The 72,089-nt window shown below is 45.2% G+C and overlaps 1 protein-coding gene and 1 long non-coding RNA gene across 3 annotated transcripts; one reads left to right on the forward strand and one right to left on the reverse strand.

The window, feature by feature from the left end:
- The first annotated feature begins 13,309 nt into the window (after window positions 1-13,309).
- LOC102116355 (cystatin-SA) lies at window positions 13,310-37,126 on the forward strand. Its single transcript, XM_005568168.5, has 4 exons — window positions 13,310-13,551; window positions 33,735-33,994; window positions 35,561-35,674; window positions 36,790-37,126. Exons 2-4 carry the CDS (start codon window positions 33,767-33,769, stop codon window positions 36,871-36,873), a joined length of 426 nt encoding a protein of 141 aa, XP_005568225.3. The 5' UTR covers window positions 13,310-13,551; window positions 33,735-33,766; the 3' UTR covers window positions 36,874-37,126.
- Window positions 37,127-37,966: 840 nt separating this feature from the next.
- LOC135965588 (uncharacterized) lies at window positions 37,967-42,307 on the reverse strand. 2 transcript variants are annotated; one of them, XR_010578542.2, is made up of 3 exons: window positions 42,145-42,307; window positions 40,415-40,632; window positions 37,967-39,146 (listed from the first exon to the last, which is right to left on the reverse strand). It is a non-coding gene; the product is annotated as an uncharacterized lncRNA (long non-coding RNA). The 2 variants fall into 2 exon arrangements; XR_012419064.1 differs by having other exon boundaries at window positions 37,967-39,776.
- Window positions 42,308-72,089: the final 29,782 nt, after the last annotated feature.

The following is a 72,089-nucleotide window of genomic DNA, read 5'->3' on the forward strand; positions in this document are numbered from 1 at the left end:
GTATTAAAACAAAAACTTTAGACAAAATAAATTTAACAGTTCTTTGCTGTTTAAACTTAACAGCAAAGAACAATTGACAAATTGGGTAGCAATCAAAAGTAGAAAATGTTTAGAGCCCTCTGCTCTAGTAGCATTAGCAGCACACTTTTGTAAGCTGAACATGGAAGCAAAATATAGAAATTAGCTGATTAGCTAGAGCTAGGCATTCGCTTTGCCTGGGCATGGTGTAGTGGGAGGCCCTAGGCGTTTGCATCATTTGGGGATCATGTACTGGGAGATGTCTAGTTATATAAGCAATTGGCTGGTTTGACTGTTTGTGACTGAATGAGGCTGGGTTTGTTTTTTTAAATGTCAGTTACAAGTAATGCCTCCAAAGTAAGCATCTGTTTGCTTACATAAGAGCTACAGTACAGAGACAACCTCAAGCTAATGGCCTTCTTATTTGCTTTAACAATCATGAGAGGCTGGCCAAAGCTTTGGTCATTAACTCTGCTCTCTGTCATCATTATAACAGACTTAGTTGGTCTCAGTATGGTATTCATAAGATGCCAGGCTAACTGAGTAATTCTTTCTGTTGTTCTTCATGTTTTTGTCACTCTCACTGGGGTGATGTTGTTTGACAAACAGTAGGTGGCTCCACGCAAACATTTAACACTCAAGAGGACACAGTGAACCAAGAGGACTAATCTGACCATCAGGAGGGAAATACTGAGACTAAATATGCTCTATAATCAAGGCCACCATGACCCAAATTAATTAAAGTCAAATAAATCAAAGAATGAGCCAAAAGAAAAATGTACTTGTTTTAAACAAATGCTTTATTAGTTGATTTCTTGCAACTGAGTTTCTCCTATACCAGACGTATTTACCTAAGTGCAGCAGACAGTGACAGCCATCTCACACCCCACTCCCTGTTCAGCAAAGAGGTATTCCAAAGCAATACTGTGAACTACAACAAGTTTAGCAAGATGATTTGGAGGAGGCGGTGGCATTATAGCCTTTGCAGTAGAATCAACTGTATGTTTGCAACATATGTCTCATCACCTCATTTATATTTATGTCAAGACAGGAAAGGAGTATTCTACCACAAGATGCCAATTTAGGGGGATATATGCCTGCTGGCAAATTCTTTGTTATTCTACAATGCAAATTAAAGGGTGTTGACCAAGGCTTAGTTTCCAGACAGTTATGGAGTAAGAGTGGTGCTGGTGAAATCCGCAATGCACATGGACATTTTATTTCTCATTTATCAAAGCCTGGATTTGCTCATTCTTATGGCTGATTATTAAATCTTCTACAGATAAAAATATACCCTGGAGGGGCACAATAGACAGTTCCCTGTGGGGGGCTTTGTGTGTTAGCAGCCACCAGAAGATAAGCATTAGTATTACTCAGCCAAGGCTATTTTATTCAATTATCGCATGGCTGAAGGCTACCCACAGTGAGGGGATTTGGGTTATGAAAGCATCTATAAATTGCTGTATAATCTTTCCCTTTGGTTTTTAAATTTCATTTCTGGCAAGACTTCACTGCAAAATCTTCACTAGAGATTCTGTCTACTGTTAGATTTAAACAAGAAATCTGAACATATGAATCTTAAAGTGTAATCCACATATGCAATTCCAACATGCATTCACACTAGGGGTATCAGTAAAACTTGTTATAGGGTGAACTAGAGGATCTCTAAAATCATATAGGAATTTAAGTTTAGCATGACCTTTCCAACATTCAGCTATGATTCTTGCTGAAGCTATTGATTGGGAGATCCTGATCATTGCATTATTCTGCCACTCATAAACAAAAAGAATGCACAGGGAAAAGAGAGAAAGGAAGAATTATTTTATGATGACATTAAGAGAAGTCTTGATTCATGATCTTGGGAAAGCTATCTATGCCTAGAATGTCATCTGCTTCTGGGCAGTTTCACCTTGGAATCGTCAATGGATGTGCAGTTATAAGAGTCTGAAGGGGACCTTTTGAGATGAGAAATGTGGACCCAAGGCTCAAGGCCCTTAAGTTTTGCTGAAGTGTGGATACTGACAGGAACTTGGTGTGGTCATTTCCAGTGGGGTTTAGGCACAGTCTTTTTCTGGTGTCATTTGGGAGGCGGAGCTTGCAGTGAGCCGAGATCCGGCCACTGCACTCCAGCCTGGGCGACAGAGCGAGACTCCGCCTCAAAAAAAAAAAAAAGACCCAATCTCTGGGTTCTAGATTACGAATGGTCTGGTTGTCATCAGCTGGTGGGTTATGTAAGACTTCTTTTACTTGATGAAAATACACTTTGAAATAATGCAGTAAAATTTATAATGCTGACTCATGTTGGAATTTATAAAATCAGGAGATACATAAGGCTCTATTATTAGGTGCATAGGTCTTCTGGTAATTAGTTCATGAAATATTAATCTGTGTTTTCTTGTAGGAGTCGATCTGATTGCCACCAAAACTGATAGGAATACATTTGGCCAAGAAAGTCTTGTTGATTGATTAGCTTTTCCCATTTTAGTCTTAAAATGCCATTTGCCCTTTCTCCTATACAATTAAGTATGATAGAAATAATGGTAATGCCATCGTGCATGTAATACCTTATTTAACTGTGTTATAACTTGTCCAGTGAAATGAGGATTTCTGTTGCTGGAGATTTATTCAGGAATTCCCCATCAAGGAAACAGGTTTTCTGAAAACCTTCTACCTACTATTATAGTATTAGCCTTCCTGCATGGGAAAGCTTCCATACAACCAGAGAACACACAGATTTTTGTAAGAACATGTTGATGTCCCACTGAGAGTGGCAACTGAATGAAGTTCAACTGTAAGTGCTCAAATGGTCCAGCTAGTGGTGGAAATATTCCACCTGAGGATTTTTATTATTTGACAGTACTTCTTATAGAATTTAACATATCAAATAAGCCTAATTTATCATTATTTGTAAGGAGAGAAAACAAACTCTTTCGAGATGTGACATGGGTCAGCTGGAAACTCCCAAAGTTAGTTTAAGGTCACAAGACTTAATTTAGAATTTGATTTGGGATATAAACTTAAAAAAAATTTAAAAATTTCAAAAAAGAAGCCAGAAATTTTTTTTTTTAAAAAACAGAAAAACAATTTGATTTGGGGAAGGGGTCAAAAGTATTAAGGCTTGAATACCTGATTAAATAGGATATGAAGTCACTGTGACAAAATGTTACTCAAGATGGTGATGAATAGATTTTAAAGGCAAATACAGAAAGGTACATTGTTACAGTGAAAACCTTGGCTCTTCCAATGGAGAGGTTTTGGTTTTCTTTTTTTTTGTGTTTTTTGAGGCGGAGTCTCGCTCTGCCGCCCAGGCTGGAGTGCGGTGGCCGGATCTCAGCTCACTGCAAGCTCCGCCTCCCGGGTTCACGCCATTCTCCTGCCTCAGCCTCCGGAGTAGCTGGGACTACAGGTGCCGCCACCTCGCCCGGCTAGTTTTTGTTTTTTTTTTTAAAGTAGAGACGGGGTTTCACCGTGTTCGCCAGGATGGTCTCGATCTCCTGACTTTGTGATCCGCCCGTCTCGGCCTCCCAAAGTGCTGGAATTACCACCGCGCCGGGCCGAGGTTTTAGTTTTCTAAAGTAACTAAAGACTTGACAAAAGACAACATGAAGCACAGTAAATTGTTTTGATAAGAAACATTCTTTGTTTCCTAGCTAGAATTCTTAAAAGGCTGAAAAACATCTTTCACAATTTCGCATTAGGGCAGTGCAATAATTCAAGATATCCTTGTCATTTTAACATAGGAGGCCAAATTCTAGTGTTACATCAGTATACTTTTGATATGAATAATCAGTTAAATAAATTATAAATAATTTCTTTCTAATCTTATCAAACTTTATCACACATGAAATCTTTCCCAAGATTCCTTTCCACAAACCTTCTACAACTTCTTTTATATCAGTTTGGTTTTGTCCTATCTGCTTTCTCTTTTCCATTGTGGAACAACCTGCCATTCTACTTTAGGTTAAAAAAAATACTTTTTTCTTAAAGAAAAACACATCCTTTATATCTCATAGCTTCACATACCAAAATCTTGTCTTACTATTCTTACATACGGAGTTGTTTCTCTTACTATTTCTAGCATTAATTACTATATGTTATATAGAACTCTTAACTACTGTTAGCTTGAATTTCTAGTGAAAACTAGGGGGTAAGCAACAGTCAATGGCCTGTTTGTTAGTGATGACGGTTGTATTGTTTTTAAGTATTTTGGATTCTTATCTACTGCACCTTGCAAATGAACAATGTTGCCAAGATTAAAACTTCCCCATGTGCATGCTGTCATCCTAAACTGTCCTTAGCAAGGTTAACTTGTTTGTCCAAAAATACAAAGGTTCATGGTCCCTAATTATCATACATAACATTAGCCAGTATTCCAGCAAGTGGAGTCCCAGGCTCCTTTCTTCGGAGAAATCAGCTTTCAGAAAGTACCTACCTGAGGGCTTTAACTGGTCTCAGTTCTGCTATTTATTGGATCCAATCTGATTCTGAATGGAGACTGGCTAAGGAAATGCACAAATAAAGTTGAAGAGGTCAAAATACAAGTTTCTGGAGCTCCTATTTGAAAGGAAACTCACCCCCACTTTCCAGCTACAGCAAGACAGCACCGTGGCTCATTTGGTGCCTTTACTGGGTAGTAGGTTTTCCTAGATGCTGCTGGAGTTTGCCTTAGGATTCCACATCTGACACTAAATTGTTAAAGAAAAACTTTAAACAAAATGAATTCAATAGAGTTTATCTGGGCAAAGAAGAATTCATGAACTTGGCAACACTCAAAACTGAAGGACTGAGAAAGCTTTTCTCTAGTAGCATAAACAGCAAGGTTTCACAGGCTGAACAAGGGAGCAAAGTAAAGAAATTTCCCGATTGGCTTAGCTAGATGTCTACCTTATTTGAGCATGATGTACTGATAGGTGTAACGACTTCAACATTTATCTGCAGGCACTTGTAAACTTCAGAGAGACCAGAATCTCCTGAGTGCATGTTAAAACCCAAGTTGAGCCACCCCACTTCCCAAGACACTGACCAAGTAGGTGTGGGTGGGGCCAGGAAAATCGCATTTCTAACCAGCACCCAGGAAATGGTGATGTTCCTGGTCCTAGGTGTTTGTCTTATTTGGGTATCTTGTGATCAGTGGTCCCTAGTTATATAACTAACTGGCTGGCTGTTTGTGATTGATTGATGCTAGATTTTAATTTGTAAGTCAGCCATGAGAAATGCCTCCAAGTTAAGTTTTCGTTTGCTTATGAAAGAGCTCCAGGTACAAAAGTAACCTCATGATAGTGACCTATTACTTGCTTTAATAGAGGACACTGTAACAATGTTTATTAAAAATTCTTAAGAAATTTTAATAAAAATATTGGGCAATAGTTTAATCTCCGAGCACATTGCCTATAAGAAAGCAATAACCATATATATACAACGATAAATATAAAAGAAGTATTCATTATACCACTTTTCATAAAACAAAAAATTAGAAAAATTTAAACAATTAATTATGAAAACCGACTAAATATAAGCTCCAGCTCTGAGGAGTTGCTGTGCAGAGGGCCAGGTTGTCAGGGCCAGTGCAGCCTCTCACTTCTCCAGAGGCACCATCCTGTTGCCTGGGGTCTACAAACTCTCTTTTTTCTTTACAGTCAGGCATAGTGTTCTGACCCCTTCCCCAATCCAGCGTGCAATGAAGAAATCATTCTCAACCTCACCCCAATGCCGTTTGAGGTGAGATACTTCTCACTTGTGGTTTGGTCTGCATGTACCCGCAATGATGGCTTCTGAACCTGCACCATTCCAAGTGTGGTCTGAGGACTAGGAACAGGTCTGTCCCAGGAGAGCTGGTAAGACGTGCAAATTCCCTGGCCCTGCTCAGACCTAGTGGTTCAGATTGCTGGGGGATAGGGAGAATAAGAACTTGGGTTTAGGGTATTTAGAACTTGCCTTCAGGGTATTCTAGTCCCTCTGAAGTTCACAGGTAACTACAGATACATGCTGAAGGCATCTTCATGGAGAAGAAACTTAAGTCTTGTCCAGAAAGAGTAACTTTATTTAATTTTTAGCTGGAGGATGTGATGGTTTCTTTCTAGACGCCAGACTGTGGACGATAGGAGTATATCCCGCTGGGATGCAAATGCAGAAATTCAACTCTGAATTGGGTGCCCTGAGGTTGGGAAGACTGGGACATAGACCTGCTCACTTCCATGACAGAATGTGCCCCTCAGATTTGACCTTTTCCACACCTGCAGGGTGCACCTGCTCTGCTGATGGAGCTCATTTGCACAGATCAACCCCTGAGCGAAGCTGCGTGGCTTGGGAGCTGGTGGCATGGTGTGTCTCAGGGGCACCAGGGTCCAGAGGAGCTCTTAGCATCTGAGACCAGTAACTATGGCTTGAGACCCAAGCAGCTCACTGCCTGTTTGTGTAAATAAACACTTATTGGAATACAACCACTCTTATATGTTTGCACTTTGGCTATTGCTCCTTTCAAGATATGACAGCAATTCTGAGTAGCTGAGAGACCATCTGCCCACAAAGGCCAGAATAGTTACTCTCCGGATTCTTCAGAACATTTTTTTGCCAAACCCTGGTTTAGGTGATTTGGGCAAGGTATTAGCAGCATCTAGTCTGCCCATGCATCTCACACCGCATCCCCTGGGGGTGTGCATTCCTGCAAATCCTGCATTTTCAGGGGATTTCTGCATCCCTGGGGATTTGTGAGAGTGCAGATGCATTTTCCAAAGGTCAGAGGCCCTGAAGTTGGACATTTCTAAGATTCTTCCAGAAGATGCTGCTGCCCCAGATGCCAGGACAACTTTATAAGGGTGAAGCTAGAAGTCCTTCCTCTATTCACCAACCTTCCATGGACCAGGAAAGCTGTGTGAGCCTCCCCTCGAGAGCAGAGGCCACACATGCTGAGTGGGACCCAGAGGTCCTGTCTTGCTCAATCGTGCACATTGGGTGTCCTGCAAGATCACAGACATTCTACCTCTGGCCACATGGGTCACCATCAGCCATGAGCATGGAGACAGCAGCTCAGACTTGTCTTGGTTGTGCCACTTGGATCTGGCTCACGAGGTCCTAAGGAAGGGAGGACCCCACGGACACAGATGCAAATAGGCTGCCTTTCTGAGAGGAACTCCATCAACTGCTCAGCCCCTCCCTTCAGAACATGGCACAGGAAGCTTCTGGAAATGCTGATGTTTAATGACCTATTCTACATGAGGAACCTGGACAATGAGGAGTTTCTAAAATGCCAAGTCATAAAACCTCAGACACTTGCAAAGTAAGAGAACAAATATGCACGGAGCTGCTCAGCCACTGATGTGCCACTCCTGGGAACAGCTGGTGTCCACGGGGGAGGGGGCAGCATGAGGCCAGGCATGTGAGTGGCTTCCACTCAGGAGAGCCCCTCTGAGCAGGTCTTGTTCAGGAGTTCAAAATACGTCTTCCAGGGCATGGTTTCAACAGTAAAGAAGCAGCTGAAGGTCTGAGGGAACAAACAGGAAGAGACAGTAGGGCGGGGTTTGGGGAAGTTCCAGAATCCTGTGGCATCTGCCCTTGCCACAGGTTCCATCTCCACCTTGCCCATTCCTGGGCCAGCAATCGAGCCACGTGGCTCTGGCCTTCAGGTCTTGCCTGAGCCTGAGGCCAATCCTGAACTACATCATGATTTGAGGCTCCCTCCTTAGCCAGGGTCACTTGTGCCATGCCTCCTCCTCCAGCCCGTGACCCTCAGGGAAACCCCAGGCTATCCTGGTGTGATCCCTGCACCTAAGAGCAGCAGAACACTTTGTCCCGTGGAAGAGTTCCAAGACTTAGGCAATTAGTTACCTGTTTGTTAATCTTACAATAAGGGGGTTGACTAAGAACGGGAAGTTTTCCCAGAGCCAGGATTTGCTTGGAACTCATCCCCTAGAGCAGGATCTGCTACTCAGCAGGGCCTAGGAGCGAGGGCAGTGGGGCTTCTTCTCAGCCTCCACCGCTTTGGGTCTAGGGCAGAGTAGAGAAACCCTGAGAAATGTACCCACAGACATTGTCACCATTGTCTCCAGGCTCTTTGTCAAGAAGGCAGGGAAGAATTGGGAGGAAGACCAGAGAGAAGGTTCTGAAGGCCATGTGGCCCAGGTGCAGGCAGCTGCAATGGTGTCAGAGGGCAGAGTCAGGAAACTCAGATTGGCTGGGGGCCTGAAAGTGAAGCCCTGGGCTCCCTGCCTCACTGGGCTTCCCACTAAGGCACAAGCAGGGCAGCCTGGTAGAGCCTGCTGTGGGCTCACTTGCCTTTGTCGCTCGGAATGGCTTTGCCAGCTGCTCCTGTGCCCACACCACACCCCATGCAGCATCCACAGTTGTGGACCTGAGGAAAGCTGACGCCCTGTCTTACATTGTTCAGCTCTGGGCTTTCTTGAAAAGGGCAGTTGTCAATGTCATCTTCAAATTTCCAACATACAGTTTGGCGTAGTTGCAGATTCATGGAGAACACCATCTTACCTCGCCACTGTTGGACAAAAGGAGATTAAAGTGGATGCACCCCCTTCCCGCCCCTAAGTAGCTGCTACTGAAGATGCCATTTGTGCAGGAGAGACCCCAGCACTCTACTGCATTTGAGAGCTTGCCCATGGGCCTGGCATCAGCTCACTGGAGGTAAAACCCAGGGGATCCTCTCTAGACTGAGGAGTTAAGAGCAAAAAGCAGGTGGGCATGGTGGGTCTGGGGAGCATGCAGGTTGAGCCAGGCTCCACTAACACATTCTCCACCTCTGCCCACCCCATTTCCCACGGTGAGACTCCAGCTTCACTCTCAGCAGGCATGTATCTTGCAGCTGCATTCCCAGAGGACAGAGCCACATGTCCAGGAGGGTGTTGGATCTCCGAGAGTTTTCAGGGTAACCTGAGCCCTGGGACAGAGGGAGCCTCATCTACAGCGTGTTGTCAAAACCTTCCAACCGACCTCCAGCGAGAAAAATGACACACAGTGCTCCCACTACACACAGGCACAAACCCTGGGAAAACAGCTTCAAGACACACCGTCTGCCCTACTGCAAAGTGCATGCTGAAGTTCTCCTTGCCCTCCTTCCCACTCCATTCTATTTCATTCCACTGCCTAGCCTCCCTCCCACCCATCTATTCGTCCCAGCCCCCAAACTGATGCTGGGATTGCCATATCCTGGAAGCCATGTAGAAGGCTTTTAGGACTTACAGTCATTTAGGACTTAGAGACCACACTAAGGAGCTTGGATTTTATTCTAACGGTATTAAGAATGGAGGCTTACACCGAGGTCTTGGAGAATCAAGCAAAGCACTGGGAAAGCAGAAGCATGAGGCCTGGCCAGTCTCAATCTCTGAAACTTCCAAGGTTCCAGCATGACTCTTAGCAGACACCATTACTTGACCAGATGCCCCTTTGAGGGCTGCATCAGGCTTTTAATTCTCCTGAGAGGAGGCAGGAAGTGAGCAAGGAGGAGAATTCCTCTGTACCAGCATTGCAATCCTGAGGATGGCAGAGAAGAATCCACCCCAGGAGGCAGAGAACCAGCCAGGGCCTTGCACAGAGTCTTTCCAGAGCTTAAGCTGTGTGTGGCACTCGAGTCCCTCTGCCCTTCCCTTCAGGCTCTTGCTTCCGAGAAAGGAAGAGAAATGCTCCTCTCTCTAAACCAGAAGTGCTCCATTAGGAGGGCATTTTAACTGTTCAGGCCTGAAGCCCAGCTGAACTGTGCATTGCTGACCACGTTAATGATTTCATCAAAAAGGCAAGCATTTTAGGATGAAGGTCCATTGAGGAAGAGTGTAAATCAGCCTTCAGTTCATTAAGTGCAGACAGAGCAAGGAGCCCAGAGAAGGTGGAGATCAGAGAACTGACCTCTCACAGCGGCCTCTCAGGGCTGATGGTGTTCTTTATTGCCCTGAATTCTCACTGTTCTCTCTCTCTCTCTCTCTTTCTCTCTCTCTCTCTCCCTCTCTCTCTCTCTCTCTGTGTGTGTGTGTGTGTGTGTGTGTCCTTGCTTTTCCATTTTCATTTTATGACCTTGAAATATTTCTGTCTCTTTGGTTATTTTCTCTTCTTGTCAGCTTCATCTCCTTAGAAGTCCTTACTCTGAAGTCACTCTTCAGTTATACAATGTCATAAAAATCATGAAGATTGAAAAATATATCTTGCATGTGAATAGACATTTCCCTAATTAAAAAATATTTTTAAGTTCAATGTTTTCCAAAACTGAAACTACCGTAATTAGTTATGGGCTGCCCAACTATGGCCTGCCGATGGTGAACCAAGTCTCCTAGACCAGACACCTTGGCCCCTCACTTGGGGCAGATGGAGAAGAACAGGACAGAAGAGGATGTGGTCACCAACATTTCTGTCCTCCCTCCATGAACTCAGAACGCGCAACAGCCTGTAGCCATGCTCCTCCTTGCTCTGCACATTGAAAGTGTTCAAGGCAAACTCCACTGTGGTGAGGAACATAGGATCCTGGGTTATTTTATTATTACCACCCATTTCCTCCTCAGAACACTGGGCATAGGTCACCAGGAGCTGGAAGCCCATGAGAAGCAGTGACAGTGCCCAGGGCAGAGCCTTCCTCCTCTGTGGACTCGACATGATGCAAGCTCCAGCAGCCCCTGCCTTTGCCCTTCAGATCCGTGGTGTCCACCGGAGCCTTCCAGGGCTCAGGTCTGGCCCTTAAATTCACGTGCTGGGGCAGAAACTCCTCCCTCCAGGCCTCATCTCTGTAGTTACACACTGTCTCTTCCACACATGGCCTCTCTTCTTCCAAAGCTGTTTAAATCATCTCCTGTTCAGGGAGAGGAACAGCACCCAGGCAGCTGGGTTGGGAAAGACCAGCAATGGGAGAGAGAGTGCCCTGAACATGAGGCCCAGCCTCAGCTGCCCCAGCACCTCGGCGGGCTAAAGGGGCCCTCCACTGGGCGCCCCAGTGGAGGTCAGAGCCCGGCACAGGAACACAAGTGCAAGAGGTATGAGTGGAAGGTGAGCGCTGGACTCAGTAGTGGAGGTGGGATGGGAGTGGGAGGATGGGTAATAGGCAGGAAAGGATGGAAAGGGGTGACAGTGGACGCTAGGATCGTGGGTGAGCAGGCACAGGGCCCAGAGAAAGTGCTGGGCCTCTTGAGAGAGAGGCGGGAAGCCCAGGAGGCCTGGCGCGATGTCCTGCAGGTGTCTGCTCCCCCGAGGGTCTCAGGACGGGGGCCCCAGCCTGGGGGTCCTGGGCAGGGGTTGAGGAAACCAAGAGCAGGAGCCCCCAACCCTGTTCTCTGCACCTCCCTGAATGCAGCTTCCCAAGCCAGGGACGCGCTGCCAAGTGCTGGTACTAGGGGCCTGGCTCCTTATGGCTGTCCCTATTCCTCAAAGGTGTTTCCAGGACGGGTGGCCGCTTGCAATTGGAGCAGTGGAGAACCAGAAAGAGGAAGAGGCCCCCAGGGATGGCTGAGGTGTGCCCGTTAGGTCGTCACGGGTGCCCTCTTGTGGCCACAGCTGGCACAGCTCAGCGGCACAGTTTGTGGGTGGAGATTCTGAGTTCTCCACCAAGACCCTCCTAGCCTCCAACTCCAGCAGCAAATTGGGCTCTGAAAAGACTGAATAATGCACCCTTCCCAGACCAGACTTCAGCTTTGTCCCTGTGAAATACGCCTTCGACGTTTATCCGGAGCTCCTTGTACACTTCAGAAGCAACCAGCATCCCCTGAAGTCATGTTAAAAATCAAGTTCCTAGTTTGCCCACCTGATGATTCTGACCCAGTAGCTGTGAGCAGGGCCAGGGAAGCTACATTTCTCATCAGCTTCCAGAGGATGGAGCGTTCCTGGTCTCGAAACCACACTTTGAGTGCTGCAGGCTCAGAATACTTCCTGGGAGGTGCATACAGACCAAACCACAAATAAGAAGTAACTCGGCTTGAGGGACATGGAGGTCAGGGGATGAGCATGGTTTTTGTGGGGAACACGGGATGGGGAACAGGCTCAGACAGCATGCCTGGTGATAAAGAGTAAGAATTTGTTTCTAGACCCTGTGTGCAAAGAAGCAGCAACTCAATGTGACCATTCCAGGAAAGCAGCCAGATGTGCCAAAAACATCACCCGAGGTGTCTGCATCCTTTCTCTGATGGCGTTGAGTTCGCTGGAACTGCAGCTGAAGCGTAAGTAAGGCGGTTTCTTAGCTGGAGAGTGATGGTGCACGTGGGGGTAGGAACGGGGTGTCAGTGAGGGTGGAAATGCCTACCTGGTTTTTGGGATGAGCAGACCATAAGATTCTGTGAGAACTAGAATCCTGATGCCTGGAATAGGTTGCGAGTGTCCTGAGAGAGGCCTGCAACGCCCACGGAGGTCACTCTCACCTTGTAAGGTCAGGGGCTGGTGAACTTGGGGCATCCTGCCAATCGCCAGTGAGTCCCCCACCATTCTGAGGGCAGATACCCACATGCACTCCAAAGGGAGTGTCCACACTCGCTCTTCCATGAGCAGTGGTTTAGGGTCCTGGGCACCAGCTCTGTCCTCACTGTGCAGCCATGGAGGGGGCGGGGATCCCCACACCCAGATGTTGGACCACGGGTGTGCAGACACCATGGAGCCTTACAAGTGTGTATTTTCTAGTTGAATCCCCAGTGGCCTGGGATGGCCTCCCTTCCCAGGTGGAGAGAGACGGGAATATCAAGACATAGCCAGGTGAAGAGAAGTACATGTGGGCTCCAGGCTGCGGAGCCCTGAAGACGTCAACATGTTGCTGAGGCCAGAGTGAAACCGGAGGGCCCGGAGGGACTGGCTGGCCAGCCCACAGCCGCAGCTCACAGCTCTCTGAGAGGCTCTCCCCAGGTCTCAGGTCTGGGAGGCTTTCTCTCCTGAGACCCCTTTTAAGAGTTCTGTCTCACTCAGCTTCTTCCTGGGCACTCGTTGGCCTGTCTGTCTCTGGGGCCACTGGGACTTGTGCGGTGCCCTGTTTGTGTTGCTGGCACCGGCACCGAACACCCATGTGGTCTCATAGGAAGGTCCCAGTAACTCCTCACTGAAATGCACCTGCTTATCCAGAAACAAGGTCCTGTATTTCTGGACTCGTTCCTTTGAATGATTAGAGAATGCTGGCAATGACCAGGACCAAGCCACTGGCCCTTTTCTGTGAAGCTGAAGGTGAGGTGGCAGACCAGGGGAAGCCCAGTGACTCTTCGGGACACAGGACACTCTCCCCAGCTCCCGCAGACCCTGCAGCTGAGTGCTCTCCCCAGGGTCTGACTCATGCCCCTCACTGCCCGGCCTACTCAGCCACATGCTCTAAAGGTCCTGTGCGACCTTGCTCACTGTCTCTTTCAAGCTGGGCCAGGCTCAGTGGGGCCTGCCAGTTTCAGGATCGCCTGCTGGGCTTTGGGATCACATCTTCAGGACCCTCCCCGTTCTCCCTGCTTGGCATTTCCCAAGGAGACTCCCCAGACAAGCCAGCATTCTGGGGGGTTTCCGTGTGCTGGAAAACAAGGCGGCATCCAGGAGATCAAAGGAAGACAGCAGGGGCAGGGAGGAGCCCCGGACTCAGAGCACAGTGGTCCAGTGATTGCTGTCACAGCAGTCATCAAAGGGGCAACTCTGGGCATGGGGGCAGGGGCGGGGGCGGCTGCCTGGGAATTCCAGGGCCCTCTCCGCTCCTCCCTCCCCTCCTCCAGTTTTTCCACCTGGGGGGTTCTTCTTAGCTGTCTTCAGCTGACTTTGAGTTTTGATAATCTAACAAATTAATCTCATAGAGACTATGGCAAACTTAAACTGAGAAAGAGAAATAACAATTGAATTAAAAATGACAAAAGGGGAAATAAAAATACAAACATTACCACTAAATATATGAGGCCTAAATCAGGGGTCGCTCATACCACATGCAAATCAGAAGGCCCCTGGACTGTTTCTCCTCCTGCCTGTGGGTCCAGCTGGTCCCTCACCCTGGCTGGGTCGGGGGTGCTGCCCTGGGCCTGGGAGCTTTGCTCTGAAGAGGAAGTGCTGCCTCAGTCACCCTCAGCAGTCCTCCTGTTCGCTGGCCTCTGCGGACACACCTGCCTTCCCTCCTCAGTGGGCGTTTGCTAAGCTTCTGCTGTGCTCCCAGCAGAATCCTCTCCCATCCAACGCAGCCCAGTGTTTTCTTTCCTAAGTACTTTAGTTTTTAAAAAACTTTAAGTTAATTTAAATTTAAAACAGTACAAAAATGTCATAATACCACTTCTTTTTTATTTTTAAAATTTTCTGTAGAGATGGAGTCTCACTATGTTGCCCAAGCTGGTCTCGAACTGGCCTCAAGTGATCCTCCTGCCTCAGCCTACAATTCCACTTTCACTAAGTGAAATGTAGGTTTCAACATCATAGAAACTCCAAATACCAGTGGCTTAAGTAAACTGGTGTTGCTTTCTCTTTCATGATGCTGACAATGGCTAGAATTCTTACAAGCCTCACTCTTGCTGGGCACTGCCTCGTTGACTCATTTAAGCCTCACATAGAAACAGTCAACCAAAATGGTATATATTTTTACATTTTATGTTTTTAACATTTTGAATAAATAATGACTGTATTTCTCACCACTTTAGGCCTTTACTCAAATCATATATGTGAGTGTCACCTGTGTTGACACTTGTCGCTCTAGCTCCTTCCTTATCAGTGTTTTGCTAAATTCTCCGGGACCTTGTCCTGATGGACTGTAGTTAATTAAGTCCTTCCTGATTTAATTGAGAATGGTGAAATAGGGTGGAGCTTGTAGGATCAGGTGCTTGTGATGATAACTAACACACTGTGGTTAATTAAAGCATTCTCTACTGACTTGATTTTACACTGGGTTGATTCCATTCGTTTCCTCTTAAATTGGGGTTGCAACGGGCACCTTTGTCCCAGTTTTCATGTGCACCTGTGTGAGAGCTTCTCTAGGGTAGGCCACAAAGAAAATTGCAGGCATATGAGATAGTCTCCTTTCAGCTTTATTAGGGACTGCTGTGCTGATGATTTCCTTTTCTTTTTCCTTTTTTGAGTCGAGGGGGTGGGGGGGTCTCACTATGTTGCTTAGGCTGGTCTTGAACTCCTGGGCTCAAGTGATCCTCTCGCCTCCGCTTCCCAAAGTGCTAGGATTACAGGCATGAGCCACCATATGCGGCCTGATTTCTTTCATCATATAGATTTTTCTTAAAAATTGAAGACAGTTTAATGTATCAATGTTTTGTTTAGGGTATGTGCTGTTGTATTTTTCATTTTAACAATCCTTTCCTACGCTCTTCCATGTTCTCTTTCGCCATGTTCTTTCTTTTACTTTTCACACTTAGGTGTGCGATCCAACCGGAGGCTGAGTTTGTGTGGTGTGAGGTCAGAATCCCAAGGTCGATCCTCTCCCCCACTGCCTGCGTGCACAGCTGGCTTTTCCAGCATTGACAATGGAGCAGCTCATTCTCCACCCTCTGATTCCAACAGCATTTCTATCGTAGTCCCCTTTCCCCAAAAGGCTGGCTGCCTTTGAGTGTCTTTTCTATTGGACTGGCTGTATGAAGGAGGCACAGGCCTGAGCTAAGAAAGTCATTGTTTGATCTCGGCCAGGAAAGGAAGAAAAATTCTTGGGCACATCCCAGGCCTACGCACACTTCCTGGGCCCTGCCTGCTAGAATAGATGGGTCTGTTCCCTGGTTCTAGCCCCGGACTCCCTGCCACAGCCTCCCATCCTCGGGCTGCTGCTCTCTGCTAAGATCCTCTCTTTGGGCATATGGTCTGAGTTTGGATCCCAGCTTTTCGGAAAAGCTTCATGTATTGGCCGTGATTATTGATGCTACTGTTATCACAAGCACCTCACCCTGCAAGCTCACCCTCTTCCTTCATTCTTTGGAAACATGAGATTGGTTCTTGCAGGGAGCTTTTCTTCCTAGGAAGCTGAAATTACCTTTTTGATGCAGACGAGCGCTTGTCCTGAAGAGTAAGGGGAGGAACCAGATGTCTGTCACTGAGAGGTGGGAGTGCAGAACTGCAGACAGGATAAGTGGGGAGATCTTGACTGATTGCAAGGAAATAGTACCATTATTGGCTCCAATTGTAGAGGCTGGAGTCTTTAGATGACTTGTATGGTTTACAGACTCCACGGAAGGAGGCAAAGCAGTAGCTGAGGAGGTCTTTGGAGTTGGACACACGTGAGTTCAGGTCTCATTTGCACCTTTTGCTAGTTGCATTCCCTGGGGCACATTTCTACTTTATGTGAGCTTCTGTTTCCACAACAGTGCAATTGAACTCTTGTGGTATCTCCTTCACTGAGCTGTCATGAAGATGAATGGGGAGATGTATGGAAGGCACTGGCAGGAGGCCCAGCAGGACCAGGCCCTCCGGAGACAGTGTTTGTGCTGCTCATTCTCATCACCAGTTCTGGGGGGAACATCCCTCACAAGCCAGGCTTGTTGATAACAACCTTCTCAGCAGGCAAGTGGCAGAGAAGCTGCGGAGGGACCCAAATGTCCAGGCTCCCACCAGGGGTAGGCAGGCAAAAAAGAGGAGCAGACGATTCCATAGCTCATCAGTGATTACCAGGCTGTCTGGGACAGTGTCGACAAGGCACAGAAAAGGAATTGCATTTTACTGTTTGGCTTTGAGTTTAGACTTTTGGTCCAAGTCAGGTTGGGGTCAGAACTCAAGAGAGTTTCTTCTGGAGAATTAAATATAATGATTGTCTCTTCGAAAGGCTCTGACAACCAGACTCACTTTCCCAAGCTTCATTTGAAAGTGTTGAGATGCTTGGGTTCACGTCCTTGTGTTCTGCCTTACAGCTGGGAAACCTGGTGCACGTCAGCATTCCGAAGCCCTCTCTCCTCACCTATGGTTTTGGATCAAGTTTAGCTGAGAGATCGTATACAGTCACATTGTGTGACCTCTTACAGTACGATTTGACTGTTTGCTGTTAGAAGACCCACTATTCCCCGTCCTCATTCTAAAGTCAAAACAGCCTCTGGGCTCCTCTTTTTCTCTATTGGGAGCAAGTTTTATTTTAAAATAAAGTCAGGGATACGCGCCAGATGTAATCATCAGCTGAGGTCCTCAAAACCTTTCATTCCAACCACTCTAATTTCTGTCACAATGGCCCCTTGTCACTGTGAGCCTTTCTGTAGAGGGTATGTGGGGCTGTCCTCCTCTGGCCACTTCATACACACTGATCACAGTGTTCTCAATACTTTTCATTTTGACACTTGGACAATGTTTACCTCTACTTCTTTGAAAACATTCTCTTTAGACTTGGCCAATTTGACAAACGTGTTCTTTCTGCCTTCTTTAGTGGTTGTCCAGGCATGGACAACAGCGGCTTTCTCCTGGAACTGATTCCATTCAGGGTCCTTTTGGATCTCTTGCAATAGTTTTCCTTTGATTCAGCCAAATTTTCCACTTCTTCAATAAGTGTTATTTAGAGATCAACCTCAAATCTCCAACATTGGCACTTACTTTGAAACCTTAAGCAGTTCACCCCATGCCAGAGATAATACTTCCTTTCGGGGGACAAAAACCGATTCAGTCTATTTTCCACCTTCTTTACTTTTCCAGACACATCAGTGATTCTTGACACATTAATATCTACCTTAAGCCTCACCACAATCCATGTGATTTTAGGCTAAGGAATTAGATTTGGGATATGTTTCTCCAAATCCACATACAGTGGTTCAAGACAAAAGATAACCTATATCAATATTTAAATCTAAATGCCAAATATTGGAGGTGGGGTTATACGTGGATGGGTCAATTGCCATCTTCCACATCACAGGCCGGACACATATTCTGTGAAATAGGCAAGTGCAGTTATTGTTGGGTAGGCCTACGGTCTAGAGAAGTTGTGAGGTAAGACGCCAGGAGAACTAGAACATAGCAACCTGCTCCTGAGCCCTGAAACAGAAGCTTGGAGCAGATAGAGACTTGGATTTTTGTCTTAAGCTCATCTACAATTTCTATCATGTGCTGACAGTACTTTGATAATAATAAAATAATGTTTCTTTTTTATTTTAGCTTTGAATTCAGAGTCTTTCAGACCCAGAAGGGTGATATGGGTTGGGGGCCAGGGGTAGGAGGATTGGTTGGGTTGAGAGGACTTGCTCCTTAGGGGTGCTCCACCATGGACATTCAGATGAGAAGTGGGTGGGAGGAGAGCAAAGCTCCCAGAAAATCCAGTGGGTCACGTGGGAAGTAATTTGTGGCACTTGTTTTAGGTTTACCAGATTAAATGGTCTAAGATAATCATGGGGGATATTTCATCCACTGCTACACATTTCAAGAACTTAAGGCTAGAGTCTTTGAAGTCAAATTCTAGGCTGTAGAATGTGTCTGCTGGGCTCCCCAGCCTGTACCCCATCTCTGTGTTCCCCACTCTGTTTCAGGATATTATTCTACAGGGCTTGCACATTCTCTTGAGGTTGCAAGATTGCTTAGAAAAACTGAATTCACAGCAATGCTTACTCACCCTGCTTTGCGTACACACACACACATACACACACACACACACAGAAACACCCAAAAAGCAAAACATAAGCCACAAAGACTCCTTGGTGGAACTTCAGAGCACTAAACTCAGCCCTGGGTCAGGTGGGCTCTGCCCCAGAGCCTTTTATGTTTTACTGTGTACTTAGAAGGGTATCAGAGTCCTGAAGTGTGGCTGGTCTCCATGTTGGCTTTGGTCCTGGAAGAGACGACCAAAGGCTATTTGCTGATAGAGAGACCATAGGGCCCTACAGGACTCAAACTTAAATCCTCCAACTACAAATTATAAATTATTAATACTTCCAATGGACTTGTTGGTGTTTCCTTGCCAGAACCAACAATACTCAAATCTGGCTGCCCATCTAAGCCACTTGGGGAGCTTAATCTGTAGATGTTCATATGAATTCTGAAGCCTTACCTGATGAATTCAATGCCTGCAATGAGGCCTGGGAACCGGATCTTTAACAGCCATGGCGCCTTCTGCAGGCTGGCCTTCGGTAACCACTGGGGGTTGATCCAAAGGTCTTTCTGAGCTCTCCTGACCCAGGATCCTCTGATTCAATGAATGCATCCCTAGCAGGGCAACAAAGAGCAGGGCTTCAGTCCCTTACTGCATGCCCACCTGCCCATCAGTGCATCCTGCCTGCACCTCGCCTCTCCCAAGCTGTGGTTGCCTCTGAGAACTGAAAGCTCTCCTCTCATTAGAAGAGCCCAGCACCGGTCCTGCCTCTCACTGGGACTCCTTTGGATCCCAGTTCAGCAGGATCCTGCAGGAAGAGAGTAGGGTCTGTTGCCTGGGGGTAAATCTGTGCTCCAAACCCTGATGGTTTCCACTAGAAGGCCCTGCCTGTTCCAATCTTGGTGACGGGTAATGACCTTGCCCTTCAGGGAATTGTTTCTGGCATAAAATGAGACTTCCGTGCCTGTGACTACTGAAAAGGATGTGACAGATGCAAGAAATACTCCGAAGGAAAAACTAATTTAGCCTATTGTAATGGGTTTTTCAGTGGTAAAATATACATAATAAAAAACTTACCATTTTAACAATTTTTAAGTTTATACTTCAGTGTCATTAAGTACATTCACATTGTTGAGCCGCCATCACCAGTATCCATCTAAAGAGCATTTTCATCTTCCCAAACTGAAGCTCTGTCCCATTAAACAATGACTACCATTATCCTTACCCCCAGCCCATGGAAACTACCATTCTACTTTCTGTCACTATGAATTTGACTATTCGAGTTACCTCATATACATGAAATCAGACAGTGTTTTTTTTTTGTGACTGGCATATTTCACTTAGCATAATGTCTTCAAGGTCCATTAATGTTGCAGTAAATGTCAGGATTTCCTTCCTTTATAAGGCTGAATAATATTCTGTTTTATGTGTATAGTACATTCTGTAAATCCACTCATCATCCATCAATAAACTCTTGGGTTGGTTCTACCTTTTGGCTGTGGACATGGATGTGCAAATATTATGTTTGAATCCCTGCTTTCACTTCTTTTGGGTATATATCCAGAAGTAGAATTTGAATCAAATGGTGATTCTATTTTTATTTTTGTTATACTTTAAGTTCTAGGGTACATGTGCACAATATGCAAGTTTGTTACATATGTATACATGTGTATGTTGGTTTGCTGCACCCATCAAGTCGATATTTACATTAGGTATTTCTCCTAATGTTATCCCTCCCCCACTCCCCCACCCTCTGACAGACCCCAGTGTGTGATGTTCCCCCCCGTGTCCATGTGTTCTCATTGTTCAACTCCCACCTATGAGTGAGAACATACGGTGTTTGGTTTTCTGTCCTTGTGACAGTTTGCTAAGAAAAATGGTTTCCAGCTTCATCCATGTCCCTACAAAGGACATAAACTCATCCATTTTTATGGCTGCATAGTATTCTATGGTGTATGTTTGCCACATTTCCTTAATCCAGTCTATCTTTGGTGGACATTTGGGTTAGTTCCAAATCTTTGCTATTGTGAATGTGCCACAATAAACATACGTGTTCATGTGCCTTTGTAGTAGCATGATTGATGTTCCTTTGGGTATATACCCAGTAATGGGATCACTGGGTCAAATGGTATTTCTAGTTCTGGATCCTTGAGGAGTTACCACACTGTCTTCCACAATGGTTGAACTGATTTACACCCCCACCAACAGTATAAAAGCATTCGTATTTATCCACATCCTCTTCAGCATCTCTTGTTTCCTTTTTCATGATTGCTATTCTAACTGGTGTGAGATGGTATCTCATTGTGATTTTGATTTGCATTTCTCTGATGACCAGTGATGATGAGCATTTTCTCATGTGTCTGTTGGATGCATAAATGTCTTCTTTTGAGAAGTGTCTGTTCATATCCTTTGCCCACTTTTTGATGGAGTTCCGTGTTTTTTTCTTGAAAATTTGTTTATGTTCTTTGTAGATTCTGGACATCAGCTCTTTGTCAGATGGGTAGATTGCAAGAATTTTCTCCCATTCTGTACGTTGCCTGTTCACTCTGATGATAGTTTTTTTTGTTTGTTTTTTGTTTTTGTTTTGTTTGGTTTTTTTGTTTTGTTTTGCTGTGCAGAAGCTCTTTAGTTTAATTAGATCCCATTTGTCTATTTTGGCTTTTGTTGCCATTGCTTTTGGTGTTTTAGTCATGAAGTCTTTGCCCATGACTATGTCCTGAATGGTATTGCCTAGGTTTTCTTCTAGGATTTTGATTGTTTTAGGTCTTACATTTAAGTCTTTAATCCATCTTGAGTTAATTTTTGTATAAGGTGTAAGGAAGGGATCCAGTTTCAGCTTTCTACATATGGCTAGCCAGTTTTCCCAGCAACATTTATTAAATAGGGAATCCTTTCCCCATTGCTTAGTTTTGTCAGGTTTGTCAAAGATCAGATGGCTGTAGATGTGTGGTGTTATTTTCTGAGGCCTCTGTTCTGTTCCCTTGGTCTATGTATCTGTTTTGGTATCAGTACCATACTGTTTTGGATACTGTAGCCTTGTAGTATAGTTTGATGTTCAGGTAGCATGATGCCTCCAGCTTTGTTCTGTTGGCCTAGGATTGTCATGGCAATGCGGGCCCTTTTTTGGTTCCATATGAACTTTAAAGTAGTTTTTTCCAATTCTGTGAAGAAAGTCATTGGTAGCTTGATGGGGATGGCATTGAATCTATAAGTTACCTTGGGCACTGTGGCCATTTTCATGATACTGATTCTTCCTACCCATGAGCATGGAATGTTCTTTCATTTATTTGTGTCCTCTTTTGTTTCGTTGAGCAGTGGTTTGTAGTTCTCCCTGAAGAGGTCCTTCAAATCCCTTGTAAGTTGGATTCCTAGGTATTTTATTCTTTTTGTAGCAATTGTGAATGGGCGGTCACTCATGATTTTGCTCTCTGTTTGTCTGTTATTGGTATATAGGAATGTTTGTGATTTTTGCACATTGACTTTGTATCCTGAGACTTTGCTGAAGTTGCTTATCAGCTTAAGGAGATTTTGGGCTGAGACGATGGGGTTTTCTAAATATACCATCATGTCATCTGCAAACAGGGCAATTTGACTTCCTCATTTCCTAATTGAATACCCTTTATTTCTTTCTCTTGCCTGATTGCCCTGGCCAGAATTTCCAACACTATGTTGAATAGGAGTGGTGAGAGAAGGCATCCTTGTCTTGTGCCAGTTTTCAAAGGGAATGCTTCCAATTTTTGCCCATTCAGTATGATATTGGCTGTAAGTTTGTCATAAATAGCTCTTATTATTTTGAGATACGTTCCATCAATACTGAATTTATTGAGAGTTTTTAGCATGAAGTGCTGTTGAATTTTGTTGAAGGCCTTTTCTGCATCTATTGAGATAATCATGTGGTTTTTGTCTTTTGTTCTGTCTATGTGATGGATTATGTTTATTGATTTGCATATGTTGAACCAGCCTTGCATCCCAGGGATGAAGCCAACTTAATCGTGGTGGAAAAGTTTTTTGATGTGCTGCTGGATTTGGCTTGCCGGTATTTTATTGAGGACATTTGCATCGATGTTCTTCAGGGATATTGGTCTAAAATTCTCTTTTTTTTTGTTGTGTTTCTGCCAGGCTTTGGTATCAAGATGATGCTGGACTCATAAAATGAGTGAGAGAGGATTCCCTCTTTTTCTATTGGTTGGAATAGTTTCAGAAGGAATGGTACCAGCTCCTCTCAGTACCTCTGGTAGAATTCAGCTGTGAATCTGTCTGGTCCTGGACTTTTTTTGGTTGGTAGGCTATTAATTACAGCCTCAATTTCAGAGCCTCTTGTTGGTCTATTCAGGGATTCAACTTCTTCCTGGTTTAGTCTTGGGAGGGTGTATGTGTCCAGGAATTTATTCATTTCTTCTAGATTTTAGAGTTGATTTGCGTAGAGGTGTTTGTAGTATTCTCTGGTAGTAGTTTGTATTTCTGTGGGATCGGTGGTGACATCCCTTTACCATTTTTTACTGCATCTATTTGATTTTCTCCTTTTCTTCTTTATTAGTCTTGCCAGCAGTCTATCAGTTTTGTTGATCTTCTCAAAAAAAAACACCTCCTGGATTCATTGATTTTTTGAAGGATTTTTTGTGTCTCTGTATTCTTCAATTCTGCTCTGATCTTAGTTATTTCTTGCGTTCTGCTAGCTTTTTGAATTTGTTTGCTTTTGTGTCTCTAGTTATTTTAATTGTGATGTTAGGGCGTCAATTTTAGATCATTCCTGCTTTCTCTTGTGGGCATTTAGTGCTATAAATTTCCCTCTACACACCACTTTGAATGTGTCCCAGAGATTCTGGTACGTTGTGTCTTTGTTCTCACTAGTTTCAAAGAACATCTTTATTTCTGCCTTCATTTTGTTATTTACCCAGTAGTCGTTCAAGAGCAGGTTATTCAGTTTCCATGTAGTTGTGTGGTTTTGAGTGAGTTTCTTAATCCTGAGTTCTAATTTGATTGCACTGTGGACTGAGAGACAGTTTGTTGTGATCTCTGTTCTTTTACATTTGCTGAGGAGTGCTTTACTTCCAACTATGTGGTCAATTTTGGAATAAGGGCAATGTGGTGCTGAGAAGAATGTATATTCTGTTGATTTGGAGTGGAGAGTTCTGTAGACGTCTATTAGGTTTGCTTGGCACAGAGCTGAGTTCAAGTGCTGAATATCCTTGTTAACCTTCTATCTCATTGATCTGTGTAATATTGACAGTGGGGTGTTAAAATCTCCCATTATTATTGTGTGGGAATCTAAGTCTCTTTGTAGGTCTCTAAGGATTTGCTTTATGAATCTGGGTGCTCTGGTATTGGGTGCATATATATTTAAGATAGTTAGCTCTTTTCATTGAATTAATCCCTTTACCATTATGTAATGGCCTTCTTTGTCTCTTTTGATCTTTGTTGGCTTAAAGTTTGTTTTATCAGAGACTAGGATTGCAACCCCTGCTTTTTTTGCTTTCCATTTGCTTGGGAGCTCTTCCCCTATCCCTTTATTTTGAGCCTATGTGTGTCTCTGCACATGAGATGGGTCTCCTGAATACAGCACACTGATGAATCTTGACTCTTTATCCAATTTGCCAGTCTGTGTCTTTTAATTGAGGCATTTAGCCCATTTACATTTAAGGTTAATAGTGTTATCTGTGAATTTGATCCTGTCATCATGATGTTAGCTGGTTATTTTGCCCGTTAATTGATGCAGTTTCTTCCTAGCATCAATGGTCTTTACAATTAGGCATGTTTTTGCAGTGGCTGGTACCGGTTGTTCCTTTCCATGTTTAGTGCTTCCATCAGGAGCTCTTGTAAGGCAGGCCTGGTGGTGACAAAATCTCTCATCATTTGTCTGTAAAGGATTTTATTTCTCCTTCACTCATGAAGCTTTGTTTGGCTGGATATGAAATTCCAGGTTGAAAATTCTTTTCTTTAAGAATGTTGAATATTGACCCCCACTCTCTTCTGACTTGTAGAGTTTCTGCTGAGAGATCCGCTTTTAGTCTAATGGGCTTCCCTTTGTGAGTAACTTGACCTTTCTCTCTGGCTGCATTTAACATTTTTTCCTTCATTTCAAGATTGGTGAATCTGACAATTATGTGTCTTGGGGTTGCTCTTCTCAAGGAGTATCTTTGTGGCGTTCTCTGTATTTCCTGAATTTGAATGTTGGCCTGCCTTGTTAGGTTGGGGAAGTTCTCCTGGATAATATCCTGAAGAGTGTTTTCCAGCTTGGTTCTATTCTCCCCATCACCTTCAGGCACACCAATCAAAGGTAGATTTGGTCTTTTCACATAGTCCTATATTTCTTGGAGGCTTTTTTCATTTCTTTTTACTCTTTTTTCTCTAAACTTCTCTTCTTGCTTCATTTCATTAATTGGATCTTCAATCACTGATATCCTTTCTTCCACTCAATCAAATTGGCTACTGAAGCTTGTGCATGTGTCACGTAGGTCTCATGCCATGGTTTTCAGCTCCATCGGGTCATTTAAATTCTTTTCTACCCTGTTAATTCTAGTTAGCCATTCATTTATTCTTTTTTCAAGACTTTTAGCTCCCTTGTGATGGGTTCAAACATCCTCCTTTAGCTTGGAGAAGTTTGTTATTACCGATTTTCTGAAGCCCACTTCTGTCAACTCATCAACTCATCAAAGTCATTCTCCATCCAGCTTTGTTCCGTTGCTAGTGAGGAGCTGTGGTCCTTTGAAGAAGTGATGCTCTGGTTTTTAGAATTTTCAGCTTTTCTGCTCTGGTTTCTCCCCATCTTTGTGGTTTTATCTACCTTTTGTCTTTGATGATGGTGACCTATAGATGGGGTTTTGGTGTGGATGTCCTTTTTGTTGATGTTGATGCTATTCCTTTCTGTTTGTTAGTTTTCCTTTTAATAGTCAGGTACCTCAGCTGGAAGTCTGTTGGAGTTTGCTGGAGGTCCACTCCAGACCCTGTTTGACTGGGTATCACCAGCGGAGGCTGCAGAACAGCAAACATTGCTGCCTGATCCTTCCTCTGAAAGCTTCGTCTCAGAGGGTCACCTGGCTGTATGAGGTGTCAGTTGGCCCCTACTGGGAAGTCTCTCCCAGTTAGGCTGCATGGGTGTCAGGGACCCACTTGAGGAGGCATTCTGTCCATTCTCAGAGCTCAAACACTGTGCTGGGAAAACCACTGCTTTCTTCAGAGCTGTCAGACAGGGACGTTTAAGTCTGCAGAAGATTCTGCTGCCTTTTGTTCAGCTATGACCTGCACCTCAAGGTGGAGTCTACAGAGGCAGGCAGGCCTTCTTGAGCTGTGGTAGGCTCCACCCAGTTCGAGCTTCCCAACCACTTTGTTTACCTACTCTAGTCTCAACAATGGCAGATGCCCCTCCCCCAGCCAGGCTGCCGCCTAACAGTTCAGTCTTGGACTGCTGTGCTAGCAGTGAGTGAGGCTCCGTGGGCATGGTACCCACTGAGCCAGGCAGGGAATATTATCTCCGGGTGTACCATTTGCTAAGAACATTGGAAAAGCACAGTATTTGGGTAACAGTGTCCCAATTTTCCAAGTACAATCTGTCACGGCTTCCCTTGGCTAGGAAAGGGAAATCCTCCAACCCCTTGTGTTTCCCAGGTGAGGCTATGCCTTGCCCTGCTTTGGCTCACCCTCTGTACACTGCATCCACTGTCCAACCAGTCGCAATGAGATGAACCAGGTACCTCAGTTGGAAATGCAGAAATCACCTCCCTTCTGTTGTTCACACTGGGAGCTGCAGACTGGAGCTGTTCCTATTTGGCCATATTGGAATGGCGACCCATATTTAGAACTTTCTAAGGCAACCTGGAATGGGTGGTTTCACCAGATCCCATGATGAATGAGTACGGGCAAGTTGAATACAGCTCCTGACTCCTGGCTTCAGTACCTTCCTCTGGGATACCTCAACTCTATCCAGATATTAGGGGAAGACCAATTTTACTCAAACAACAGTCTTTTAAAAATACATTTTCTGAAATCGGACTGCTCCAACCCACATCTCCCTCCTGGATTCCATGCAGGAAGTGGAGGTGGACACAAGAAGCCCCACAATGCACCAGGCCTAGCTCCCTAACTCTGTGAGGCCCCGCCCACTCTCTTAGACTCTGAGCTTGGCCATGTAACCTGCTTTGGCCAATGAAACTTCAGAAGGTGGGAGTCTGCAATGGCTGGCGCCAGGCCACACCTGGGTGCCGGGCTCCTAGAATGATCTTAGAACTACTCTTCAAGTAAAAGTATCCTCACACGTTCTTGAAGATGAAACTCCACTGTTGCAACTAAGCACATTTCCAGCCTACCCCACCTGAATGCAGCCCCTGAGTGAACCCAACAAGACCAGTGGAAGAGCCGCAGATAGCTCCAGAGTCATGAGAACCCACACATCATGTTGCTTTCAGCCAGGAAGATTTGGGGTGGCTTCTGATGCAGCAGCAGGTAACTGATGTGTACAGGATGCTCTGAACACCACTCCCAACAGAGACCCACAGTCCACCCCATGTGGGGTCCAGAGAGGAGGAAATCTCCTCCCTCATAGACTGTGGTTTCTGCTGGTGTCCGCAACTGCCATGGGACATGTGGAGTGCAGCCCTGTCCTTCGAATCCAGCCTACATTTCATGCTCTCCATCTGCCTTCTCACCAGTTTCCATCCTATTTTCATAGCACTAGAACTATCAAACCCGTCAAGCTGCCCCCAGAGGATCAGCCTTTCAAAAGATCTCACCCCAAAGGCCAAGCCAGAGCTCACCTGCCTGTAGGATGCACCAAGGAGGGCAGGGACAGGTAGGGACAAGTTTAGATGCCAAGTACTCATCACAGTTTCAATTTAAGGACACTTGGAAGCCTAGGGCTGTGAGCCAAGGATCACAATCTGATTTGTGGCAGTGAGTAGAACAGCACAGGAGTGGAGGCATAGAGTACAGTGAAGATTCCTCAAAGATTGGACAGTCACAAGAGAGCCATGAGCGTTCTCATAGCTGTGGCAGTGTGGAGGACACACTGGAAATACAGGTAACAGAATGTCACAGGACTTCAGTTTTTATTGGTTAGTGAACAATGAGAAATAAGCAGGAAACACGATGGATGGATACATAGATAGATAGATTAAATATATCTGATAGGTAAATAGATAGATTCCATTTGTAAACCAAGAGTATCTGAGACAGGTCTCCATCAATTTAGAATGTTTATTTTTCCAAGGTTAAGGACACTCCCATGACACAGCCTCAAGAAGCCCTGATTACATGCGTCCAAGGTTACAGCGTGTTTTATACATTTTAGATAGTCATGAGACATCAATCAGCATATATTAGATATACATTGGTTCGGTCTGGAAAGGCAGGACAACTGGAAGTTGGGAGGGGGCATCCAGGTCATAGGTAGATAAAAGACAAATAGTTTCATTCTTTTGAATTTCTGATTAACCTTTAACTGAATAAGCAATTTACAGTATTTAGTGAAACAACAGGGCAAAGGAAGCAATCAGATAATGCATTTATCTCACAATCTCATGTGAGCAGAGGGATGACTTTGAGTTCTGTCCGTCCTTTCTCCACAAGGAATTTCCTTGTGGGCAAATTGTGAGGGAGGACGTAGTTTTTAAATCTTTGTAGCTACCTTATTTGGGAATAGAATGAGAGTCACGTTTGCCCGATGCAGTTCCCAGCTTGACTTTTCCTTTTGGCTGAATGATTTAGGGGTTCTGAGATTTATTTTCCTTTCACACCCAGATAGCCAGATTAGTTAGGCAGATTAGATTAACTGACAGATAGATAGCTAGAAATATAGATATGCCAGGCACTGTAGCAAGCACTTCACAAGCATTTCATAAGATTTCCCTGACACCCCTATGAGTCAGTGTGGTACATTATTGGGGCATATTAGATTATTCTTCTAAATACTCACTCCCTGTCCTCCACCCTCCATGACAGAGTGTACTTCACGACCACTTCCCTTTGGGCTGGCCATGTGACTTGCTTTAGCCAAGGGAGAGTTGCAGGTGTGAAGTAACCAGAAGCTTGAAATACTTTTGTGCAATTCAGCTTACCTTCTTGTGCACTGCTCTTGCCATGTGAGAATATGAAAAATGTCCGCCATTGGTCCCTGGAGAAGGATGACAGATGTGGACCAGAGCCAGTCCAGACAATCCCATCCCAGGTCAGTTACTCCCAGCTGGACTGCAGATGTGAGCAAAATAACTGGTCAATGCCATAGGCCAACGAGATCATGCAGCACTGTATTACACAGCCCATTGTCATAATAACTCATGGATACTGGGAATCATTGTATTCTTGTTTTTAAAATGGCAAGACTGAAGCACTGGGAGATTTAATAACTTGCCGGTGGTCACAACTACATCTCTGGGCAGAACCATGGGGAATAGTGTGGCTATTAACTAAACTGGGGATACACGATGGGAGGCAGGGGTGTGGGCCAAAATGATTGTAACACTGGACATGCTGAAATGTTGGAGCCTGCAGGATGTCCAGTAATGACATTATGGGCAAGAGGATGTGGAGCTTCACTGCTTGAAGCCTGAGCTTGGTAGAGATGATTCGAGACTATTGCAATAGGTGTAAAGATTCTCACAATGAGTTGGAGAATGAGCTCAACTCTCAATACAAGGTGAAGTGGGATTTACAACCAAGGATCAGGGTGGTGGGGTTAATAGATGGGAATTACTAAGCAGAGACAACAAAGGTAGGAGTTTCTGGATAAACTAATCTAACAATATTGTTGCTAAAGGCAGGACAAAGCCTTAGACATCAAAGTTAAGGAATGAAGAACTTGATCAGATGTTGAGAGTGATCAGATACCAAGGATGGAGGGATTCTTTCTAAACTGACTTAGCAGGATTCTTTCCTAAAACTGGGCAATGCAGCCCTCGCAAGAACAGGAGGTAGGGGCTGGGGACTAGGGTTGAGGACTAGGGGAGATGAAGGCTCAGAAGAACCTAACTAAGTTTTGGTCAAGGTGAGTCTTGTCGCTGGATCCAGCTCCTCTGTGACAGGAGGAGAGAGCAGGCAGGGTCACGGGAAGGGCAGGGCTGTCCTGATGGCCTCTGGCCCCAAGCTCCAGCACTCAGTGATTGAGTTTAGCAGGATTCCAAGCAGGAACAGGAACCACTCTCCACCGTCACTGCACTTTGCTAAAGGAATTGATATTTAAGGTTACACAAACAGTGACAGGGAAGTGCCAACAGTGACCCAAACAGGATAAGAAAATCTGACCACTCAGCGATGTCAAGGAGATTACTCACCTCCTCAGAGTCATCTGTTTTCCTCGTGTCCAGGCCTCTGCAGGCTGCAGCCCAGGGAGTCAGACGGATCCCTGCCTGCAGCAGCCAGCCGCCCGAGATCCTGGAGGCCGCCTCTACTCCCCTCCCTTCCTATGTAGTTCTTCAGTCACTGAATCTGCACTGACAAATACTCTTTTTGAAAAATAAATGTTAACTTGCATTCCAAAACCACGAATACTGTTCACCTACTGGTGCCTGAGAAGGATTCTCTTTCTCTCCATGGAGTGCAAAACAATAGGACCTCAGGCACTGGGCTCTGCCCTGTCGCCTTTTCTTGCGGGAGCTACCAGCTGGGTTCCCTATGTGTATCACAGTTTCCTAATGATGTGGAAGAGCCAAATGTGTTACTGACATTGGCTCACAGTTGAGAAGCATCCACGTGTCCGCCATGTTTGAGGAGAAGGAGAAAAGAAGGAGCGATGGAGTGTGAACGAGACGAGCTTGACCCCAGAGAATTCCAGGCACTCCATAAAGGGGGCTCCTGGGCTTCCCATTTGAGAAGCCACCAAATCCTGTGGCTGCTCAGTCTCAGCTACTACTATACACCAAAGTGTTAGTTGCTTAAAACCCAGATGTGCAGAATCTCAACTCTTGGCCAGCTTGTCCTCACCACTTGCACCTTTAGGTGATGCTTTCTGCGCTTGGTCGTTTGTTTATTATAGTGTTGTTTAGCGTTCACTTATTACTGGTCATTTATTACAGAGAACCTCTGCCACTCACCTAATTTCCCATCCTGCTAATTCAGATGATCGGATCAGTAGTCACCCACGCAGCCTACGGGAACACAGCTTTCTCTTTCGTCACGTGGCAGAAGGAATACGTGCCCCCTCCTGGGCAGCTGGACTCCTCCAGGTTACATGGGAGCTGGAGGCCCCAGGCTTGTTCCTCAGTCCATGGTTGCTATCTGTCCCCCTCCTAGTGTGTCCTTAAAACTGTGGACTATAGAAATCAGGGAACAAAGTGTTCTGTCACTTTTTTTTTTGAGACGGGTGTTTTACTGTTTCACAGGCTGGAATGGAACTCCTGGACTCAAGGAATCTTCCTGACTCACCCTCCTAATTAGCTAGGATTACAGGTGCACCACCACACCTGGCTACTCCATCATTTTCAAACATGTTGATACATCACTGCTGAAGTCTGCTCATCTCTGCTGGTCTGAACTCCCAGACACTATGCTTTACAACGTAGCCTCTTTCTCCAGATGCACGACAGACACAACATTTGCCTACGGTCATCAAACATCTGGAGCAGCTGGCCAGCTACCCTAACCTGCCACTTCCTATCACTCCTTACTGGACATCACACTCGTACCTACTCCTGAGAGCAACCTACACTGGTATCTTTCCTACTGGGATTAGAGAGGTTGCTGCATCAGGACAGCTGACCCTCCGGGCAGTGCCGGCCAGTATCCTGACAGATGACCACTGGAGGTGTCATCACATACGGGGCACAGGTCAGCACTCTGGCCTCCCTCCCTCACACTCCACCCACCAGCACATTCTCGCTATTTGGGTTACCTGCATCTCCCTTCCACTGATTAAAAAAAAAAAATACAGGATTGCTTGACCTTCAGCTTACCCTCTGCACAGCATGTCTTCCTGAGTATGGACTCCCAGCTCTCCCGGGAAAGTGGGAGCCACAGAGGAGAATTAACTCCTACCCTTTGGAGATGACCATTGTGCTCACAAGCACCTAGTTTGGGACTTCCCTCTCTTTCCCTCTCTGGGAATCTCTCCCCATGTCCTGTCTAACTAGGAGGCATATGTGCAGCCCTGTTTGAAGACCTTCCCTCCCTCACCCAGCAGTAACCACCATCCCTGGGCCACCTGCTGTATCTGCTGGGCTGCATGGCTTTCTAGGGGTGCTGGATTCGCAGTGGGGTGAAATGGTCACTGGGCCTTGGGTAACAAGGTCCCCTGTCCTAATACTGAACATGAGCACCCAAGAGTAATACTGTTTCCACTGTCGGGCTCCTGCTGATCCAGCCGCAGCCATGGCCGAGCCCCAGGATGACAGCAGGTCTGGGCTGATCCTGGCCAACCCTCACCTTGACCACTCCCAGGAGAGTCCTCTGGGTGCCCTGCAAAGGCCCAGGGTTTCCTGGTGTTTCTGGCCAAGCTGCCACCTCACCATAAGGGCATTTGCCACAGGGTCACCTTAGGCGTGGAGGGTGTGGTTGAGAGAACAAATGGAACAGCTGTCTGTTCAGAGCCTCCTTCCACCCTCCCCACTCCTGGAGTCACTTTCCAGCCCAGGCCCGCAGCATCCCGAGCTGGGGACTTTGTCACCCCACAGGGCACCCAACTGATCAGGTCTTCTCAGTCTGGGGAGAATAACTCACAATCCTGGCAATGAAGTAACTCGGGGGCCACTGGAAAGCCACACTGAGCAAAGGGGATGTCTGGGGCAAGGCAGATGTCACAGGTCTGGACAAAGTGGTAACACAGGTGTATGCATTTATGAAATCCTCCATGTGGAGCACATACTATTAGGCATTTTATTGTATGTAAATTCTACCTCCTTCAAGGCAATTTTTAAAATATCAGGTGAGTCTTCCAAGCAGTGCGCAGAGGAAAGGAGCCCGAAGCATGGCTCCCTAGGAGAGAAGCAAGAGAGGCCCGTGGACTCCCACATTCATCCTGTGGCTGCTGCTCCCTCTCCTGACACCCACACTGCTTGCCAGGGGTCCCAGTGTACCTTCCACCCGGCCCCACCGACAGTTACCATGAGACTCCAGGTCGTTCCCTTCCCTGCTCACACCCCCTCCAGGAGCTTCCTTTCCCTGGAGCAGACATGCCCAACCCCACTTCAGGGCCTTTGCACTGGCTGTTCCACACTGCCTGGGGCTTCTCAACCTCTCCAGTCTCGTAGAGACCTCCCTGACCAGGGTCCACTGGTCTCTCTCTAGCCCCTGTTCTACTTCACTTCCAACAAAGTGAGTATAACTCCCTAATCCTAATTGTTGATCATAACCTACCATCCCCTACACACACTGTGTAAGGAATGGACTGTGCAGTTCCATAGTCACCAGCCGCATGTGCCACAGGACACTTGAAACGGGGCCAGTCCAAAATGACTCCTGGGCTAAGTGTAAAAAATACACAGGGAATTTCAAAGATTTACAAAACTGAAAAAAAAAAAAACCACATAAACTATCTCATTAATAATTGTTCCCATTAGCTAAAGTAATCTTGTGGCTAGATTAGGTTCAGTAAATATTTTAAACATTACTTTCACCCATTTATTCTTATCTTTTAAAATGCATCTACGAGAAATTTTCAGTTGCTCCTGGGTTCATGTCACATCTCTGTTGGGCAGCAGCTCTGCAGCGTCACCTCTATGGCTCATCATCCAGGTTCCGTCTTCAACTCCTAGACCTCCTGGCACAGGGAGTAACTGGTGACAGGTTGGTTTACTGAATAATGAGTTATGAGAAGAGAACCCAGTGACCTTTTCCAAACAGGTTAATTCCCTTACATTTGGCAAAGAAATTCTCCATAGTAGGGTGTGGACAGGGTCTTCTGGAACCTTCTGAAATAACCTCCCTGCTCCAGAGATTCAGTGACAGTGACCAAGGGCTCCTGGATGCCCCCGATATCTGAAGACCCCGAAGGCCAAACCCTGTATTTTTCCCTTTTCTGAATAAACAGGAGGTCACATTGCTTTCATAGAGCAGTGTCAAAGGAGCAGTGTCACCTCTGTGGAGACGCCAGTGACTCAAGCTTGGGAGCACCAGGGGAAGAGAGGCATGGCTCCGGGAGGCTATAGTGAGGACAGGAGTGGGGAGGAGGGAGATACGGAGGAGGAGGCCTGGGAGGGGCCGGGGGAACTTAGGCAGGGTGGGAGCTTGTGGTGGGGGGGGAGTGAAAAGAGAGATGGAGAAACAGGGGATGGGCAGAAAGAGGAGGAGGAATCAGGGGCGTGGCATGGAGGGGTGGGGCTGGCCTGCCAAAGCAGGATAAATGCACAGCTGCCTGCTGGTCTGGGCTCACCACCTCAGGCTCTCACCTCTCCTGCAGCTCCAGCTCTGTGCTCTGCCTCTAAGGAGCCCATGGCCCAGCCCCTGTGCACCCTGCTGCTCCTGCTGGCCGCCCTGGCTGGGTCCCAGGCCTGGAGCCCCGAGGAGGAGGATAGGGTGATCCCAGGTGGCATCTATGACGCAGACCTCAATGATGATGAAGTACAGCACGCCCTTCATTTCGCCATCAGCGAGTACAACAAGGCCACCGAAGATGAGTACTACAGACGCCCACTGCGGGTGCTGCGAGCCAGAGAGCAGGTGGGTGCTGCCACCACCCCAGAGGTCCTGAGTTCCAGCCTGGTTTGTCATGCAACTCCCAAGAGCATTCCCAGCAAATCAACATTGACACATTCATGATCTAATGCTCAGACTCTTTCAGCTTTCCCTGAGTCTCCCCTGATGGCCTTCAGGCCTAAGGGTGCTCCCGGGCTATGCCCTGCAGCCACTGTCTGTCCCCTCAGCCTCCTTTAACCTGCAGGATCCGCTGTGTCTGTGACACGACCGTGCCATTTCCCAGGGTCCAGCAGGTGTGGGTGGAGACTGTGCTGACTCTGGGTGGGTTTGATGCTGCTCAGGATGAGACCCAGGCCATGAGACTTATCCTTTTCCCTGAGTCCTATTGGCAGGGGCCACATGGGAACCTGGCTCCCTGTTCTGCAGAGCCCTGCTTCCCTCCCCAAGTCACGGCCCTGGGCACAACCCCTTAGGGCTAGCAGCCTTCACCCTCGGTTTGGCTGGCCACCCGCTACAGCCCAGGGCAGCTGAGTCCCTGCTGGGGTGGAGCATGCCTGAACCTGCCTCTACGAGCTGATGCAGAGTTAGACCTCAGCCAGATGAGGACACCAGTCACCCAGCAGAGCATTGGATGGGGTCAGGTCAGGAGGGAGCTTCGAAGGGCTACTGGGCCCAGCTTGACGTGCATCCCATGGCAGAGCAGCAAATAGTGACACAGGCTTTGGAGCTCCTCCATCTTCTCTTGGAAATTCAAAGGAATCCAGACCAGCCCCCTTCTCCTGCAGCTGTCAGCTGGGGCCCTCACCCTGCATACAAGGTGCACTGCCTGGTGCGGTGGTCCCTGCTGGCCTGCACCTCCCTTTCAAGCATGACAATAACTTGGAGTGAAGCACAGGGCATCGCAGACCATCCGGCCCGGAAGCCTCTTTTATATATGGATAAACTGATACTCGAGGGATCTCAGCAGTTCCTCCTGGTTCCAAGCGGCAATGTCTAGCACCCTGGTCTCAGAGTCCCTCATCCCAGGTTTCTCCACAGCTCGGCCACGTTGTGTCTGGGACAGACCCCGTGCAGGGAAAGGGTTCAATTCTAGTCTGCAATTGTAAGACACGCAGGTGTGTTGCTGACTTTAGAAAAGTAGCTCGAATCTCACACCTAAAATGGTGGCATCCGGGAGGCCCCATTGAGCCAAAGCATCTCTGTGTGTGAAGCACCTCATTTCCTACTCTTAAATGAAGGAATAAATCTAGGTTAAATGGAGGGAATGAGATTTTCTGAAGTTAGCTGAAATGTTGTCATCAGATGACAGCCTTCCTAGAAAAGATTTAGTGTTCCTTTGCCCCTGAACCCCAGGTAGCAGAATTCAATGAATGCTTTTACCCAGCACAGAGAAAACAATGTTTAAGAGCAGGCATGAGGCCCAGCACACTGCCGGCTGACAGGAAGAGGGGACTTGTGTGCCTTGTGGTGACATATGGGCAGCTCACGAAGCCCCAAGCAAGTCCAGTGACTCAGCCACAGTGAAGTGCTGTGCGTGCATGAAACTGATGGGGAGCGCTGTCCGTGCGTCCTGTTTTCTCATGTGTGTAGGTCGTGGCCGGAATGAATTACTTCCTCGATGTAGAGTTGGGCCGAACCACATGTACCAAGTCCCAGCCCAACTTGGACACCTGCGCCTTCCATGAACAGCCAGAACTGCAGAAGGTACGTTCCTGATGGGGGTCCCGGGCCAGTCATGCACTGCAGAGGAGTGCGTATGTGTCAGCCTCTACCCTACCCATATTTGGAGGGTATGTGTATGTACAGGTGGGCATGTGGGGAGCCATGTATGCATGGAAGTGTACATGTTCACGTACTTGGGGGTGTGTGCATGCAGGTGTGCATGAGGAAAGGTGCACGTGTGTACACACATGTGTCAGTGTGTGCAGGGAGGTTTAAGGGAGATGTGTGACCCTGTGTGGATGCGTGGGAGCAGTATGGGGGTTTGTACATAGATCCATGAGGATGAGGGGTCCAAGTGAGTTTACATAGTTGCCTATGTGTGTGCAGATGGGGTGGTGAGGGAGGGGGGTGATGTATTTGATTTGCTGGGAAGGCTTTAGCTTGGGCATGGTTACTGAGAGGTCAACTCTACCTTCTTTGGGGTGTTGCCTGTCAAACAGGAAGAAGCAGCTGCTGGGCTGGGTGCTGGGCAGGGAGAAGGGGCTCTGTCTAATCCCAGCCTCAGGCACTTGCCCGCAGCCACAGCAACACTAAGCAGATTAGTGGGACCTAGAGGCCTGTTAGCTGCGTAGCCCTGGACCTGCCCCGCTCACCCAACACCAGCCTCTCCAAGGACCTGCTGGTTCTTGTGAAGTCTCCACTCAGGGGAGAGCCGTACTCCCCTTGTCACCCTTGCCCCAGCCTCAGATCTTTGAGGGGGAGTTGCCCTGCCCTGGGCTCTTCCCTCTGGCCCCTCTTAGTGCTGGCCTGGATGCTGGAGGTGGAAGGAGCTGGGGGAATCGAGTCGCCACCCCCTGCCCTGCACCCTTGGGGCTCCGGAGGCCTTGCACGGGCTGCTCCTCAAAGGGCTGTGCTGGGACAGAAACCCTGCAGGCTGGGGTGAGGGCCCAATGCCACCTGGTGACTTGGAGCCTTGGGAGGGGCAATGGAACAGTCACTATTCATTCTAGTTCGGTGCTCTGGGACTCAGCAGGGGTGGGTGTGGACCCAGTGTCTCACCTCCATCCTCCTCACCCAGGCTCTGACATCTCATGCCTGAGCGTCTTCCCCTTTAACTGTAACTCACACTGATTGGCCTCCTCTCTTCCCTTTCACAGAAACAGCTGTGCTCTTTCCAGATCTATGAAGTTCCCTGGGAGGACAGAATGTCCCTGGTGAATTCCAGGTGTCAAGAAGCCTAGGGATCTGTGCCTGGCCAGTCACACCAACCGCCTCCTACTCCCACCCCCTGTAGTGCTCCCACCCCTGGACTGGTGGCCTCCACCCTGGGGGCGGTCTCCCCATGCGCCTGCGCCAGGAGACAGACATAGAAGGGAGCAGGAGGCCTTTGTTGCTCAGCAGGGGGCTCCGCCCTCCCTCCTTCCTTCTTGCTTCTGGTAGCCCTGGTACATGCTACACACAACCCCACCTCCTGCAATAAAACAGTAGCATCGGCTCCCTCTGAGTTCTTGACTGTCTGGGGGATGTGCACACAGGCAGGGGTTCTGCAGTTCCTTTATGAAGCCTCCTTGTTCTGCTGGTGTGGAGATCAGAGGAGTACCTGGGAGCTGACGCAGCCACAGCAAGGCTGTCATGGGAGCTGCTGCCACTTTCGGAGACCTGAGCTTCAGAATAGGGAGAGAGCAGCCAGGGACTGGGAACCCAGGGCTGCAGCTGCAGCAGCCCCTGGTGAGGGCGCCAGGGAGAGGAGGGGGCCCAGGCAGCTGGCCCAGGAAGCTGGGCTGCTGCTGTGGTCTGAGCTCCTGGTCGGAGCAAGAGGAGGGGGCTGGCTGTGTCCTCAGGCAGGGGCCAGGCCTCAGTGGAGCTTGCCAGGCCATCGATTCCATCTGTGCTTGCAGAGTTGAGCAGACTCCAGGGACTGAGCTGCTTTCATCAAATCCCCTAGACGCTAACTAGATAGCAATGGACGTGTGGTTCTTTCCGCAAGAGACTTTAGACCCCTACATGGAAACAAAGCCCAAAAGTGTGTGTGTGTGTGTGTGTGTGTGTGTGTGTGTTTGTGTGTATAATTGATTGGGAAAAATGCCAACCAGATGAAAGACGGGTGTATCACCCAGAGAAAGCAGTATCTGCTGTCATCCATCTTGGGAGGGTGTGCCCCAGGCTGGGAGGTTGTGTCCTAGGCTAGGAAGCTGTGCCCTAGAAGAGTTTTACATGTTCACATCCAGCCGCCCTTTCTTTGGACTTGGATTTAAAACAAGTACTCAGGTCAACCTTCTTCGTAGGGATGGAGAAGTTAAAACACGAATGGAAGTGACATGCAGTGGACACTCGTTTTTTTCAAAAAGGATGTTTTAATTAATAAATAACATCACCTTAGTGTCAAAACCATTCTTCAGAAAAGTGCTTAGTTGAGCTCCAAAGAAGAGGCTACAGTCCTAAGACCTAGCCCACCCTGCACGGCCCTTCCCTTTGCTATTTCTGGGCAGAGGGGTGCAGCCCTCAGGGCAGGTGCCTCTGGGGAAGGGCTCTCAACTGTCTTCCATGCCTAGAGCTGCATTGACCAAGGGTGGCTGCCATGAAGACTGAGGGAGAAATGACAAAGGGGAAACTGCCCAAACAGCTCTGAGGCCCACACCCCATGTGCCGCACATAGAAAGCCAGGAGGAGGATGGTCTGGCAGGGAGAGTGGGGAGCATCTGCTTCATTTCCTCTCCACTCCCACAGGAGTTAACCAAGGTTTGGGGTTGAAGAAGGTGCAGCAGCGCCCAGGAGGTCGTGAGCTGGGGAGATTTGAGTCTGGGCCTCACCCGGTGTCGGGGGTTGGGGGTGCACACACACTGATTCAGGCTTCTGTTGGAAGAGAGGGGCTGACAGCAGAGCAGCGGGTGCCCAGGAATGGTGGTCAGGGGGGAAGTCTTCCCTGCATGGAGATCCTCGTGGTTCTCTACCTGGTGAAGGGTCTGTCTTGACATAAGCAACCACCATCCAAGGACACAAGGAACAGGTGATTTCGTGTAAACCCGTAACTTTTCTGACATCTCTCTTCCTGGGGAAGTGGAGGGGGAAGTCGGGCTCTGTAGAAGGCTCCTTCCACCATCTCCCCGTGTGTCTGTTCCCCAGGAGGGGAGCAGGGGGCAGGGAGGCTTGAAGGTGAGCATGTGGGTCTTTGTCTTCTGGAACAAGCTGAGGGTCTGGGCCCTTTCCGGAAACTCCTGGGTTTTTGGAGTAAAGGAGTCTCCTGAGGGTCATGTTTTGGAAATATTGCACCCCTTCTAAAAGTTCCTTTAGCAAAAATAATGTCACAAATTCTTGCTAAAAGACTAAAACCACTGAGGTTAGAAACTCCGCCTTCAGCATAGACAAATCACTCTGGAAGGAGGGCTAAGTCCATTGGAGGCCTGGGAAACAGCAACCAGTGCAGTCACTCCTTGGGCAGGTGGATTCTCAGCACTGTGACCACAGGCAACCCAGGTTCCGTGAGGTCTAAGGCTTCCATAATACAGAGGGTTATCTGCATGAAAAATGGCATAATATAGCCAATTAGAAACTAAGCACAAAAGTTAGTGTTTATTTAAGAAGAGGAAATAAGTCACAACAAATTATTCATTTTAAAGTCCTGATAAATACTACAATCATCCCAAATTTCAGAAAAATAATATACATCCTAGTGCGATCAGTCACCAAAACAGATTTTGCAGTCAACAGACTCAGGATTATTGGCTTGTAGCAAAAAGGGAATAAATTCACACCAAGAAACCTGTGATGACTCAAAAAACAACAGAAAGAGCTTATTATAAGACTGTGGGGAGGGATTTTTGAGGCTGTAGTGATGGACTCAGAGTATGGCAGGCCTTCGTGTAAAGCAGCCAGTGTCAAGTCTGGTCTGAAAAGTGGACCTAGGTCCTGTGTCCTTAGAACCCATAAAGTCCAGCCAGGTGTGGAACGTTCCATCCAGAAACCCCTTCTCTGTAGTTCTGTGCTTCTGTGTAAAGATGGACCCAGATCCTCCAAGCAGTGGGATGTTCTTCTTAGTCATAAGCAAAGATTATGACAGCCCTGACGCTAGAGAACAAGGTCTTCCATCGAGTCAGAAAGCAGCCGTCAGCCAAGGAAGAGGCTGTTTGACATTTCAAACCTGCAGCTTGAGAGAAACATGGTTTCCTGCTCGTGATGTCACTGGCTTTGACCCCGTCAGTCCATCCATCCACCCTGCAGATGGAGGGGCAGATTTGCCCTTCCTTAATTTGTGTTCTTTTTGCTTGCTAACATAACATTTTTATTAATTAACTACTTGACACAACAGTGTAAAAAGTTAATTCTACGTTTTCATACTCAACTATTGAGTCACTATTTGCTTCATCAAATGACATTGATTTTATAATAGAATTTTCTGTAAATATAGCAGAAGCATAAACCAGTCTTTCCACTAAGTTTGATCACTTTAAAATTCTGATAAATACTATAATCATCCAAAATTATGAGATATTACAATCAATCCTACCTGTGAAAATCATGGTTTATAACATTTTCTTTCTGCTTCAAAACTCAGATTGGTAATATTATGCAAATTTGTCTGATTGTTGTCTAATTTGGAAAAGCTTCCAGTTTTCTTTCATGTGAGTGCTAAGATTTTAGTACTTTCTAAATTTTCTTGACTTAACATTGATGATCTTAAAGACTCTATTAACAATGCTCACTAAACGCAGCATTTTAAAACTCTGGCTGTTGTAGTGGGCTTCAAAATGGTGCAAATGTGTAGCTATATACTATACTGATTACCTCATGGAATGCACAGAAAGAATTTGTCCTGAAAGAAGCATTTCTTCAAGCCATCTTACTGTCGATCAATGTTTTGTGTCTGCGTTGTCTGGAGCTGTGAGATTTTATCAGGACAAGAGGAGGATGAAGGCCAAGTCTGATCCATCGGGTCTCGGGTCTGTGCCACCTAACAGGCATATATCCTTGCTGTGGGTAGTTCCACTACACAGGTCTGCACCCTACAAATGTGGAAAATCAAGAAATTCTATCTCATTAAATTCCCATAAAAAATAAAACAACTTGGGTCTCACTTGGGTAAAATTAAAAACAAAATAACATAAAATAAAAACAAACTGCATGGTGCACTATTGTACATATCATATTAGTGAGTACATTTTCATGAGGATAACCTATTTTCAGCATTCTTAAAGACAATAGATTCCAACCAAGTATGCCCTATCCCATCAAACTAAGCTTCATAAGCAAAGAAGAAAAAAAAATTTTCCAGACAAGCAGTTACGGAGAAAATTTGTTACCACTAGACCAGTCTTAAGAGATGCTTAAGGGAGTTCTAAACATGGAAATAAGAGAACAATACCTACTGTTACAAAAATACAGTTAAACATAGCTCAGAGATGCTATATAGCAACCACACAATACATACTACAAAGAAACTAGCTGCCAACTTCATGATAGGATCAAAAACTCACATACAAATATTAACCTTGAATAAGGCACAGTGGCTCAAGCCTGTAATCCCAGCACTTTGGGAGGCCAAGGCAGATGGATCATGAGGTCAGGAGTTCGAGACAAGTCTGGTCAGCGTGGTGAAACCCCATCTCAATTAAAAATATAAAAATTTAGCTGGGCATGGTGCTGTGCACCTGTAATACCAGCTACTCGGGAGGCTGAGGCAGAAGAAACACTTAAATCCAGGAGGCAGACGTTGCATTGAGCTGAGATCATGCCACTGCACTCCATCCTGGGTGATAAAGCGACACTGTCTCAAACAAACAAACAAACAAAAATTAACCTTGACTATAAACAGTCTAAATACCCCACTTAAAAGACACAGATTACAAGTTGTATTTAAAAACCCAGACCCATGCATCTACTGTCTTCAAAAGATCCATTTCACACGTAAGGACACCCATGTTCTCAACATAAAGGATTGTAGGCAGATCTATCACGCAAATAGAAAACAAAAAAGGGAGAGGGTTGCTATTTTTACATCAGATGAAACAGACTTTAAACCCAAAACAGCAATTTAAAGAGGACAAAGAAGGGCATTACGTGATGACAAAGGGTTCAATTAAATAAGAAGACTTAATTATTCTTAAACATATAGGCACCCAACATTGCAGCTCCCAGATTCATAAACAACTATGCCCAGGCCTACATTAATAATTAGCCACAGAATAATAATGGGGTACGTCAACATCCCACTGGCAGTATTAGATAGATCATCAAGGTAGAAAACTAACAAAGAAATTCTGGATTTAAATTTGACACTCGACCAGTTGGACCTAATAGACATTTACAGAATACTCCACTCATCAACCACAGAACATACATTCTTCTCATGGGCCCACAGAGCATCCTCTAAGACAGACTACATGCTCTGCCATTAAGCAGGTCTCAATAAATTTAAAAAAAATAAAACCATACTAACTGTACTCTCAGACCACAGTAGAATAAAAATAGAAATCAATACCAAGAAGACAAAACAAAATAAAAATAGAAATCCATACCGAAGAGAGTTGCTGAAGCCACAATTTTTCCTGAGTGATAGGAACTATGACCAGGAATAGCTTTGCAGACTTGGACTTGCCTGTGGGTGTCATTTCTGGGTGTCTCAGCCTGCCCCCTTTGTCAGTTGGGAGGTGTGTCCCACCAGTTTTGAGCTGCTGGTCTGAATTGGGAGTGTGGGCCACAGCTCCCTTATCTTGCAAATAACTTGGCAAAGCAACAACCCCCGCCCCCAGGTCCAAGCCTGGGCATATTTCCCAGCATTCAACACTTGTTGAAAGACCTTGTTGCAACAGCCATTTCTCCACTCTGCTGCAAATATTTTGTTCCTCACTGAGGGACATATTTCCAGGCATTTGGCCCATCTGCTCACCTAGATTAAGATCCTGGGTCACCACTCCATTCTTGTGCAGACATCTTGGTGCAGAAGCACCCTCTTCACTCCACAACCAGGCATAATTTCAAGAATTCAGTGCACCCCCTCACCTGTTGCCTTTCCCTTCTAATGCGGAGATCTTGGTGCATCTGTACTTTTCTACTCCACTCCAGGGCATAGTTCCAAGCATTCAGCACACCTGCTCTACTGCACTGGAACCCTGAATCACTTCTCTTGTCCTGTGCAGAAATCTTGGTACAGTAGTGCCCTCTCTGTCATGCTCGGGAATATTTCCAGGCATGTTGAGTACCCACTTACCTGGAATAGGAACCTGAGCTGCCCCTCCCTTCTCATGCAGACATCTTGGTGCAGCAGCACCCTCTCCACTCCATGCTGTGCATATTCTCAGGCATTTGGAGAACCTTCTCACCTGGATTAGGAGCCTCAGCCACCCCTCCCTTCAGGTGCATAGGTCTTGATACAGCAGCACCCACTGTGCTCCATGCCTGGACATATCTTCAGGCATGCGGAGTACTCACCTTTTCTAGATTGGGAGGGTAGCACTTACCCCTCCCTTTCCAGGCAGAGAACACCGGGCAGCAGAGGATTATCCCCTCCATACCCAGGCACATCTCTGGATATTTGCAGCTGCCTCTTTATCTGCCCTCAGAGCTAGTGCTTGAGCCTACCACTGGTGGACATGTAGGCATGTCTGCATTCTCTGGCCCCCGCCAGCTTGGTCCCTCAGTCCAGGACTGTACAGGGAGCTCACACCACTGTGCATTCCGCAACATAGCCCATTGTCTGAGGCAGCAGAAAGCATCTCTCCATAAACAAAGCTCAAGTATATGCCCCATCTGCATCAGCCTTAGCTGGTTCTTATCCATAAGCACCACCCACTGGCTTCGAAAATAAATGACACAATCTAATAGAAAATCTGCTGACAGAAATGTGTAGCACTGGAGAATGAGATAAGCTTCCTGAGACCTCAGTCATACTGGACTTGTAGGAGGCAATGAACCCAGTCACTCATCCCTACACCACTACTACAACCAACATCTAAGAAAGTCACCATACAAAGACTCTGTATAACCAAGGAGCATACACAGAACCTTTGACAGTGAAAGCTCCCGGAACCAAAGTTGAACCCTACACAGCACACATTACACACATTCTCAAGGAAGAAAAGGAAAAAACAAAAACATCCCTTCCAAATGAAAGTAAATTTAAAAATTAGAAACAGAGATAGCTTTTGCAGATGAGAAGGAACCAGAGAACAAATTCCAAAAGTATGAAAAAGCGGAGTGTAAAAATACCTCAAAAGGACCACACTAAATCCTTCAATGGGTCTTCGTGAAAATAATTTTTTTGAAATACCTGATAAAGAATTTAAAATACTGATTTTTAAAAGCACAATATAATCCAAGAGAAAGTTGAAAACCAACATGAATCAGAAATACAATTCAAGATATGAAAAAAGAGATAGATTTTTAAAAACCCATACAACTACTAGAATAAAAAAATGTATTGGTGAAATAAAAAAAAATCCAGCTAAAAGCGTCAATAGTAGGCTTGACCAAAGCAGAAGAAATTATTTCAGAGATGGAAAGTAGGTCTTTCAAATTAACCCAGTCAGACAAAAACAAAGGGAAAAAAATGATTAAAGATTTCAAGAAATTTGGGACCATATAAAAATCATATAAAACTAAGAGTCATAGGTATTCTAGAGAGAGAAGAAAAAGTAAAACATATAGAAACATCTATAAATGAGACAGAGAAGGTAATTATATAATGATAAAGAAATTTATTTGAGAAGATATAACAATTCCAAATACATTTGGAGCACCTAGATTCATAAAACAAATACTACTACACCTAAAAAAGAGACAGATACTAATACAATATTAGTAGGGGACTTCAGTTTCCCACTGACAGAACTAGACAGTTTATTGAGACGGAAAATCAACAACAACAACAAAAAATTCTGGAGTTAAGTTGAACTCTAGAGCAAATGGACCTAACAGATATTTACAGACTATTCTACCCTATAACCTCAGAATATACAATCTTCTCATGTATGTATAAAACATTCTCAAAAATTTATCATATGCTAGGCCACAAGGAAAATCTCAATAAATGTAAAAAATTTGAAATCATATCAAGTGCCTTCTTGAACCACAGTGAAATAAAAATACAGATCAACACTAAGAGGAATACTCAAAACTATACAAATACATGAAAATTAAATGACCTGATTCTGAATGACTGTTGGGTCAATGACGAAATTAAGATCGACATCAAAAAAAAATTGTAAGTGAATAAAAATAAAGATATAGCTTTCAAAAATGTCTAAAAAACAACCAAATCAGTGCTAAGAGGGAAGGGAAGTTTATAACATTAACTGCCTACATGAAAAAGATAGAAAGATCTCAAATAAGTAACTTAAGGTTATACCTCAAGAAACTTGAGAAAAAAGGACAAACCACACCCAAGGCTAGTAAAAGAAAAAACAATAATGATCAGAAAAGGACTAAATGAAATTGAGACCAAAAAAAAAGAAAAGAAAAAAAGAATCAATGAAATTAGGTCGGTTGTTTGAAAAGAGCAGCAAAATCAATAGACCACTAGCTAGATTAACCAACAAAAAAAGAGAAGATTCAAACAAGTGCAAGCAAAAGTGATAAAGGTACAACAGATACAACAGAAATATGAAAGATTATCAAAGACTACTCTGAGCATCTATAGTGATCAAATGAGAAAATCTAGAAGAAATAGATGGATTTCTGGAAATATACAACCCCCTAAGTTTCAACCAGGAGGAAATAGAAATTTTGAACAGACCAATAATGAGTAATAAAATTGAATTACTAAGAAAAAAAAAAAACTTCCAGCAACAAAAAAGCCTAGGACCAGATGAGGTCACGGCCAAACTCTGTCAGATGTACAGGACAGAACTGATGTCAATCTTACTGAAACTGTTCCAAAAACGGAATCTTCTCTAATTTATCCTATGCAGCCAGCATTGCAATGATACCAAAGATAGATAAGGACACGACCAAAAACAACAACAACAAAAAACTACAAACCAATATCTCTAATAAACATAGAAGCAAAAATCCTCAACAAAATGCTACCACACAAAATCCAACAGCATATCAAAGACATAATACACCACGATTGAGTGGGTTTTATTCCAGAGATGCAAGATTGATTCAACATACACAAATCAAAAAATAGGATTCACCACAGAAACAGAATTAAAAACAAAAACCGTGTGATCATATCAAAAGATTCAGAAAAAGGCATTCAACAAAATCCAGCATCTCTTCATAATAAAGACCCTTACCAAACTAGGCATAGAAGGAACACACTTCAAAACAATAAATGCCATATATGACAAACCCAAAGGCAATATCATTCAGAATGAAGAAAAGTTGAAAGCATTTTCCCTAAGAATAGGAACAAGGCAAAGATACCCACTATGACTACTCCTATTCAACATACTACTGGAAGTTCTAGCTAGAGCAATCAGGCAGAAGAAAGAAAGAAAGTAATCCAAATTGTAAAAGAGGAAGTCAAATTTTCTGGTTTTGTTTTTTGTGATATGATTTTATACCTAGAAAACCCTAAAGATTCCCTAAAAAGACTCTTCGATTTGATAAATTTCTTCATGAAAGTTTCAGGATACAAAATTAATGTATAAAAATCAGTAGCATTTCTACATAACAATAATGAACAAACTGAGAACCAAATCAAGAACTCAATCCATTTCATAATAGCTACAAAAAGTAATAAAATAACTAGAAATACATTTAACCAAGGAGGCGAAAGATCTCTACAAAGAGAACTACAAAACACTGAAGAAAGAAATAATAGATGGCACAAATACATTTTAAAAATTCCATGCTTATAGATTGGGAAAATCAATATCATTAAAATGACCATACTGCCCAAGCTATCTACAGATTCAATTAAATTACTATCAAACTACCAATGTCATTCTTCATACACTTAGAAAAAAAAATCCTAAAATTCACATGTAACCAAAAAATGATCCTAAATACCCAAAGTAATGCTAAGCAAAGAGAATAAAATTGGAAAGATCACATTATATTGCAAGGCTGTAGTAACGAAAACAGCATGGTCATGTTATAGAAATAGACACATACCAAAAAATAAAGCCACATAGCTACAATCAACCGATCTCTGACAAAGTTGACAAAATTATATAAAGGGAAATCACATTCTATTCAATAAACAGTGCTGGGATAAATGGTGAGCCATATGTAGATTTATGAAACTGGCTTCTTACCTTCCATCACACACAAAAATTAACTCAAGGAGGAATAAAGACTGAAATGTAAGAACTGAAACTGTAAACATCTTAGAAGACAACCTAGGAAAAACTCTTCTAAATATTGGTCTAGGCAAAGAATTTATGATGAAGTCCTCAAAATAAAGTACAACAAAAACCAAAACAGAGAAATGGGACTTAATAAAACCAAAAAGCTTCTGCACAGCAAAAGAAATAATTCTCAGTAAACAAACAACCTGCAGAATGGGAGAAAAGATTTGCCAACCGTGTATCTGACAAACAGCTAATATTCAGACCCTACAAAGAACTCAAACAACTCAACAAGTAAAACAAGAATAACCCCATTAAAAAGTAGGCATAGGGTATGAACAGACTTTTTTTTCATAAAATACATACAATTGGCAAACATATGAAAATGCTTAACATAATTAAATATCAGATAAGTGAAAATTAAAGCCACAATGCCATACCATCTTATACTAGTCAGAATGGCTGTTATTAAACAGTCAAAAAATGGCCAAGTGCAGTGGTTCATGCTTGTAATGACAGTATTTTGAGAGGCTGAGGTGAGTGGATCACTTGAGCCCAGGCATTCAAGATAAGCCTGGGCAGCATAGTGAGACCTTGTCTCAACAAACAAGCAAAAAAGAAAAATAGCTAGGTGTGGTGGTGTGGGCCTGTAGTCCTTGCTACTCAGGAGGCAGAGCCAGGAGGATGCCTTGAGCCTAACAGGTTGGGGCTGCATTGACCTATGATCATGCCAAAAAGCAAGATGTTGGAAAAGATGTATTTGTTGGTGTGTAATTAGTATGAGCTCTATGGAAAACAGTACGATAATTTCTAGAAAACTAAAAGTGGAACTACCCTTCAATCCAGCAATTCCACTACTGCATATGTACCCCCAAAAAAGAAAGAAATCATTATATTAAAAAGCCTTCTGCATTTGTTTGTTTATTGTAGCACAATTCAGAATAGCAAAGTTGTGAAATTAGCATAAGTGTCCATCAACACATCATTGAATAAAACAATCTGGTAGATATATACCATGGAATACTATTCAGCTACAAAAGTGAATGAAATTACGACGTTTGTAGCAATGTGTATGGAACTGGAGGCCATTACCCTTAGTGAAATGACTCAGAAACAGAAAATCAAGAACTGCATGTTCCCAATTATACATAGGCACTAAACCATGGATATGGACTTACTGAGTGGAGTAATAGACATCGGAGGAGGCCCCAAACGGTGAGAGCACAGAATGAGGGTGAAAGTGAAATGCCGCCTATCGGGTACAATGTATCTTATTTGGGTAATGGCACACTAAAAACCTCTACACAATATGTCCATGCAACACAACTGCACCTGTACCCTTAATTCCATCAAAAATATATATTTAAAAAATAGTTTTAAATAAACGCATTTTTAAATGCCATACATCCTATAATTCAACAATGTATAGTCGATCATTGCCACTGTTATTTCTGTAAACCAATGAGAATTACTGATCAACAACTTTTGTAATCATGCCTTCTCTTCATTTGTACTTTTTTTTCCCTTAAAATCTTGAGTTTCTTTTTTGTTCTACAGAGCAGTCCCCAAGGCAACTTGAAAGTGTGTCTTGTGGCCGGGCACCATGGCTCATGCCTGTAATCCCAGCATTTTAGGAGGCCAAGGTGGGCGGATTACGAGGTCAGGAGATCGAGACCATCCTGGCTAACACAGTGAAACCCCGTCTCTACCAAAGAATACAAAAATTTAGCCAAGCGTGGTGGCGGGCGCCTGTAGTCCCAGCTACTCGGGAGGCTGAGGCAGGAGAATGGCGTGAACCCAGGAGGTGGAGGTTGCAGTGAGCTGAGATCACGCCACTGCACTCCAGCCTGGGTGACAGAGCAAGACTCCGTCTCAAAAAACAAAACAAAACAAAAGCAATGAATGTGTGTCTTGTACTCCACTCTGCTTGATCTCTGCACTTAAATAAACTCTCTTTCAACTGGAAAAAAAATTAAGATAAATGAATGAACGAATGAATATAAAAACAATTTCAAAACAAACTGTATGGTGTATACAGAAGCCTAAAGCAAGACTGTTAATATTTATCTTATAATTAGTTATTAAAGTCTCTTCTTGATTGTTTTCTTTTTCTGAATATAGGAGATCAAACTGAAACCAATAGGTATACAGACACAACACTTGGCTATATATCTATGAACTGAATGTTGACAAATTATACCTTTCTAAATGAGGAGAATTGTGCAGAACAAAAGGTCAATGTATAGCCTGTATTAGATGGGCAATAAATATTTGTATTTAGTGGAAAATGAATAAAACTGTTTTACAAAAAGCATGGGATGTCCTACAAAATTAATGGAAGACCCTCCTTCCTTTTTTAAAATAAAACAAAGTTTTAAAAGGGAAGAAAATTCTAAGAAATTATGAAGATTGCATGTTCTTGGTTCCTAGTTTATTGCTTTTCCTCCTTACATATCTTCCTCTTCTCTGTTTAATTCTCTTTCTCCTTCTCCTGCTCTTAGCAAATAATCAAATGTTTCTGCCCTCATTTTGTCTATATCTTGATTGTCAAAACCAGAACATATACCTATAAGGCAAGCACAATGGGTAGGAACACAATGTCCAATCTTGGGAAAATATCTTAATCTTTCTCAGTCTTATTTCTCTTACCTTGAAATGGTGGCATCAGTCAGGAGCTGTGGGTTATGCTGTGGTAACAAAAAAAGTATCAGGGACTTAAGACAGCAATATACTATTCCATTATTGTGACTGCTATTTGTATAGATGCACTGCATGTGTGTTGGGGGTGCTGAACCATGTTGTGCTCACTCTGGACCCCAAGATGATGGAGAAGACAGCCTCACAACAGTATCAGCGGCCAGGCAATGAGCACCAGCTTTCCCCAAGTGCAACTGGAAGTAACAGATGTCACTTACTCTTCTATTATATTGACCAAAGCAGGTCATGACTACAACAAACTCAAAGGAAGGGGAAGGACAATCTTGTCTTGTATCCATAAGAAACAGAAGCACTCAAGGGACAGCCCTAATGACTACCACAAATGCTCACCCAATCACACCAGGCAGATGTCTGTGCTTCTGCCCTTAGCACCAGGGTACCAGGCAAGCGGTAGCACAGCTCAGATCCCACTTTGTCCCTGCTCACCACCTCCACTTCCCCAGACATTTTGGGCATAGTGAACCTGAAACCAAATAATAGAAGTATAATAAAATACAGTCACCTCACAGCGTGGGGGTGGCTCATGCGTATAATCCCAGCACTTTGGGAGGCCGAGGTGGGTGGATCACCTGAGGTCAGGAGTTCGAGACCAGCCTGGCCAACATAGTGAAACCCTGTCTCTACTAAAAATACAAAAATTAGCTTGTCATGGTAGCATGTACCTGTGGTCCAAGCTACTTGGGAGGCTGAAGCAGGAGAATCGCTTGAATCCAGGAGGTGGAGGTTGTAGTTGGCCAAGATTGCACCATTGCACTGCAGCCTGGGTGACAGAGTGAGACTCCATCTCTCTCTCTCTCTCTCTCTCTCTCTCCATATATATATGTGTGTGTGTAAACATTTCACCCATCTTTGGGCAGTCAAGCATCACCTGGGCAGAGTACCTTGGTACCTTGATGATCATTTGTGCTTTTCACCCACCAAGTTCACCAAGATGCCAAGATTATTTTGCCCTGAACCCACTTGGAACTGCCTGGGTGCTGGCACGTGGCTTCAGGTGGCCTCTCTTATACAATTCCTTGTTTCATGGAAGGGAAGGAGCTTCATAGCACCTGTGATTCATTTTCACCTCTACCTTATTTTACTTTTGGGCCTCCGAGCTAATGATTACAATTTGCCTTGTCTCTCATTTCCTTTATAGACATTTTAACTTTTCTGTGTGATTATTTTTAATGACATAAAGATATTTGCTTTTTGTTTCTGCAACTTTTATAAAATATTTCTCTTTTAATTATTCAAGAATATTTGTCTATAAATTAAAGTTGCTAAATAAAGATTTATGGAAAATTTTCAGGCTTGTCATAAAATGGGCCTAATCGTGTCCTCCTCCTGTATTCTTGAGCATGTGCTCTGTGGCAGACACTGGATTGAGTGCTGGAGAAATCAAGGAGGAAGATCTGAGCTTCCACCCTCAGTGGGTGTCAGGTCTACTAGACAGGGAAGTGGAAATCAGAGGAGAGAATAGGGCACTAGAGAGCACAGAGAAGGGCACCAAACCCACAGAGAGGCTGGGGGAGGAGGACAAGCTGCCCATATTCCTGGGTCCTCTCTGCCTCATCACCTATCAGCCCACCTTCCAATTGCCAGCATCTGTACCCATTTACCTGTACAAATAGCCCAAGTAAGTGCAAGATAACTAATTCCCTAGCACATTCTCCAACAAGGACTGACACAAGCTGACATGTTAAACACAATCTCCCAGAAGTTCCCAGCAGAAATGAGGTGCATAGCAGTAGCCTGACAGCTCACGCTCATAGTGTTGACCACCTTCTCATCCCTGTTTCGTTTCCTCATTGTCCTAGGAGCGCACCCTGGGACTGCCTTCCAAATAAACAACTTGCAATTGAATTCTGGTTCCAAGGTCTCCCTCTGGGTAGCCCAATCTAGACAGTCATCTTTACGGAGAATGTAATTTCTGTAGAATCACAAAAGTTGAAGAGGAATCAATGAGGTGACATAGGGGAGGGGAATTCCAAAACCAAGAGTCTGGGCCAAGACACATGGGTGTGAATAAGTGTCAGGTTCCATATGAGGAGGGATGACCCTGGAGTTTAAGGGGTTTCAAACACTGAGCTCCAGCTCAAAAGCTGTCAAACTGGGCCCACCATAGAGTTTGCCAAGTATCCAAAGGTGTTGAGGACTGGGGACTGCTGGGACATCTAACCTCATGCCAAAAGCATGAAACCAGACTACATGGGTTAAAAGCCTGGTTCTTCCACTGATAAACTGTGCAACTTTGTAATACTTGCGTCTCTGTGGTTCAATTTCTTCATCTGTAAAATGGAGACAGTAATAGTAACTACTAAGTAGTTATGTGATGCTATAATACATTATTGAATGTTATGTTCATTGTAAGGTGACGTTATTATTATTAGCTAGTTTTTGTTTGTGATTATCTCAGTGATCTCTGAAAGGCAAATCACATGGGGAAGGAGACTCGGTCCTTGCTCTCCAGGACCTCATGGACTGATGGGGGACAGAAATATACACACAGGTAAGAAAGACCATGAGAGGAGGATGATAAATGCCTATAGTGAACATAGAAGTGCTGTAGGAGACCAAAATCAAAAGGTTCACACCAGGTTACATGGACCAGAGAATGATTTATAGAAAAGGTTTGTGTAGACCTGAACTTGAGAGGTATGTTGTATTTGAAGAGGCAAAGATCTAGGGTGGATGGGGAGCTACAGGTGCACTTTCCAGAAGGGCAAATTCATATAAGCTTGGACAGGATGTGTCTGAGAACATCAAGGAAGTCTAGCTCTCTGGAGGCCAAGCTATGAGATGGGCAAAAGCTGAAGGGCAGCCACAGAGGGCAAGTTTCGAGGGCCTCATGTGGCAGGGGATGTGGCTTTCAGAACATCTGAGAACCAGTGAAACAGAATCTAAGGGTGGAGACCAGTGGACCAGTGAGGACTTCACTATGAATGTCCAGACCAGACCTATCTTGATAGGATCCAGCGACATAGGAGATGAGAAATAAAACAAATCTTCTCTTTTATTGATTTCAAAATAGTTCTGAGAATAGAAGGCAGTTATAATGTTACAAAGCCAATTACCACCTTCTTTTTCTGTATAAAATATAGAATCAGAGTGACTGTATAATCACACGAGGTTGATAAAGGGCAGAACACAATGTACAATGCAGAGTAACTGCTGACACCTGGCAGTGGCAGTGATAATGCTGATGGTGGTGATGATGGTATTGTAGAGATGGAGATCGGGGTGGTGGTGAAGATGCTAATGAAGATGCCATAGCAGCGGTGGTGATTGTGGTGATGGTGATAGTAATGATGGTGATAATGACGGTGATGGTGGGGATTGTAGCGGTCATGTTGGTGATAATGGTCATAGCGTGGTGATGGTAGTGGTGATGGTGGTGATAATGTTGGAGATGGTGGTAGTGATTATGATGTGGCAAAAGTGGGGATGGTGATGATGGTGGCTGTAATGGTGATGGTGGTGACGATAATGGAGAAGGTGGTGCTGAGGGTAGTGATGATGGTGGTGAGAGTGGCGGTGATTATGGTGATGATGATGTTAATGAAGGTAGTGATGTGGTGATGATGGTGATTGTGGTGGTCATGTTGACACTGATAATGGTAGTCATGATGATGATGGTGTTACTGATGAGGATTACCATGGTGACTGCGGTGGTGATGGTGATGGCAATGGTGGTGGTGATGGTAGTGATGATGGTGGTGATGGTAATGGTGATGGTTGTGGTGATAGTGGTGATGGTGATGTTAGTAGTAATCATGATGGCAGTGGCAATGGTGTTGATAATGATGGTGATGGTGGTGATAGTGACGGTGGTTGATAGTGATGGTAATAGTGGTGATGGGGGTGTTGATGATAATGGGGATGATCGTGCTGATGGTACTGAGGATGGTAATGGTGATGATGGTGATGTTGGTGGAGATAGTGATGGTGATAGAGATCCAGATAGATGATGGTTACAGCAGTGGTGATAATGGTGATGGTGACAGGACAGTGGTGATTGTGGTGATGATAATGGTGATGGCTTGGATGGAGATGGTGGTGATATTGTGTTTTATGGGAGAGGATGAAGCTGTTTGGAGCAGAATGTAAGCCCCAGGCCTGAGCAGGTACCAGTAAGAAAGTTCTACTGTCTAGAGATTTATCAGGTTGGGACTCAGGTGAATCTTCTCCATAGACACCTCATCGCGGATGGAAAACTGCGTGTGCCACAAATGGATCACGTGTTCCTGTTAACCATAGGAACAAATGTAGACTTTCCCTGGCATTCATGCCTCTGACCTCCAGAAAGGACCATGAACAAGAAGGAGATGGGAGATGGGAGATGGGTAGCTTTAGTAAAGGGGGAGGGGAAGAAGAGGGTGAACAGTGAGATCAGCGGAGGAGGGAAGAGTGAAAGAGAGGGAAGATACCAGACTTGTCCACTGAGGTGTCCACATGTTCATCACCCACCCTGAGAGAGTCCTTGTCTTCTGAGAGGGTCCGTTCTGGGCCTGTCCAGCAGGGGCCGTGGGGACAGCTGCAGGAACAGGAGGCTGTGCCGTCTACCTGCCATTGCTCTGATCAATAAAACCCTGAACACCCAGGTAGCCCAGAGCAGCAAGGACAGAGCCAAGCAGAGGGGCCTCTGCAGAACCCGTACAGCACTCAGGGAGTGTTTAGTTTGTAGAGCTTCTTCCTTCAGGGTAGACCCTGTGTCGACCCCCAGGGCCACCTTCAGAGCCCGCTCCACAGGCTGAAGCTGGAGTAAAAGGCGCCTGAGAGGCTGGTCATCCGTTGGTGAATGCTGCCCTCTGGTGGTCACTGAGTGAAGTGGCTGATGCAGGCCCCACCTTACAGAGGTTCTCTGTAAACTCGTGAACCGAGCAGGATTTACCGGGCAGGTGGCTGTGGGCACAGGAAATGCCCTGTAGCTTTGTGGTTTATCTGCCACCTTGGAGGATTCTCTTCATGATGTCTTCATCTTCACATGTCATATTTCAACATATGTCCTTTTCTGTCTCGTGGGGTAGGATGATTGCCGCTCTGCGAGCCTCTTCCCGCCTTAGTTCCCGTCAGAAGCCCTCGGTCTCTCAGAGATCAGCCAACCTCCCCTCCCCGCGGACTCTGACACAGCCCAGGATCCCTCTCAGACACCTTCCATGCCATGGGTTATAGACTCTGGGTTCCTGCAGTCCATGCTTTTTTAGATTAAGAATTGCTAATGCTAATTCTCGAAACATGGTTGGCAAAGATTAAAATTGACTAACACTATTTCGTAATGGAAAACCATGTGGTACTGCCCCAAATGAAGGCCACGACCAAAATTGAGAGGTGCCCTCCCCTGCACTCTCATAAAACCTGAACCTCTAGGCTGGATCCAGGGAGCGGCATTTGAGATTCACAGTCCCAAGACTCTGTGAGTCTTGAGATCCACAGATGTCCCAAGACTCTGTGAGGACAGCTCTGGATTCCTCCCCAAAGCCCCAGTCCTGACAATCTGCTCATCCTCACCTCTGCCTTGGCTGAGTAACCGTCCTGTGACTTACCCAGGCCTGGGCTGGAGTTCTGTTCTTTCCTCCTTACTGCGCCCTCACCCCAGCGCTCAGCAAATCCTGCCCCGCCGCCTCTCACAGGCATCCTGAGTCTCCTGTGCTCCACCTCCTGACCACTGCACAGGCTCAGGTCACTGTCCTCCCTTTCCTGAGCAACTGTCCTCCTGACTGTTCTCCACCCTCCCATTCCCACTGACTAAAAGCCTGTTCCTTCCCTGTGGCCATGTCAGCTTCTAATAACATAAAAGGTGTCTGGTCATGTCCTGGAAAAACCTGTCAAAGGCTTCTAATTTCACTTGGAGTAAAATAGAAATTCTTCAGCACGGTGTGCAAGGTCTGGCAGGAGTTGATGTCTGCTCATCCACCAAACCCAGTCTGCTTATGTCTCCCGCCTGCCGGTCCCTCACTCTATTCAGAAGCTTCCACAGGTTAGGATCATTTCAGCTAGGGGTCGGTTTATGATTTTCTTTGCATTAAACACCGCTTTTGTTGGCTTTCTGCAGTTGGCTCTTTCTCCTCCTTAAAAGTCTAGCTCACATGTTATCCCCTCAAATTGGTATTTCCTGATCATTCTCTGCAGTTAGAATTTTCTTGGCCACCAGTTCGTTGAAGGCAATGTTGTATCCATCTCAATCTCTGTAATGTGTCTGTGCTTCTCACAATCCTTGGAGTGTGGAGGACACTCAGTGTGCATACTGGATGAACATGCTTTTATGGGTGTGTCAGAGACTTTCCCAGTGTGGATAAGATGATTCCATGTGGACGGCTTGCTGGCAGCCCCCATGAGGCGATGACGACTCTGAGACGACTTGTTAGAACTGCCATTTCAATGGCTAGAGTTTTAATTACTTTTGGATCTTTTGAAAAAATAGTAAAATCTTAGAAGGAAATATCAAAATGCAACTGGAGAAGGAGAAGAAATGACCCTGAGGAGGGTGGCAGGAAGCACAGGGAGTCCCAGAAGAAGAGTCCTGGAACCCAGCCAGTAGAGCCCCCACCAGCAACACTGTCGCCCTTTCTCCAGGGCTTCTTTGTGCCGAGCAGTTTGGCAAGAACCTCTTACACGTCATCATTTTGTTCTTCACGTATTCCCAAAATATAGAGAGATTCTTTTTCTGATGAGAAGATAGTTCCTGGCATACAACAGGCACAGCATAACCTTATTTTGACTGAATGCATGGAGGCATCCCACGTCCACTCTTAAGGAGAGGAGATCGCTGGAGAGTTCCAAGATACCAGGCAGAGCTCAGCAGTGATGAGATCACAGTGTGGGGTCTGACACTTTTTGTTGCAGGTTCCTTGTCTGAAACTGTGGAAAACACATTTTATAAAGATTGTTGGAGCATCCATTCATTCACTCAACTAATTCCTTACTGAGTCCTGTGCTAGGGCTGAGACCACAGCATTGCGCAAGTAGACAGTGTGCCATGTGCATGGAACAAAGGAAGCAGAGAGGCACAGGCACAGCAGCTGATCGATACCCCCTTCTTTCTTTCTTGGCCTGTGAGTCTCACGAGAAGAGAGCACCTTGGAGTAGGGTGTATCCACTGGTAGGAAGCACAGGAGGTAAAGTGAGTGCATCTCTAATGTGATGCTACCCTAGGAAAATGCCACGGTGCTGCTGAACTCCAACAGTCATAACAAATGCTGCAGTGGGAACCCGGAGACCTCAGAGAACAGCAATGAGAGGTTCCGGGGGAACACCAGAGCTGCTGAATGGAGTGAGCCATCAGGGAACCCATAGTGGGCAGCTCTCAGGCTCCTGAGGGATCAATTGGTGCCTTGTTCAGGTGCATGCACGCACACAGTCTTAAACACACGCACACAGTCTCATGCAATAGTGTACTAGTACAGAGAAAGCCTGCTGCATAAATATTTCCCAGTAATGAATTTCCTCAAAAACATGAAACTCTTTATGTTCATGGAAAAATCTAGAAAAACTCCTTGCAGGGTGCAAAAGATCTAAAAGTGTTTGCAAACTGTTGCACACAGCACAAATGTGGCTATGAGTTAATATATGCTCCTAGTTACATTTTCAAAGATTCCCTGAAAAATACATTGAAATTATTCTGTATACAAAAGCCTCCATTCAGAGATACCAATGCACATTAGAATATTCATTAAAATATAAAATACTTGCAATAAGAATCTGATTAATTCACTTCCAACTTTCCTAGATGATTCTGTTCCTGAAACCCTTTGTGTTTTGTGGGGAAGGGCTAACACGTACCAGCAACCATGAGAAAGAGTGTCCCGTGAAGATAAATTGGGAAACACTGATCTAGAATAATGTTTCACTTTCTGTGAGTTCTAGTACAGAGAAAGCAAATAAATATATCGATGATAATGGAATTAAGGTTTAAAATTGTCAAAGAAATGAGTCACAACTATAGAAGGGAGAGGACTGGAAAGAATCTCATTGCATTGGGTTTGGTGTCAGTATTAATTCAGGGGTTTTAATATGTAAATAGGTAATAGAACAATAGCTATCTACACGTGGTATGTTTCTGCGTGTATTTCGTAGCACTATCCAACAGACAAGGCCAAGAACAAGGCCCCTCAACTTCTGCACCGTGGCCATTTGAGACCTAGGAATTCTTTCTCTGGAAATGTCCTGTGCATTGCAGAATGTTGATCAGCATCCCTGTCCTCTCTCCCTAAACGCCAGTAGCACCTGCCTTACAAATTGGAACAACCAAAACCATTCCTAGACATTACCAAATGTGCCCTGGGAAGCAAAATTGCCCTACGTTGAGAATCACCGACTGAGGCCTCATGGCATTCCAGGAGCGGTGAGTAGAGGCAGCACGCGGGAACTGATTTCTACAATCACTGCAGATTCCAACCACTGATTTTCATCTTGGATCAGAGAAAGTAAAACATAAATCTGGAACTTCTTGTAATATCAGAAGGTAAGGATAGGCTCAAATAACGAGGGAAATATGTCAAGAGGACACAGGAAGCAGCTTAAAGGGGCTCCCACTAGCCTACTCTGAGGTAATTTTCACATTCTAATAAACGAGAGCAATAGATTATAACTCATTGAGTAAAATAAGAAACCATGAGTCGGATAGATCTATGGAAAACTAGATGACTAACAGATAGATGGATAGATAGGTAAAAGAGAAAAGTTTTTCCTTGCAGTAGAATGAATGCCATTTATAAGTATTTTTTAAAATGAAATTAGGAATACAATTTGAAAGCAACCATAATAACAATTGATTCAAACAGGAATTATTATTGTACGCTAAAGCTAGAAAGCAAAAGTGAAAATTTGATAAGTAAGACATAAATATATTTCAAAGTATTGTTCCATGAAATACTTATTGATTATAAAGAAGAGAAAAGAAAACTGGACTGTGGAGAGACCTGTCAGATACTATCTGAACCCAGAGATCAAAGTCAGTGTCTGTAAGCCGTGGGACAGCGATGCTATGGCCTCCTGGTAGGAGGTACTGAGGGACACAAGATAACATCTACAGTTCTCCTCTGAAAATCTGCATAGCCTGAGTCTCATCCATTGGCAAAGCCCCGCTGAGGACATTCTAAGAAATAGCCAGTTATCTTCAAAAATGACAGGATCACAAAGATAAGAAAGACTGAGAAACTGTTTCAGATGAGGGGAGACAGGTGGCCTGACAACGACACGCAGTTGATGAATTGCATGGACGACAAGTTAGACCACAGCGTGGACCCATGCTAGTGCCATGATTCTGCTCACTGCACTGAGGCTGGGCTGGAGAATGTCCTTGGCCTTACGGGACACACATGAGATTGTCTAAGGACAAAAGGAGTCATGCCTGCAACTTGCTCTGAGATGGCTCAGGAAACGCTGCAACAGTGTATACACATATAGAAAGAGGGAACAGTGTATACACATATAAAAAGAGGGAAAAGCCCACGAGACAGAATGTGAGGAGTGGGAGGGTCTGGGTGTGTGCAGGAGCTCTTTATATCACTCTTGCTGCTTTTTTTAAGTTTGAAGTCACTTCAAAACTACAACTAAAACGTTTATTATTACTTATTTTCTAATAAATATAGAAAAATAAAATTGCTTCTTATTTCTGTATTTATTAATGGTATTCTTTATACTCCAAGGAAGAACTTTTCTCCTTTATCTGTATCAATCTATCCACCTCTCTATTTGTTAATCATCTACTTATCCATAGATCTAGATGACTCATGGTTTCTTATTTTATTCAATGAGCTGTAATCTGTTGCTATCATTTATTTGAATGTTTAAATTATCTCAGAGTTGTTGAGTGAGAGCTCCTTTAAGCTGCTTCCTGTGTCCTCCTGACATATTTCCATCATCTTTTTATTTTTTACAAAAAATTAAAAATTAAAAATACAGCAAAGTGCTGCCTCAGCACAGAGACCCCAGCCCCACCCAGCATGCACAGGCCTGTGAGCTCAGCTTGTTGAAGGTCCTGGCTCATGCTTCCCAGCCTAGCATGGGCTTCCCAGCCAAGCCACAGCACCATGAAGCTACCGGCCCGCTGGTTACTAAGGATGCGCTTCACCAGTGTCCACACCCTGTACTGTTCCTTGGATCAGAGAAACGGGGTGTGAGACAGCAGGGACTGGGGCACCAGAGGGAATGCATGGGCAGAGGCTGAGGAAGAGGTGTCCTCTGCTTCCCCCAGACGTGTTGCCTCACAAGGGACAGCCACATTCCCCACCCCTCACTCTACCTGCACCTCCCTCTGCAGCGCAAGGGTGTCACTACTGTTTCCCAGCCCCCTTCTTCTGTTTCCTCCTGGGTTTTCACCATAAGCCCCCTCTCCCACATGCACACCCCCACCAGGATGGGCCTCTGAGTCTGGTACCACATTGCCAGCAATGGATAGAGGTGGGAAAGGAGGTAGAAGGGGGTCAATTATTCATCTGGAGTAACACAGTAATCAATGGATCATAGACTATAGGCCTAAAAAGGACTCTCTGAAGCCATGGCCTTTGACCTGCTCATTTTATAAAGAAGAAAGAGAGGTCCTGAAAAGGGAGCTGTCCACACTTAGAGGACTCCTTAGAAGCCAAACACTTCCCAGAAATCCCAGGATGGAACAGAGGAGACAGAGAAAAGTCAGCCTCGATAGCAAGAGTTCAGCCAACCACTGCCAGCACGAAATCCACCGGCTTCCTGGCTGCATAGGTGCCATGTCACAGCAGTGTTTTTCCAAGATTCAGGGGGGTGTGGCAGGATGGATGGACAGCTGGCTCCCTCGCTGGAACTAAAGTATACATCCATGCCCTCTGCCAGGCAGCTAGCAGCGCCTCTCTCCAGAAAACGCAGAGTAGACCCCCATTGCCATTTTGCAAGGTCATAGGTCTTGCTTGGCCCATAGGATGTTAACACATGGGACAAGCACAGAGACCTTAACCCTGCATGTATGAGCAGCTGGTCCTCCTGCTCCCCTCTGAGCCTCCGAGAGAAGAACTTGGCCCAGACAGGCACCACCCCTTCAGCATGGGCCCCAGCATGAAGACACAAGCCAAGCCAGCACCAGACCCACTGACCCCCAGCCCATGTGCAGGCAGCAGAGCATGACAGGAATAGCTTGTTGCTGTCAGTCGCCGAGATGCTAAGGTTTTTCCTAGGGAACAGCAGCTGACTAATGCATGAGTTATCCCATTTTCCATGGTGCATCTTCACTCTTGTTCCAAGTGAACCCTTGGCTGCCCCCATAACAATCTGTGTTCCATAACAAGTACTTAAGATGGTTGTTACAAAGACTAGAAACAAGAGCTTTAAATATTTTCTTCTGGTCATTCGCGTGGCTCACGCTTGTAATCCCAGCACTTTGGTGGGGGAGATGTGGAAGGATGGCTTGAGCCCAGGAGTTTGAGATCAGCCTGAGCAACATAGCAAGACATTGTTTCTACTAAAAATTTTGAAAATAGTGCAGCATGGTAGTGAATGCCTCTAGTTCCAGCTACTAGAAAGGCTGAGACGGAAGGATCACTTAAGTCTGGGAGGTCAAGGCTATGGTGAGCCGTGATTATGCCACTGCACTCCAGCCCAGGAGGCAGAGCCAGCCCCTGTCTCCAAATAAACAAATAGTTTCCTTTTGGCAAATCCTAACAGCTGCCCATCTCTCGGGTTCGGAGGACAGCATTTAACTCTCTCCAGGCAGATGAATACCTGTGCTTTTGTCTTCCATCTGCTATCCACAGCCCTCCGCTTCCTCTGCTCTGCTCATCAAACACTGTTTTATGAATGATGTACTGCCCAATTCTAGCCTCTAAACTAAAAGCCAATAAAGACACTTTAAACGGGATGTGTTGTAATCTTTTCTTCTGACACCTTGTAGCTATGGATATGACTTGGGGACTTTGTTCAAGGTCTCCAGGACACACAGGGAGCTGTTGTCCTCACATATCCCAAGAGACTTCTGGTGTCGCTTTAAGTGGAGTATTTTATTCTCTTCAGAGGACCTGAGCATTTAGGAGACAACAAATGGGGAAAAGAAAGTGAGTTCAAAATTAAAACCAAGAAAAAAAGTTGTTTACCATGATTGCAAGAACAACAATTCCCCAGCAGGGCTATTGCAGAGGAGTGTTTAAAGTTCCCATTTAAAATCATGTAATGTGTAAGCCAGATCAGAGATAACAGAAATTAAAATGAAATTGAAAACATGCCCTTCTTTGCTCTACTTCCTTCCTTCTCTGGGCCTCCAGTGTCTAATGTCATTGGAGGGTCCCCCCACAACTGCAACTGCCTGGGATGAACAGAGATGGGCAGGAGACTCGCTTCCCACGGTTCCAATGCCCGGGAGACCAGAGAAAAATAGCCAGAGCAGTGTGGGCTATGTGAGGTGTGCAGAACCTATCACGCCTGGAGAGAAGTGAGTGTGGGACTTCAGTCATGTCCTTCCTACCCATGGCTGGGGGTAATTGTTTAAAGGCATTCTATTCCTGATGGCCTGTCTCACCCATTATCTTCCCAGTCCTGGAAATACGTATAGCCAATCTACAGCATATATTACCTTAATGTAAATTATTGGTAAACAATTTAGAAATGGCCTTTTTGTTCTTTAAAAACTCACTTGCAACTGCTGCTAATGGAGCATATCTTCAGGCCAACTTGAATCTATGCCACCAAGTTGCAGTTTTCACATTTGGCCCATATAACCATTCTACTTATATTAATTTTGCCTGAGTTTTTTCTTTTCTTTTCTTTTACATCCCCACCTTTGGCTTGCCAGGGGTACTGTGATCATAACTCACCATGGGGCTGAGCCACAGCTGGAGTCGAATTCTATCACATGGAATGATCAAGTTCCGGGTTCATATTAGGTCTCAGGGCAGCCAATTCTAAGAAGTCCGGAATTCTGGAGGCCCTGTGAAGCCTCTTTCCATCCAGCTCGCAATGGAGACAAATCTCAAAGCTTCCATAGTCTTCCTAAGCCCTTATCTTGTTCAGTTTCTTCATTCCCACAATCCAAGCTCCTTCGAGGACTTGCTTTGTCCAAGCCTAAGATTCAGACGTTTATTCAAGGACAAGCAGGAAGCCAGAGGCCAGAGAATGGAGGAGGGCAGGCCCGGTGGAAAAGGTCATGTAAAAGTGGCCTCTCTCCCAGCCGGGGGCACAGCCCACTCTGAGAAGGCCCAGCCTAGCTGGCCTTTTATGAGGGCATGTATGTCTCTGCGTGTATATGAATGTGTCTGTGTGTGTGTCTGTGTATTTGTGTTCATGTGTACATGTGCATGTGTGTATGTATGTCTGTATGTGTGTATGCCTGCGTGTATGTGCCTGTATGTGGGTGTCTGTGTGTATACGTATGTGCATGTGTATACATATGTGTATGTGTGTATGAGTGTATGTGTATGTATGTGTGTGTCTGTGTGTATATGAGTGAGAATTTGTGTATGTATGTGTATGTGTATATGTGTGTACATGTGTATACATAATGTATGTGTGTATGAGTGTGTTGTGTGCATGTGTGTAAGTATGTGTATGTGTATATGTGTATGTCTGTGTGTGAGTGTATGTGTCTATATATGTGTGTCTGTGTGTACGTGTGTCCATGAGTGTATGAGTGTGAGTGTGGGTGTATATGTGTGTGTCTGTGTGTGTACATATTTGTGTGTATGTCTGTACGTGTATATCTATGTGTGTGTGATGGTTAATATTGAGTGTCAATATTGATGGGATTGATAGATGCAAAGTACTGATCCTGGGTATGTCTGTGAGGGTGTTGCCAAAGGAGATTCACATTTGAGTGGGTGGACTGGGAAAGGCAGACCCACCTTCAGTCTGGGTGGGCACCATCTAATCAGCTACCAGCATGGCCAGAATAAAAGCAGGCAGAAGAACGTGGAAAGACTAGACTGGCTTAGCCTCCCGGCCTACATCTTTCTCCTGTGCTGGATGCTTCCTGCCTTCGATCATTGGACCCAAAGTTTTTCAGCTTTGGGACCCTTGGACTTTCGGCCACAGACTAAAGTCTGCACTGTCCGCTTCCCTCCTTTTGAGGTTTTGGGACTCAGACTGGCTTCCTGGCTCCTCAACTTGGGGACAGCCTATTGTGGGACCTCACCTTGTGATCGTGTGAGTCCATACTCCTTAATCATCTCCCCTTTATATACACATCTAGCCTGTTAGTTCTGTCCCTCTAGAGAACCCTAATACAGTGCGTATGTATGTGGTTTGTGTGCACATGCATGTATATATGTGCGTATGTGTGTGTGTGTGTCTGTGTGTGTGTCTGTGTGTCTGTGTGTGGCAGGCCAGGTCTCACTAACCGCTGAGCAGGCAGGGCTCTGTCACACCTGTGTCAGCACTGACTGAGCAGTGAAGTTAAACATTAAAAGCTGAGAGAGCCAGTGCCCTTATACAAAGGCTGGAATGTAACAAAAGCCACCAAGAGTTTTGCCCAGGCCTTTCCTGGGCCTTGAAGCATGACAAGATAATGAAGGAATTCTTAACGGGACCCGTTTAGGACTAAACAAGTTTTTACTGGGGTCTGAAGAAACTCCCCAGACATCCACCAACAAGTTTACTGGGGTCTGAAGGAACTCCCCAGACCTCCATGATTCAGCAGGAGACTAGATGAGGGCAGTCACCCCAGCACCTGAACCCATCTAGAGTAAGTAAATTTGCTGAGACTCCAGAGGAAGGTCTTCAGGACTCAGACCTCAGTTACAGATTAGAAGTTAATCACTTATGTCTTTAGATGAATGCACACTTACACATAGACATAAAGCTTAAAAGTTATATAAGCTCTAGAAAATTTTGTAATTTTGAGTTCATCTGGTGATATTTTCCTCGCCTTCTCCCTGTACCCGGTTACAGAAATAAACTCTCTACTTTCTCAGTTCATCTGCATCTCGTTATTGGGCTCAGAAAATAAGTAGCTCCCTTGGATTGATCCAACATGTGTGCGTGTGTCTGTGTGTATGTGTCTGTGTACACGCGTCTGCATGTGTATGTGTCTGTGTGTATGTCCGTGTACGTATGTCTGTGTGTGTGTGTGTGTGTGTGTGGCCTTAACTCCATGCCCAATTACCATTTCCTAAACTACTAATTATAACAGGGCTATGGGAAGTTCCAGAAATTCCTTCAATTACCTCATCAAGCAGTAGAGCCATTTTGTGTTGTATTCTGGCATTAAAGGTGTTAGCCTCTTAATTTTTATTTTTACACAAGTAATTTCCAGGTAAAATTTTTATTTTCACACAAGTTCCAGTAAGTGGTGATTAACTGTTCACCTTCATGACAAGATCATTTGGCCCACGCTGCATGTACTATTAATGGAATTCTTGCACCAAAGTGATGAGTTGGAAATGGAAAACGTGCAGTGAGTGCCAGAGTACTCTCCTCTCCCCTTTTATTTGTCAGCTCTAAAATCCTTGGGCATTTCTGTGGCATCGATTTGTCAATGTCAGTGAGCAGTTAAGCTTCCTTAGAAGATACCTGATCACACATCAGAGAATGTTGTGATGATTTCATTGGTTGGTATGCCTGATACTATCTGCAAAGGAAATCCTGATGAATTATCAGGATGCCCAGCAGCTAACTTGGGGGTATTCATGATCTTTTGTTAATGAAAGCACACTATGGCTAACATTTGAAGACACAGATTCTCCTTGCACAGTTACTCTCTTGGACTTAGTATATCTGGGTCTGAAGCAGACAGAGTCACGCCTTGCTGGACATATGACAACCAGCAAAGTAATACTTCATTGGAAAAGATACTTATTAGATTATGTAATACACACTCAAATAATGCTCTAGGAATCACACACCAAATGACATGAAGTTGTGTTCTAAATATACTTATGATGGGCAGTAATGTTATTTTATTATGCTAAAAATTATTGAGAATCCCAGAAGATCCCGAATCAGCAGTTAGGAATAGAAAAAGAAAGGAAACTAACCAGTGCTGTCTTTTATACCTGTAGTGGGATTTTTTTTAAAGGTGAGAAGCATAGTACATCCCAGGGTGCTTGACTACAAGTAACTAAAACCAAGCCTAATTGACTTAGGAGAAAAAAGATTCATTTGAAAAGAAATGAGGTGGTTCACAAACCTGTGGGAACCTAGATAACAAGGCTTGGCAAGTGAGCGCAGATGGAGTGGGCATGCCACTGTAGCAGGGCCGAGGTCACACCTCACACCTCCCTGGTGAGCAAGCTGCAGCCCTGCCACCTAGCGCCATGGGTGAGGGACAGCCGTCAGGCCCTCCAACACCACGGCCTCACACATGGACATGGCATTTCCCCTCTCCTAGCCCACTGTCCCGTCTCTTTATATAATCAATTCCCAATTTAAAATCTAGAATTGGAATATCTGATTGCTTGACCCAAAGATAGGTGTCATGCCCTACCTTCTGGGACCAGGAAGACAAGGTGTCTGGCGTCTTCAGCTTCCGTACAGGGGAAGCTCTGACTTTTTCCACAACACACAAAAGGGGGGATCTCAAAGAAGAAGCCCGTTTAAACATGACGTGGCTCCCAAAATTAAACATTAGAGCTGCAAATATCCAGTTCAGAAAATTAAAGTAAAATATTATATTTGACTAAGGATCTAAAATATTAAAGATTCCTTCACAAGCATAAGTTTGTAGAACGGTCACTGGGCTACTCTGAAAGGGTTGGTTTTTTCTCAATGTGTTTCCAAAAGATAACTAGGACGGCTACGTTTAAAATAACTGAAGCCTTCAGAGTCATTAGTAATTCTAAGGCATTACTTTCGTGCTATCATAGGAAACATGGGAACATATTCTGTGTTGTGGAGTAGCCGAATAGATTACTCACTTCTGCTTGTTAAGGATTGCAGCTAACATGTAACTGGACATTTCCCCCACTAGAACTCAACTGTAGCCATGTATTCCCATTTACTGTACCTGTTAATGCCAGGGTTATCAAGCAAGAAAACTAGTAAATCTCCCAACGGGAAGCACTCCAGACCTCAGGGGCCCAGGGGAAGAGCTGACTCAGCACCAGCAGTGCAGCTGCTCAGCCCAGTGCCTGCCCTCCACAGCCCTGACCCTCAGAGTGGTCCCCAGACCAGCAATATCGGCATCCCTGGGAGCATGAGAAATGCAGAGCTCAGGCCTGCCCCAGAGCTACCGAATCAGAACCTGCATTTTACACACCCCTCAGCTCAGAGCGTGTTTCTCCCTAGGTTCCATGGCCCTGTGCTGCTGGCAGCCCAGGGTTAGGGCATTTCGGTGTCACCTTGTGACGATGAAGCCTAGTTTCCTCCAGAGAGATTGTGAGGACATGGGACTTCACGTAGGGTTTTTCCTTGAGTTACATAATTTCCCCTCCCCTTCTCTGGGATTTATCTCCAAAGAAGCCCTCCAGAGGCAAGTGACCAAAGGGAGGGGAAGTGCCTGCCCTTGCTGGGCAAGCTCCCAGCCCCCTCCTGGGGAGCCCTTTCTGCCGAACTTGGAGTTGTAGGACCCCTCTCCTGCTGGTGCCCCCTCCGCGAGACTGCCCAGCTGCTGGTGAGCACAGGGCGGGGCCTGCCCACCCTCAGCCGGTCCTTGGCGTGTGCTCTAGGCTTGGCAGCGGGAAGTGAAAGAGGGAAGGAAAATAACTGGACTTCCTCCTGTGGGGTGGGAGAAGTCTGGCCCTTTTCCAGTCACTCAGAGAGGAAGTGAAAAGAAGGCGACACAGGCCCTCCGGATGCAGCCCAGGAAGCGAGGGGGCTGAGGGAACCCCCCGATCCTCAGGGGGAGCCCTGCCTGACGGGCTGGCAACCCTGCACCCCCAGCAGCCAAGTCCGGATAACCTATGTAGGGGTGCGGGGGTGGGTGTCAGGGCTGGGCAGCAAATGGGCGTGCATGGGGTTTGAAGCAGAGGAGAAACAAAAGCCTATGTCCATGCCGTTTTACAAAAGGGTTGTGTATTTAGCCAATTCCAGGCTGAGTCCTGGACCAAGCTCCACGTTCCGGTTTCTGCAGCACAGCAAGGCCTTGTCTAACATATTCCAGATGCTGCTCTCCATCCAAGTGAAGTGGCAATGGTGCCAGCCTGAGATTTCTGCCCTGAGTCTTAAGTACGAGAGTGTCGGCTGACAATAAACTCCTTTATTCTACCCTCTTCTGTTCTTATAAGGAGAAATTTAAATTCTGGAAGGGATGAAGCTCACATTTATCCAGGCCTGTTAATGAAGAATGTTGGACTAAATGTTGAGAATTCAGACTGCTTAAGAAATTTGCTTCAGAATCCCCAAAGGATTCTACAAGGAGTCAGAAAGAACATTTTCTAACATCAATTACTTGTTTTGTTTTAATAAACTCCTTTGGGATAAGATTTTTATTCCCACCACTGATCATATCATTAAAAAGTATATTCTCTGCACTAACTTTTTCTTCTTCTTGAAGTATCACCACCAAAACCTTGAGCATGCTTTGTCATTGATTTAGCTCTTCTGATCTTAGGACTTGAGTTTCATGTCACGGAGAAGCAAGTGTAAGCTGAAGGTTACATAAACGATTGCCAGAATGTCTGGGTGCTTACCAGTAAAGATAGGCCAGCTTATTTTCCTGTTATTTGCACTGCAGTTGGCAAAGCAAACACGAGGGGCTCCCTCATTGCTCAGGCTCTGACTTGATGCATGTGGGGTTCCTGGTTTTGCAAGGGTCCCTCCCTTCCCGGTTCCCCTATCTGCCTCCTCCTTGGTCTTCTAGAGCCCTTGTCTCTGCACTTGGCACACTTCCCACTTCTCCAGAAAAGGAACAGACTTGGCTTGCATCCCCTTTCTGCCTAACTGTGAAGGATGTGCTTGTCTTCGGCTTTCTGTTTTAATATTTATAAGACAGGGGAAATGTCTCCTGGGGTTGTTTGAAGGTTAAATGAGGAAGCACATATAAGAGGTCCGGGTGCAGGTAAATAGCAAGTTACCTTTAAAACCTTTGTTTTTCTGCCCCACCCTCCATTCCTGCCTCCACCTCTTTATTCCTAGCCTTGCCCCATCCAAGTCATCCCCACTCTCTTGCCCTCCATCAGGGACCTCTTTTCACTAGTTCTCACAGTCTCGGGGTGATGTGCAATTAAATTTCCTGAACACTATGGTGGCTATGTTAGAAAGAAACCTACACAGTAATACGATGACCTTTCTGCCACAGCTCTCCTGGCCCCGTATCTCCACACAGCCCTTGGACTCTCGCCTAGCCAGTGGGATTTGGGTCGGCCCAGCCAGAGGGTGGGAACGGAGACTTCTGACTTGCAAATTATGAGTAGCATTTGCTGAGAGTCTGGCTTCTAAACACAGCCAGGTAACCAGCTGAGACCATGATTGGATGCATGTTGGAATTTGCTGCAGTGCTGGTCTCCATTACCCGCCTGCCCTGGGGCTTAGAGAAGCCTCACCTTCTGAAATGCACATGTGATACAAGCCTGAACTTGTGAGTCATGCCTTCTGGGATTTTCACAGGATTTGCAGCTAAGACTGAGCACATGGTGTTTTTCTTGTGAAAATGAAAACGTTTGGTAAGATGTGGGTGTGTGTATTCTTAGTATCTTAGTACGATTGTTCTGTTTTAGAGACTTGGGTCCAGGCAGTGACTAATAGCCCCAGCTTAACCCCTGCTCCAAGGAGCACCTCAATTTACCAATTTACTGTGCTTTACAATTTACTCAATTTACTGTGCTTCTTGCTTTTCAACTCAAGCAGGGCTTGGTGGGATCCCAAAGAAAACCTCCAGGTCTGCCCTGGTAGGGAATTAAAATAAATGCACAGCAGAATTTCCCCCCATCCTTGACTGCTAAATCTTTGATGTAACTTTTAGACTGAGGAAAGATTAGTCCCTTGGCTCATGGAGCTTGCGGTTTGACCTTTTAACCCACGGCCCTTGACACTTCCTGTCTGACCTGTGCAGGGTGAAAGCGATGAATGCCTGGGCCTCTCCCTAAGGAGTTAAAGCAGAAACCCTGGGGAAGGTGACTAGAATAGCTCCCCACAGGAGTCCGCTCTGTGACTGGGGTGAGGCCCTCTAGGGCATGGTCAGCCTTGGGCAGTCTCTGTGCGGCCTCCTTTGACTGACACTGGAGTGGAGGAAGGAGAGGGTCCCGGGGCCAGAGTGGAGGAAGGGTGGCCACCACTGCAGAATAAGAGATCACAGATGGCAGAGAATGGGTGAGGGCCAGAAGGAAAGTAGAGGGAGTGAGGGAGGAGAGGCCCACAGTGCCTAAGAAGATCAAATCCTGAGGTCACGAGTTCAAGACCAGCCTGGCAAACATGGTGAAACCCTGTCTCTAAAATACAAAAATTAGTCAGGCATGGTGGCAAGCGCCTGTTGTCCCAGCTACTTAGGAGGCTGAGGTAGGAGAATCGCTTGAACCTGGAAGGTTGCAGTGAGTCGAGATGACCCAATGGCACTCCAGTCTGGGCAGCAGAGTGAGACTCCATCTCAAAATTAAGAAAAGATCAAGTCATTCCTCATCATGCTGCTGGAGGAGCCACAGTCCTTGGAGTTTAGCTCAACATCACGGTCACCATAGGGAGGCCAGGCCTGGGCCTGGGTCATGTATGGGGGACTTGGAATGTCCCAGAGTCAGCTACTGGCTCGCCCCTTCAGGGGCTCCTTCCTGACTCCCCTCCAGGGCTGAGATGCCCAGGCACAAGCTGCCACCAGCACTCTGAAGGACACAGATCTCAGGCTTCTGACTTTGAACTGTTGCCTGGACCCACTTTCAGCCACCAGTCGGCATAGTTAAAGCCTGTAGATTTTGACAGCTAAAACAGAAGGCTGCCATTTTCCATAAGGCCTTCAGGTCTTAAAAACAGGTGTCCTAACGAAACATGCCCAGAGTACCTTATATCTTGCTCAGGAAAAAGGAAGTGCACAAAATATTTTGTTGACAGGGATACACCACCACCTCCGTTGAAGCCTAGTGTTTTGGGACTCTGTGTTAATCAGGAAGGCAGAGCCTTCCCTAACAGCCTGCTGCAGGCTGAATCAAAGAACAGCATTTGAAAGCCTGGAAGCAACCACAGAACAATAACATACTTGGATATAGTCATCAATAGACACTAAAACCACTGGGGGAAGTGATTGGTGCACAAGGTATTTTATAATGTCTCCAAGCATCTCCCCATAGGTTACTTATTAACACTAAGTATGGAGAAACTTATGGAGAAACCTGCAGACACTGCCTTAAATAATGATCAACATCATGTCACCAGTAACAGGAAAAACCCACATCCTGGGCCTCCTGATGTGATGCACTGAGGAGGACACAGCCTCACCCAGGTGAAGCTTCTGTCAAAAGTGTTGGCCTCGAGTCTAATAATCAAGAAACAAAAAGACTCAAATTTATAAGGTTATAAATTGTGTAAAATATTATGATAAAAACAACTGATCTGTATTCCTCAAAAACTGTCAATGACATGGAAAACAAATAAAGGACAGCAGTTGTTCCCATGCACGTTGATTAAAGCAACATGATACAAAATGCAAAGTGAGATCCTGGATTTGATCTGGGAGCAGATGGGAAAATACTGGAATGGGTATCTTGGGAATAACTGGAGAAATTTTTAAAAGAACTACTATTAGATAATTGTGTATTGGTGTTAAATCTCCTAAATCTGATAATTATGTGACAACAACTACCAAAAACCTTTTCTTCAGAAGAACTTCTTTCTTTTCGCTCTTTGTTGCCCAGGCTGGAGTGCAATGACTCGATCTCGGCTCACTGCAAACTCTGCCTCCTGGGTTCAAGCGATTTTCCTGTCTCAGCCTCCTGAGTAGCTGGGATTACAGGTGCCTGCCACCACACCTGGCTAATTTTTTGTATTGGTAGAGACAGGGTTTCACCTTGTTGGCCAGGCTGATCTTGAACTCCTGACCTCAGGTGATCCATCCACCTCGGCCTCCCAAAGTACTGGGATTACAGGCGTGAGCCACCGCACCCAGCCAGAACTTCTTTCTTAGGCAGAAGTATTTAGGGGTAAAAGATCATAATATCTACAACTTACTCTCTAATATGCATATGTGTTTGTGTATATATATATAATTATATATAATATTTATAATATACGTATGTATATATAAAATAAGAGAGATAAGCAAATGCTAAAGTTGGCATATGGATGTGTATCACTCAGGGTTCAACCTCTCTCTTACTAGGACTGTCAGTTGTTATATGGTATTAATCCATATATAAGTTAAATTAATACCATATACCAACTTACAGACCTAGTAAGAGAGATATATTAAGAGATATGCTGGCATATTTCATTTAATTATCCTCTGCTGACATTACATTTTTTACAATTGGAAGTCTGTGGCAACCCAGAGAGGAGCAAGTCTATTGGCACCATTTTTCCAAGGGCATGTACTCACTTTATGTGTCTGTGTTACACTTTTGTAATTCTCACAATATTTCAAACTTTTTTATCATGATTATATCTGCTGTGATGATCTGTGATCAATGATGTTTGATGTTACTATTGTAATTGTTTTGGGGTGCCATGAGCAGCACCCACATAAGATGGCAAACTTAATCTATGTGCTGTATGTG

This window comes from Macaca fascicularis, chromosome 10, assembly GCF_037993035.2.
Source record: "Macaca fascicularis isolate 582-1 chromosome 10, T2T-MFA8v1.1".
Taxonomy (NCBI): Eukaryota; Metazoa; Chordata; class Mammalia; order Primates; family Cercopithecidae; genus Macaca; species Macaca fascicularis.

Excerpts from the sequence above, each read along its gene's own strand:
- LOC102116355 (XM_005568168.5), top strand. The coding sequence starts at position 33,767 with ATGGCCCAGCCCCTGTGCACCCTGCTGCTCCTGCTGGCCGCCCTGGCT. Across the intron at positions 33,995-35,560 it reads TGCTGCGAGCCAGAGAGCAG|GTCGTGGCCGGAATGAATTA; the intron begins GTGGGTGCTGCC and ends TCATGTGTGTAG. Across the intron at positions 35,675-36,789 it reads AACAGCCAGAACTGCAGAAG|AAACAGCTGTGCTCTTTCCA; the intron begins GTACGTTCCTGA and ends TCCCTTTCACAG.